The sequence below is a fragment of the Poecile atricapillus genome, chromosome 1, assembly GCF_030490865.1.
Source record: "Poecile atricapillus isolate bPoeAtr1 chromosome 1, bPoeAtr1.hap1, whole genome shotgun sequence".
NCBI lineage: Eukaryota > Metazoa > Chordata > Aves > Passeriformes > Paridae > Poecile > Poecile atricapillus.
Genome location: NC_081249.1, coordinates 6,716,740 through 6,788,828, shown reverse-complemented (window position 1 = coordinate 6,788,828; position 72,089 = coordinate 6,716,740). Strand labels below are relative to the sequence as shown.

General features: G+C 40.7%; 1 protein-coding gene across 1 annotated transcript; it reads right to left on the bottom strand.

The window, feature by feature from the left end:
• Positions 1 to 14,949: 14,949 nt before the first annotated feature.
• On the bottom strand, positions 14,950 to 71,342 carry EFHC2 (EF-hand domain containing 2). The gene is made up of 15 exons (XM_058858181.1): positions 71,282 to 71,342; positions 63,500 to 63,685; positions 59,010 to 59,160; positions 52,347 to 52,570; positions 49,115 to 49,369; positions 47,456 to 47,566; positions 46,991 to 47,129; positions 37,364 to 37,529; positions 36,185 to 36,327; positions 31,899 to 32,095; positions 28,246 to 28,379; positions 23,776 to 23,973; positions 23,121 to 23,213; positions 16,681 to 16,786; positions 14,950 to 15,056 (listed from the first exon to the last, which is right to left on the bottom strand). Exons 1-15 carry the CDS (start codon positions 71,321 to 71,323, stop codon positions 14,961 to 14,963), a joined length of 2,241 nt encoding a protein of 746 aa, XP_058714164.1. The 5' UTR covers positions 71,324 to 71,342; the 3' UTR covers positions 14,950 to 14,960.
• Between the last annotated feature and the right edge of the window lie 747 nt (positions 71,343 to 72,089).

Genomic DNA, 72,089 nt, shown 5'->3' with positions numbered 1-72,089 from the left:
GCTTCCTTTCCTCCTCCTCAGAAGTTTCCATTTGCACTGACATTTTCCCAAACTTCTAAGCTAAGGAAAGATATCCAGAGTACATAAAACTGGCCTGAAGAGCTAAAGCTTGCCAATGTTATGAGAAAGCATAAGCAAGAGATTATAATGGGAAGTGTTGGGCAATCCTGTCTTTACTGAAGGCAAAATCCCCCGCCGGACCGGCCACCAAGATTAGTTCCAGATTTCCTTAGGTTCTTGTGACATGCACAGGGCCTGTCCCAGCACTGCTTAAGTGCTATCAGGTCTAATGCTCTCTTTCAAATCTCTCTGCCCTCACATCAAGAGCATTATTCTGAGGAGATTTTTCCTGAAATCTTCACGAGACAACATTGGGAAATGCTGGTTAGTGAGTAAAACCATTGTTTATCCTCCTGGTAAAACACAGCTTCCGCTAAACCAGACCCCTGCTCTCCTTAAAGATAAGCAAATGTTAGTGAAATGGCTGTAAATCACAAGATTTCTGGTTAAGGTTGCAGCAAAACTCCATTTGCATCTTAACTCTGTTTTCCCTCATTTACGGGCTTCTTCAAATGTCTTCTTTGGCACTGAGAGCATTTGTCTCAACCTAAAAGTGAACTTTGGAGAGGGGAGTCTGAATAAAACCTCTACAGCTGTTTTTGAGTTATCCAGGAAGAAAAAAATGCACATTTCCCAGTATAAACATCATCTTGGTTTTATTTAGGGACTTTTTGTTGTTTTGTTTTTAAGTTCAAGGAGAACATTTCATTTATTTAGAGTTAGACTCTAAATTTTTTATTTTAGAGTCTATTTTATCTATTTTATTTTATTTTATTTTATTTTATTTTATTTTATTTTATTTTATTTTATTTTATTTTATTTTATTTTATTTTATTTTATTTTAAAATCAGCACAGCACATCTGTACTTCTTTGTGAAGCAGAAGGCACAAGAGCTGCTCTGTGAGGTCACAGTAAGGGTCGGTCCAACCCTGGATCCTGTTTCTGACCATGGCTGGTAGCAGATTCCCAGAGCACAACAAAGAGGAAACAGGACCAGTGCCATGGGGCCTTTCCTGGTGTCCCTGCTCCCACAGCTCCATGATCAGCAGGATTCCTGAGCTGGAGCTGGATAGATGCTGTGGATATATACAGTATATATATCTGTATCTATATCTGTATCTATCTATATATCTGTATATATGCATATATATACATATATCTATATCTATATCTATATCTATATATCTATATCTATATCTATATCTATATACTATATATACTATATATATACTGTGAATATATACAGATAGATATATATATCTGTATATATCCATATATATATATATGGATATATATGTGTGTGTATATATATACATATACATATATATATGTGTATATATATATACATATACATATATATATACATACATACATATATATATATATATATATATATATATGGATACATACAATACTGTTTTTGACAATCACCAACAGCCTGGTACTCTCTGAATCTGTCTAATTTGAAGCCACTCTGCCCTCTTGGCCTTTGCAGAATCTTGTGGTGGAGCACCAGCACGAGACAGCTACACTGTGAAATCAGCAAATCCTCACCCTCTTTTTAAACCTGGTCATGTTCTTGGGAGAGTCTTTGTTCTTACATTATGAGAAATATTGAATAGGCTTTTTTCCCCTCAACCGGCCTTTTTCATAAGCTGTTTCATCACCCCTCTCGTGCAAGCTTGGTCACAGCCTCCTTGTTTTAATTCTCTTTACCTCTGGCTCCCCTGTATCCATTTTAGGGTGACTGAAGCATGGTGTGGTTTGGGCTTATGATTCACATGACAACTTCCTCTCCTGGCAGTACCCAGTACTTAATTTGGCTATTTTCTCTTTTGGTTGCTGAGTATCAGGACTCTACTTTCAGAGAATTTTCCATCAATATTCCAAATCCTTTTCTAAAAGGCACTGCTGACTGCCAGGTGCTGGCTGAGCTGTGTTCATTTTGTCACTTTCCCCTCTGTTTCATTACTTTGCTCTTCCCAGCACTGGCTTTCTACTGGCATTTGATCTCCCAGTCACTCAGCTGTGAGTGAGTGAGATCCTCCTGCAATTCTTTGCTGTTGGCAGTTCTGAAGAGTTCTGCAGCATCCACAAATGTGATTAACTCGCTGCTGATCCCATCTTACAGACATTTGACTAACCCATTGGAAGGTAGCACACACATCTACACTGTCTTCTAGACTGGAGCAGCTCCATGAGAGAACTTCAGCCCTTTTTCATCATTGGCTCCCCAATGTGCCATTTTTGGAAAGCTGGACGTGCTTTATCACTGATGCCTTGCTGAGGCACATCCTCACTGACCTCTGCAAAGCCTGCCAACAGATTTGAAAAGCCTGGATCTCCCCAAAAAAGCAACATTTACTTCTTCCCAGCATCTCTCTCATGCACACAGGACCCCTCCATGTCTGCCAGCTCTAATACATGATAGAATTGTCAATTCCCTAGCTGGTATAGAAGGTCAGCAGATCAGTCTGCAGTTCCTAGGTTCTTGAATGATTTCTAGTTATAGTTATTATATCTGGAATAAAATGTTAAAATGTGAGGTTTGATTAATAATTAAAAGGACAACAAATATTCCCTGCAGACAAGTTTAGTTATCTGTGTTAATTTTCCTGTTAAAATTGCAGTTTCTTCCATGAACTGGGCTAAAGTATATCCACAATTAAAATACTTAGAAAGTTTTCCTTTTTGCTTGAATAAAGCATTGATTTCCAAAAACACATGGAAAACTTTCCCCTGTAAACTCCAATTTTGTATTGACAATTTTCACTCCTGTCATCTCTCATGGGTCAAGCACAACACAAGACACCAGCTGAACATGCAGACATTGTCACATTGTTTGGCATCTGCAGTTAATGCTGTGATCTGAGTTCATAATTAGAGCTCTCCTACACTGGGAAATGCACTAGTGCTGTCTTGGCTCTAAAATTTCGGATATATTCGTGCAGTGGTTGATGCCCCAAGCTTGTCAGTGTCCAAGGGACATTTGGACAATGCCTGATTTAACTTTTGGTCAGCCCTGAGGTGGTCAGGCAGTCGGTCTAAAGGATCTTTGTAGGTGCCTTGCAACTGAAATTATTCCAACCTGGTCCAGTCTAGTCTAGTCGAAACCAGACCTTTTCTTGTGCACACTCAGTTCCTGGAATAATTGTGCATATTTATTGATATTTTAGCATATTTTCCTTCAGCCTCATTATTCCTAGTTTTGCAAACCAGAAATTTGCATACTTCTACAATGTAGTCAGATGTATAGCATTGGGTTAAAATATGGAAGTCTATATTTGAGGTGTCTGTGTGTCCTGTACACCCAAGGACACGTGTGAGTATGAAAAATACTCCATGAGCATTCATGCAGACATTGGACAGGATAAATGTACAAATAAATGCATATGTACAGGAGTTGTGATTTGGGTGGGGTTTTTTCCTGAAAACTGCTAAATAAAACCCAAATATGTAAAAGTTACCTACAGCAGTGAAGGCATCAAGTATTAATTCATGAACACAACTGCGACTATGAGAGCAATGCCTGTAAAATTAATGCAACCTACCAGCTGCCTTAAAAATAGGCTCCCACTTAAATATTTTGCCCACCCAGGGCCTCAGTGAATACTGTGGTACCACCCAGGTAAATAAAAGCAGATTAATGGAGGAAGTGTAGGTGCTTTCCCCTTGCTCCCTCAAAACTGGCAGCAGCTCTGCACTGTGCAATCCCACAAGATAACACATCAGGGCTGTGCAGCTTTCCCTCCAGCTCTGAGTCAGTTCAGGGCTCTGTTTGTCTCTGGGTAATGTTAAATTTAGGGCCTGAGTTTGAGGACTACTCTTCTTCACTTCTCAGCTCTCCCAGCTGCAATATATCACTGGCAGGCCACTAACCCAACCCATGGGGGGGTGTCCCATGTGACACACACTAATTTATAAATGAGAATGATATCTGAATGCATCACATTTCAGTGAAGAAAAACAAACCTTATGGACTCTTTTAAGGCTGTGATAAATTAGAATGTGCATGATACAAATATTTATCTTGCACCCTTATTACAAGTATTTCCTTTTTGCTGGTTAATTTAATTAAGAGGTGTCCCTTTGGATTAAAACTTTGTAAGATGGATATATTTTTCTCCAAGCCATAATTCATTTTGAATGAAGAGAGGAAAACTCACAGCTCCTGAACTTATTAATAATGATCTGAATTAAAATACATTCCTGGCTTCCTTGAACACTTATGCATGTTACAGGATAGCTGGGAGGAGAAACAAGAGGGATTATTTTTGTTTTTGTGAGGAGGACCTGATCCCAGAAACACTGTTGAACACGTATGATGAGGAGTTAGTCACAATGATTTCTTTGGCAAGGGAGAAAGAAGCAGAAACAAAAACAACAGTGACCCAACTTTCCATCAAAGTGGGGGTGGGGGATGAGAGGGCTGGTATGGGATCATTCTTCTCTCCCGAACCCAGGATCCCACCTCACTCCAAAAAAGCCTCCCTGGGCTTGGCAGCCCGTAGCTGTGCAGGATACCAAGGACAGGAGCAGGAGAAGTGGTCAAGCCTGCCAAGAGCAGCGCATGGCCCAGAGTTCATCACCCTCCTGGGAGATGTGGGGGCCTTCCTTGTGTCCCCTCTCTGCACATCATCACCCAGCACAGGACACTGGGCCCCCAGGGAAGACAGAACCCACAGAAGAGCCCAGCTGGTTCAGCTGGCAAGTCCTGGGGAAGAGCATCCAGCCTCTGAAGACGTTACCTGAGCCCCAAAAGGAAACCTTTCCAAAAGGAAAAAGGTAAAATTAAGACACTGGAGAAGGAGCTGTTTTGGGCTTCAGAAGGTCAGGATTTTGTCTTGGGTTGCTGTGCTGATCTCAGATGTGCTTCATCTCACAGCTTGGGACCCCTTCCTGACTTTTGTTGGATGTACTTCCAGGGCAGTACCTGTGGATCACAACCAAACTCCTGCTGTGTCTGTGCAGACACAACGAGGCTGGGGAGCAACTTTGCTGACAAACAGGCATTGCAGAGGGGTAACGACAAAAGTGCAGCTGATTTTTTTCCAAAATCTCTGCTTTGCCTCAGCTCACAAAGCAATTCCTAGAACTGTCCATCAGAAAATTAGCCCCCAGCTCAGTCACCACGGAGGGATGAGTGATTCGGTGCCTGATTATTTCTTAGAGGTAGAGTTTGGACATAAACAAATGTTTGGGAGATGCACCTATTTTGAGAGGCCTCTTCTTCCACAAAGGTTTGTGTTTACAACATCCATCACCACCTCTGTGGCATCTGATGAGGGGTGATTTTAATAGCACTCAAAGTAGAATCATTGAAAAAGGCTTGTCATTTCCTTCCCTCTTTAGAGGATAATTTTCTGATCAGTTTTGGGCATTGTGTCAATAAATCCTGTCACATTTCCTTTCATTGCAGTGCCCACCAATACAGTGTTGGCAGACTCATTAGCAAGACAAGGGGCATCACTGTCAGAGGAAAAGGCTACTGAAATGTGAATACAAAGTCTAGCCAAGCATCTCACTCATATAAGCTTGAACTTGACTCATTGCTGCAGGGATAATTGGAGGGGTTTCTCAACACATTATTCAAATTCATGTTGAAGCTGCTTTGCTTCCCACACCCCTCCAGCACCTGCAGAAACCTCTCTGCTGACCCTGAGACCCTTGGTGAGATTCAGGCCAGAGTGTTTGGTGAATGCCAGCTCTTACATCAGTGACTGGCACCCCTTCATGGCTCCCACGTCCCACTTTTAAAAGAATAATTACAGCAATGCTGTGAGTTGAATGACAAAACTCAAAGAAAAATGAACTTGAAGATGTTTCCCTAGCAACTGTGTGCAGCAGTGTTTCCACCAGGCCAACATTACAGCATCACACTCACAAACTGAAAAAAAACCAGACTGAAATCTTTACCACTTGAATGGTAAATGCAGCCTAGCAAAAACCAAGCCTTTCTTGGTCACACCAGCCAGTGCCCAACTCATAATGCGGCTTTCAAGTTATATTGAAAACTACTCTGGATGAGGAACAGCAACAGCTGTGAACAAATGTTCAAGGAGCGTAGCAACCTCATGGAAATTAGAAAAAACAAAAAACAAACCCAACTTAATTTCAGTATTATTAGAATAACTGTTGATTGTCTCTTTCTCTTTCCATTCCTGATCCTTCTCACCACTGCATCAGTGCAATTCCAGCACATGCTGTCTAATGAGTCACCTTTGGCCATCTGATTTTCTTGAAGCAGTGGCCGTGAGTTCCCAGAGGGTGATCCAAGGCTTACTCACCCAACTGTAATCATCTCTGTGCAGCCAGTCCTTCCCAGTCCTTCTTGCTCATCCTAAAACCTTGGAAACAACATGTCCTGTTGCAACCCACCCTTGCTTTCCTGGCAGACTCACGAGGTCCCCATTTCCCCTGCATCACCCATGGCCGACACAGCAAGTGATGCAAGCAGGAGGAGGAAGAGGTAACAATCCCATTACTATCCTAATAAACCCATCTCTCTTCCGTTTGCCACCATCATTTTAAAAGACATAGTCCAGAACAAGGCAAACTTTTTATGCTGAATCCTGCATTATTACCCTTCACAAAGACAGTGACCATTTCACTCAAGGATGGTTTGAATATTTAGGCACACCGATGAGAGGCTGCTATGACATCATATTTTAAATCTATTGGCAATGGTACATGATTTATTAGTTATACTCCTGAGATTATACCGTATCATCCTGAAAATAATTTTTGTGCACCTGTGCTGAAAACCTCCTGCTCCATCAAATTGGGGTCCAGCTTTTGGACCTTAAATATTCTGAAAATGCTCCCCAGAGATGGCCAACTGATTGCTTTCTTTAGTGGATGCATGCTCAGCATCACTAACATGTATTAAATTAGCAATAATAAATAAAAAAAAAAGTCTCTTGCACTATGATTTATAGCTTACCTCCTGCAAGAGGAGAGGCCTTTGGCACACTGAGCCAGAGATGCCTCGAATGCCACCAGTGGTACAATTTTATAAAAAGAATTTGAGGAGAGGGAAGTGTTCATCAGCATCCACACATCAGTGGTGCAGCTCTTCCCCGTTTGCCAGGTGTAAATGCTCACGCCATTCGTGCTCTCCATGTGGCACCAGTGCCACGTACCAGGAAAAGCTCAGCCTGGGGCTTTGCAGGGCAGGGCTCAACAGGCTCAGAGTACCTGAAAGCCTCAGCAGATGAAGCAAGAAGAGGATTGTGCACTCACTCTTACCCCCAGGAAAGGCAGAGTTGCCTCCTACTCAGGGAAAGGTTTATTCCACTGAGAGGAGCAACCCAGGATAAAAAGAAAGATCAAAAAGCTGAAGCCTCTTCTTGGCGAGGCAATCCTACAGCTGTGGGCTTGCTTTGGGAAAACAGCCCCCATGGGCTCCTGAGCTGCACACAGGGACCTGAGCAGCCCACGAGACCCACAGCACCTGCACACTTCAAAGGAAAAGCTTCTAACACTGCTCCTGGGTGGGTTTTCAGAGGACAGGTTGGAGCTGGAGAAGTTCCTGGCCCAGTCGTGGCTCAGGCCTTTACATCCTTTGGGCTGAGCACTGGTTTGGTTGTTCATGTGTCACAAACCCCCAGTATCTGTAATACTGAACTCTGAGGTGGGATATGCCAGGACCTGACTCAGTCCTGGAATCTGGAACCTGCTGCAGCTGAAGCATGTGGGCTATCCTGAGACAAGTCAGGGATTTTGTGTGCAAGGAATACAGAAAAGCAATTGCCCTTTCCCGGAAAGCAAAGACAAACCCTGTTCCCACAGGAAACCCGATTTCCCCGTTTCACAGAAATCAATGGTGGAACTGTTGGGGCCTCAGGAGTGACAGCTCAGGTCCTTCATGATTGTTTGCCTTCAAAAAGGAATTTTGCTTGTTAGAATGCTGAGCCTTTCTAATTCACATATTTGATTTGCTTCGGGTTTTGTGTTGTCTTCATTCCGTGCCTGACAACGGGGAGTCAAAAGGGGCCAACAGGGAGTCAAAAGGAGCCAACAGGGAGTCAAAAGGGGCATCTCAGAACCTGCTGCGAAGCTGTGAAACTTTTCGTGAAGTGAGGGGCGAGAGGAAGTGGCAGACACATTCCCGACGGAGATCCCTCTCTGTTTGACACCATTGTTGTGGAAACTTGAAAAGTCGGGAAGGCCAGTGAAATGGAAATGCCGGGAAGCCTAAGAGAGACCATTTGCTCGCTCCTTACCAGGCTTCTGCAGAACAAAATGTCTGAGTTTGTGCCTTGAGCTTTCCCGGGGTCCTGAAAGCCAAACTCCCTGGTAGGCGTAAAGGTCAGGAATCCAGCAGCAGCGAGGTGATAGACACGAATCCCAGCAGCCGCTTGAGATGCTTACTCTGGAAACAAACTCTCCCAACAAAAGTGGCAAGAACAGGAGACCTGATGCAATGGCAGAACAGATGAAAACCGTGTGTTCCATCCCAGGGTGAGTTACCTACAGGGAGTGCGAGAGCAGTGGCTCTGTGTGCTCTTCCAGCTTTTCACAACCACTTGAACCCAGATGGCGAGTGAGAAAAAAACAAAACTTCCTGCATTTTGATGAACTTGAGCAATATGATTTTAACAACACAGGAAGAAATGTCCTTCAGCAGCAAAGCAAGACACCAGATAGAGGTGGTTCCTGGCACAAGGATTTGCTAAGCAGAACAGTGCTTTACCATGCTGCAAAATGAAGTTCTTTTGGACAAAGAAAAGTGTTGATTTTTTTATTGAAAATAGTTAAATTACTCATTACCCACAGTCCCAAATAGAAAGTGGCTTGAGCTACAAAAACTATGCTTGAATAAAAATGTCCTGGCTAGCAAATGCACTTCCCTAAAATTAATTTAGATGTCAAAAAAAAAAATGCCAGCAGCAGAGACCTTGAAAAACTGTGGACTCTAGACACTTCAGTGAGGATTTTCCTTTAAAACAGTACTAAATGTAATAACAATAATAATAGAAAAGTACACTGAAACCCAAGTCTAGAGAAGATTTTGTTCCTGTTTCTCCCAAGGGAGAGGCAGGGTGAGGATACCACTAGGCTTTCACATGCAACCCCTTCATCTGAATGATTTCCAACGGGAGCTCCTGTCCTTGCCTGCAGAAAAAAGCAGAATGCATCACTGTTGCCAGACCACCTGGGACATGGGGAGGAGAGGAAATTTCCAGATGGGTTTTAAAACAATACATTTATATTTATACAGCCAAAATAAATGTTGGGGTTTTTTTTTTCTGCGATAGCATTTCCCTTTGCTCTATCCAGACCACCAGGAGAAGAGGGAGGTACAGAACTTCTATTGCATTAATAGTCCTGGTGTTTACAGTTTGGGCTTTTATGAACTTGTGGGAGCTGTTTATTGAGTCATAAACTCTACTAATGGGAATATTATCTCTAAATTATAAAAGTACTATAGTATTTGAGTTAGTTAAAAGAAAGGTTTAAAATAGTTACACACTTACAGTTTATCTCAATTTCCAACATGATCCCATAATGGAAATTTAATTACTAATTGCTAGCTTATATTGTAGAAGAACTGCAATAACAACACACAATATATAGCCTATAAACATGTCCAGACAGTTCTATATCACCTCCTTTCACTGCTACCTTCTTATATGGTTTTGGTGGGGGAGGGGGTTGGAGGGGGTGGTTTTACAATGATTTAATTCCTAAATGCCTCAAATTAGGGATTCTTCTTTGTTAGGAGAGCATTTCCAGCAGTGCTGTATGTGACATTATAGCAAACTGCCTGCACACACTCGGGTGGCTTCGAACAAACAGGACAGCCTTATGCACACACTTAAATACTTTGCTAAATTAGATTGTCAGAGAGTTCTGACAAAAGAAATCATAGTTCCATTTAAGTCAACCCAGATATTCCTGTTTACCCAGCTGGAGTGAACTTTGAGCAAGACCCACCAGGCAGAGTCAAGCTCAAGCACAGTCAGGTCCACCTGATAAACGCGATGCTGAATCTGCTCATCCTGAGCTCCAGAATGTCCCAGGACAGGGATCCTGTGCACTTTCAACCTGGACTCCTGGTCTCATGGATTTGTGATCTCATGGTCTCATGGACTCTGCCCGTTCCACTGAGCTCAGCCCAGACTATCCACATCTGGCCCATCCTACACATCAGCCACAACCTGCCCATGGGTGGGGAGCAGCCAAGGTCACCCTGCTTGGCCTCAGAGCTCCTCTCACGATGCCAGTGAACCCCAAGGGTGGGACTCCTCTCCCCTAGCAGCAGTGCCAACATCTACATTTAGCTGGTTTCCAACCCCTCCAGTCGGTGCAGAGGGATGGGCAGGGGTATCCTCTAAATATTCCTGTGGGCTGGTCACTCCCTAGGGGTGCTGATCACCCTTCCATCAGCACTATGGGATCCAGAGAGCAAGTGCATGTGCAGACACCTGCACTGTGACACCTGAGAGCAGGGGATTTGAATATCACCCAGAGACATTCTAGTCTGGAGGTGGCCTTGTCCCACCTGCAGCACAGCAGCTCTGCAGAGGGTCTTCCTCTTGTCTTCCAAGGCAATGCCATCCTGACAGGTTTGCTTTGGAAGTGGGAGCTCTCTCAAGTGCTGTCAGGTGATACAGTGAATTTTGTGCTGTTACAGATCATCCCACCATGCTGCTTGCCAGGGATCTGCATCAGATTTCGGGCAGGTTTGTGAATCAGCTCCTTTACTTCTCTTTGTTTGTGGCTCTAAATATGAAACTATCCTGATGAAAAAGGAGAGCAGAGAGGACAGATGGCTGAGGTGAAGGGCAGATGAGGATAGCTGGGTTTTTTGTGTGTAATACATACCAGAAGAAACTTCCAGATGATTCAGAAATGACCAGAGAAATATGCAGAGGAAGAGCTCATTTAATGAATCCATAACCTTAATATATTATAGCTGTATAATATAATATATTCCATATTACTTCCTAATCTTAGTTATGCTTCCTGGTTTTAAACTTTACATTGGAAACTGGAAGGGACATGGACCTTTCACCTCTCTCTGGCTTCATTGCCCAAATCAGGAGTGCTGCTTTTGACTGGGTCTGAGTCACTCCCCCAAACTACAAGAAATTGATTTAGAGGAAACTGTGACTAAAAATTCTTCTTTCCAGATAGTTTTCTCTCAAATGTTATCTATACTGCCCTCTAAAACCTAAAAATAATTTCAAAAATCTGACTGAGCTCAGATTGTGGGACTTTTTTCCTCCTGATATTGTAAACTCTTCACAAACAAGCCACTATTCTGTCTTTCTCATTGTACTGCAGCTTGATGGTTAAACAGCCTCGAAGAGGAAGAAATTCTGCAAGTGAACATGCAATAGTTCAGTTGCTGAGGGTACAGGACATTATTGCTTAAAAAACTAATGTTTCCCTCCATGACACCGAACCACAAAATGTTGAAAACTGGAAAATTCTTCTATTACTTCCACGTCTCAAACCACAGGAACACTTAGAAGGGCCCAGCAAGGACACACCTGGTGAATTACTGCTGATGATACGTGGACTGCTGCTCTCTGAATGCTGTCAAGTGACTGAAAACATCCAATATTTTGGTTATTGAGGAATTAGGATCCCTGCAGCTTTTCCACTGCAAGTTTTCCTTTGAGAGGCAGCGATGTCTCCTGGGCTAAAAGGACAAAACAGAGAGAGCAGACACAGGAGCCAACTGAGCCCAAACTTTTTCCATGAAGTAGGATGAACTCACGCCAGCACATGAGGAACAAATGCAGGATGATTTTCATCCTTTTATTTATACAGATGAACATCTGCCTGATGTTGGTGCAAATGGCTCTACCTGGAAAAATAGAGTAGCTGGCTGATGATGAAGAAAATATCTGCCTGCTGAAGAATATCCATTTTTGCCCACAGCAGATGTCTGTGGCTGCCCATGTCCGAGGGGGTACAGGTGCAGGTGACCATGCAGGCACTGAGCCAACCTCAGTTTGGAGCCGTGGTTCAAATGGTTTGCAGCCATTTCCTTGCCAGCAGCAGCAGCAGCTATTCTAGAGAACCTGGAGCCTCCTCTTCCCAAATGCCAGGCTGAGGAAGCAAACATTAACACTGAGCACGCAGCAGAGCCCAGCCGAGGGACGGGGAGCCGGGGCTGTAACGTGAATCCCTCCGCTCCTGCCGGGCCAGCGCAGACACTTGTGGAAAGGAGATACCCTTGGCTGCCCTGCAGAGATCCAGAGCTGAGATTAATGGCAACTGTGGGGGCTGCCTTCCCCTCTGTGCCATGCGTGCTTTAAAGCCGTGGCCTCCTGCCATCTTGAAACATAACCCTGTGGTATTGTCTTCATTCAGGCCCCTCATCAGCAATGTGAAAAGAGAGAAGAAGCTGGTGGCAGGATTAGAGGAGAGGTTGAAATATTCTGGGCAGCATATGCTGTAAGTCACATTATACAAAGAGGATTATTGGGCTGCTCATTGGCCAGAGCTTTCCATTCTGGAAGCCCTGCTGCTTGTAAGAGAGAAAACCTGGTGAAAACTGCCTATAGCATGTCGGACCACAGCATATGACACACTGCCCACAGTGACAAGCAATGAAAATATTTTTCAGGCCCTGTCTGCCCTCTCCTAGGAGACTGTTTTATGTTTGTCAGCGTTATGCAAGATGCATGGGAAAAAGGGAAAACCAGAAGTGAGACTAATAATTCAGAATGGTATTATAAACCTCCTAAAATTACCATTATCAGATGAACCCATCCCAACCTTAAAACTGAGTACATCAGCCTTGGAGAGCAGTTTGAGACCCTCATTGTTTTAGAAGTGAGAAACCACCTTTTGTTGTCCAGGTTTAATTTATTCATGGCAAATTATACCCATTTTTTCCTTAAGACTACCAATGTTCTTACCTGAACCAGATAATTTTCCTCACCTGGCAACAATGTATTTACAGAGAGAAAGGATATTCATTCAATCTGAGTTTTCATTTTATTACACTAAATAAGTCATGCTCTTTCAGTCACCTTTCTTATCTCCATTCTCTTGGTCACCTTTCCTGCTCTTCTCTGCACTGATTCCAGTTTGCAGTCTCCATTCTTGACCATGACCAGACAAGACCAGACCATGACTGAATAGACCTATGCACACGGTTCCACATGAAATTATAAAATATTATATATCTTGAACTAATTTTTTTTCTTTAAGAATGCTTCTTTTGTCTCATACACATAATGAGAAACAAACTAAAGTGAATTGATCTTTTCTAGAAGCTACTTGAGAGGTTCTCAACGTTCAGAGTCCCCTTTTCTTGGAAACCCTCAGCTGTACAGGATTTCCACAACTGAAATAAATCCTTCTGAAAATTGCATTAATTTAGTACCAATCTCAGTCTTGGTGGCATGTTGTAAAAATATCCAGCTTTCACCAAACTGGCTTCAAACACAAATTGTTGTTTTTTATCCTGACACTGTCCCTGTGGTCAGATATTTCCTGTCATATAAGGAAACATTTTCCTCTTTTGGATCAAAAATCAATTCATGGTCTTGTCTACAACTTGGAGCACTTTAGATTTTTGCCTTTTTAATTTCGAGCTCTGGACACAGACATTCCTTGCCCATTTTATTGCTACCCCTCCTCAGCAGCAGCAACATAATTATGCCTTATCTCAAGACCTTTCTCACTGCAATAAAGGGCAAAGAGCTTCATATTTTGCCATATGGTACAAAGAATAAGAATTTAATTTACATTAGCATGCAAAAGTGTAGGAAGGTATTTCTATATAGAATCATAATTGAAAGGGGGATCTCCAAATTTCCAAAAAATTATTATTGTCTTTCCCTCAGTTTGGGGATTTAGATACATTGAATTCTCATCTTTCTAAATCAAACAATTCCTCCCCAAAACTGTAATTTCAGATTAAAGAAAAAACAGGGTTCTAAGTCTTCCCAGGCACCAGAAGAGGTGCACTGGATCACACCTCTTCCCCTTTGTCAGTGGAATCTCGTAGATGAATCAGCTCCACCTTCACCTCAGCTCTTCCACTCTTCAGAGTGGGGGAATTACTCCTCTCACGAAAGCACAGAGTAAATCCAGATCTAATCATGGCTTTGAGCTGGCATAAGCTTAAAAAGATACAAAAATGCTAACAGGAACTCCATTAAACCATGGAGAAAGAGAAGGGCATCCATGAATTTTCAAAGGGCAAGTATAGTTCTGCTACAAGAATGTTGCACACTGAAATTGCACTGAAACCCCTTCTCTTCAGAAATGTCCCACCCAAGTAAAGCTGGGTGGGACTAACCTGAGTCACATCTAAAACAAAAAGCAAGAACTGACAGCTTCTGTGCCGTGCCTGCAAAACATTTGCTTCCACTTTGGAAGGCTATAATTATCTCTGATACCAGAGCAGCTTTATAGTGTGCAAAAACCTTTTGGCATTTCCTCCACAAAATAACCCACTTTGACACGAACAGCACTCCAGCATCACCACGGGGATAGAGCAAAACCACAGCTCTGAGCTGAAGAGCAAGGGAGGAAACGTGAATGGAATGGCATTATTGTGCTAACGCAGTCCAACCCAATTTTAAGAGGTCATCCAACAACGTTTGTTTGCAGAACAAAGCAGGGTCAGTCAGATTTTGCACTGTTTGACTCAAAGATTTCTCAATACTTGCAAATTCTCTGTGCAACCAGACAGAGATTAGAGGATCTAGTTTTAATTGTGCCTATGTAAGTATGACAGAGTGCTGTTGATTTAGAAAGAGTTCCAAAAACACACAAGTATACATCTCTGTTGGGACGAGTAATTAAATGCAATAAAACCTATATTTTATTTTTTCTTATTTTACAAGAAATGTTTTCTGTATCTCTCTAAGTAATCTTCAGAGCTGAAGCACCAATCTTAAATCAGTGCCTTGCACAGATGAGATTATTCTTCCTTGCCAAACAGATCATCCAGAAGAGGAGGGTATCTGATCCCAATCACAGGAGGGGATCGTGGTAGTTGGTTCCAGATATCTGCCCTCTGAAATTAGTAACCCAGAGAATATCTTAGTATGCAATAATGAAAACAAGAACCATTACAAGATGGTCAACATAAGATTGAATGAGCTGCTTCAATTCCTCAGACAAATCTGTGAAAAATTTTGTCTTTATACAGCACATCCTATTAAAAGATTACAACATGCACATTCTTATGAATGTTGCAATATATTTTATTTAAAATAATTTCTATCATTAGGCCTTTCGCAGACATTTTTAAATTAAATAATGCTAAATTTTCTTCATTAAAATCCCAATACTTCAAATTCTTGAAAGTCATCTATGTCTCAACACCAAAAAACATATACAAAATAATGAGATAAAGAAAAGGAATAAAAAAGAAAGCCAGCAGAACAAGCACAACTCTGCTGCTGAAATCTATCTGTCAAATACAGGTACTGTAGCCTCAAAATACTGCTATTAATTTGTGGTACGTCACGCACAGAATGACAATTGAATTCTAAAGCTGAACAAGATTTAAAACTTTTCCTGTCTCTGATTTTTTCCATTTTGTAGTTATCTCTCTTAAAATATTAAATATTTAATTATCACTTAAGCACAGAATTCATCTATAAAAACAAAAAATACTCCCTCAACAGAGCCTAATAAACACCATGATCCTCAGGACCACTGAATAAAACATGTGGAAGGACTTTGATTTTATCTGTACAACACAGAAAAACTCTTCACAAGGACAAAGCAAAAATAATCAACCATGGAAAGCAGAGCAGACCAACAGCCCTGGGCCCTTGTTAGACACCACCAACAGTCAGAGATGCTACAGAAGAAAGACTTGGTAAGTCAGGCAGGAGTGAGGAGTCTGAAGCACAGTGCCTGAGGAATATTGGTTTAAACCATGCCATGAGTGAACTTGAATTTAAAGGAATGCTGTGTTTCTAAATGGTCTGAACACAATCAAACACATTCTGTACAATACATTGGCCTGGCCAGAACAGCCAAATGATGTGTTGGCAGAAGGCCTTTAGATTTATCTGTTACAAAGTATTTAAAATTCAGCATAATTGCCTTATGGACCTTCTATTTTAAAATGTTCCACTCAGCACAAGATGGCAAGATCAGATTAGTCTCTGCAGTTTGTTGATACTGCATTTTTATTTACCCTAAGTAGCAGGCTGAAGATATACAAAGCTGATCCACCAGTTCTTCTCTCTGTGCATGCCTTCCAGAGATGTGGTGTGTTATGTGCAGGTTTCTGAGGAGTTCTACAAAATGCAGAGCTATTTTCTGCATATGTATCAGTGGAGCTTAAAGTATTTTCTGACTACCTCAGCAAGGGAACAGATCATTTGATATGTGACAGTGATATTTGTGGGGGAAGCAGTACTCATTGTCCCTGGATAAATACACCTGCTTCCCCTTCTCTTTTCTTTTTTGTTTTATTCCCAGAGATGTGATACTTACTAGACACCTCCTCATCCCTGCCTGACTTCCCTACTTCATCCTAAACTTCCCTATTAAACCTATTTAAAAAATAATTACTTTAAGAAAACAAGTACAAATACACAAATAAGAAAAGATGTTGTAGTGATATTGGCTAAAACAGTCATGTTAAAGTTGGAGAAATTCTGTTCAGCCACTGGTTTTACCTTGGGTGGCTCCTTTTCCTCCTTGAAAACACGGATTTGATTCTCTCTCCAGTTCAGTGCATGAATAAACTTTCTATAGTCTACTTGCTTTTGGTTATCTTCAAACCTGAGTAGAATATCCATAAGATGACTCAAGGTTAAAGGGAATTTTTAACAAAATTATATCATGTTATCTACAGCATACTAATCATTACCTTTGGGATAATAATTTTTATACTAGTTTATTTCCAAACAATGGCTGGAGTGAAGAAACAGTACAAAATGCCATGAAATCCTATATTATACATTTTTTTCCATATTCTTACACCTTATTATTGTCTCTTATAGCAGTATTCAACTTCTTCAAGTTTTACTTAATTTCAACTATTTTCATTTTAGATTTGAAGCACTGCCCAACCTTTTCCAACAATGATGTCACAGCTTTTGACAAACACAGAGTTGGGATGATCAATGTATGATTCCTTTGTGTAAAAAAGAAACAATTATACAGGAGACCTGTGCTGTAACACAACTGACCTGCTTTATTATGACTTCTACAATCATCTTCTGAAAATAAGTAATATTTCAAAAATGCTGCTTGCACACACCTTGGGATCAATTTGAAATTGACAAACACACAGCTGACTAACGTATCAACTAATAGCCAGATTTTAAAATCATTTGGTAACAGGTTTATGGCATTGTTCTCTATTTCTATGGATAAATAGATATATTTGTATCAGCTGTGGCTGTCCCCTAAATGCATGAAGATATATATGCTGCCAGCTAAGGTCTACAGGTACATGTGGAAAATGCTATTTTCCTCCCTCAGATTTCTAAAATCCTTACCCTGCACTAATAAGTCCCATGGGAACAGATTTATAATCCACTTCATCCTTCTGCCATTGACTTGGAGGAAGCAGCTTCAGAAACAAAAGTCCTCAATTCAGCAGAACACTGAGGTGATTCAGGCCCTTGGGGACCACTGTTCTTTCAGTGTCACCAGCCAAATGTTGAAAGATACCTTTGGGCTGAAGCTTGAAAAGAGCAGCTGGAATGCTCTGCGATAAATACAGCACTGGCAGCTTCTGAAGGACACCTGTCTCACCCACCTGCAAAGGGGACCCAATTTGGGCACAAAAACATAGCCTGGAAGTGTCTGTGCCTCACTGGGGTCCGTGGAGAGACACAGACACCCAGCAAGACTCAGTATCTCTTATCTGGTGGGAGACACCAGGTTAAACAATTCTGCCCTGCCATCTGGTGAGACAAAAACTACTGCACGGGAAACAAGTACCTCAGAAAATCATTTTGCCTTGTCCCTAATGAAATAGCAGTGCACAAAACATGGGCCTCAAAACGGAGGCACTTTAAGGGAAAATTTACAGCACAAACTTGAAAAACAATATTGGAGGAGAAATAGATCTGGTGACAAAAATAAACTGCAATAAACTGCAGCTCATCCTTTCCTTCTCCTCCCCCCACACCTTTCATTTAATAGTCAGCAGGAAAGATAACAATAAAATATACTGAGAGCCATAAACAGAGATGGCAGCGATAAACTGGAATGTTAAGTACAGTGAGTTATGCTGAAGATGAAAGCAAAGTCAGAAAAGAATGCTACTGCTACCAGAATTAAATGGAGCCTGAAACACTGCCATGAGAAACCCTCCTATGACAGCCTGCTTCTTTATCATAGTTCACACGCAAGTTAACATTTCCATAAAGCCCTACTTTTGGGAAATATATCCAATATACAGGAAAATTACTATTCCCACTTCCAGTGGGTTCTTAATTTCAGGGTCTGGGGTTTTTTTGGGGTTTTTTTGGGGTTTTTTTTGCAGGTGGCAATAGGGAAAAGAAACAAGTTTTGCAGAAAATGTAATAAGACAATAAAAAAGCTTCTGCCTCTTAGAAAAATAATGGCACACAAACTGGAATTTCAGAACTATCAGGACAAATTATTTTTCCTTCTACTATTATGTAGTTACCTTTTACTCATTGTGAAAAGTCAAAAGATCAATTCTACCACCAAGATGGTGAGCTGTATAAGCAGGGTTTTTAAACAAAGAACAAGTGAAGGTGTGTAACTACCTAAAATTTCTGTTGAGGCACCAAAGTTGAGGTAAGCATTGCTTCTGCTTTTGACAAAAATTTACAAGGAGAAAAGTCCTTTGATGTGACATCACTAGTGAGCTGACAATATGGGTCTGAAATTATCTATAACCAAGAATTTTAACATGGGCAGAGGAAATGGGATTCCTAAATCCCACAATTAAATAGCTACAGAAAGCATCTTAAAATACTACTCTAGAATAAAACCCAGAAAGAAAAAAAAAATCTACTCTTTAGATCTTTTTACTGCTGTGACTTATTGTATCAATCTACTAAAAGCACACAGTAGAGATTTGGCACAGAGCATCCACATGGACTGAGGAGATGTTATCATTTTGTGCATTATTAGGACAGAGATGTCATACATTTCAGTGGCTGGAGTTAATAACGCTGAGACAGACACTGCTCTTCAGAAAAGGAAATTAGATTTGTCTTATCAAGAAGATGCACCAAAGATAGCTTTAAACCAACCTTCTCTTCAGTTTTGCCCTGTTACTTCAGCAATGCATGGGATTTTAGACTATGAAAGTCACTCCTCCATCCCTATCACAGTTTGCAGAGCTTTTTATTTTCTTTATCATTACAGAAATTATCATACATTTCTGCTTCTAAAAAGACATTCATAATTAAATACTCCAGATAGGTGAAAAATCTGGTCAAATCACATTATGATTATTCTTGAGGATGCTTTGGTGAGTAAAGGTTACCTACTAACAAGTTTTTCTTTCCCATCAAGAAATCTATACCCCAAAGATTTATGTGCAAGTTTAATGTATATGCAGAGTTTTTTAAATTCCTTCATTTCAAACAACATTTATTAACAAGTTTATCTGATAATAACAGAGCAGAAACATCTGCTGCTTTAACCTTATAGAAGAAGTTGGGATTCTTCAGCCTGTTTGATACTCTATAACACAGTTCTATAGGGACTACATTGTCACAGGTGTACACCTTAATTGTCATAAAGTGCTCATATTAAAGGACTTGAACCAGAAAGCACAAAAAGTGACTATTCAATAATAATGGCTACCATCTCCTTTTTTTTAATTTATATTTATACAACTTTTACTCATGTCTTGAACAACCATGAATTGAACCATCAGTTCCCCAACAAACTGAGTAACAGGAATAATTTGTCTGAAGAGGTTCAAATATGAATTCTAGAGAGCCTTTTAATCACAAATGGCATAGAGAGTCCCAGGCACCAAAGGTAACAAGAAGGCAGCAGAAGAAAGATCTTGTGATGATTTCCACTGCTGCTCCTGCTACTGGACACTTACTGCATCAGGAAAAGAGGGTTTGCTTCCTGAAAGAAAAAGGTCAGCCCTAAAAAAATCATTACAGGAGGGAACCAGCTAAAAAAATTATTACCCAGCCACAATCCTGGGAAAAAACTGAGCAGGCAGGAGTGGCCTGGCCTGGCCTGTGATTTGAGAACTGGGATGACCATGTAGGTGGCCCTCTGCCATCAGGCACTGCTAGCTGAGGGACTGGAGATTCACCTTTGCAAAACAACAAGCACCCTTCAAACACCCCAGCAGTGCAGAGAAGTGAAAAACTACACAGATGCTTTTAATATAAATTTAAAAAACATAATTTAAAAGACTAGGGACCTACAATTAACAACTAAATTAATGCAGAATAATCAACATGTAATGCTTGTAAACTTGTCATCCATTCTTTCTTCACTCATTTTTTTTCCTTCCTTATCTGCCAGCTGTTTATAAATCCTCCAGGGAAGGACTGCTTCTTTTTAAGTCCTTGTTAGCATCAATTTAGCATTGCAGTAAATAAAAATAACAAAAAAAAAACCCTAAACTCATTACTTAAGCACTTTGGCAAAATTTATTTATTAAATAAACTTTAATTGTTCATTATGCCTGCATAAATTTAAAGACATGTTTATAATGACTACTGTAGTTTTCTGGCAGAAACAACTGTGTACCATCTGCACTGCTTAATACAGTGTCATTAAATTCTGTATTGTTCTGTGATTTAAAAAGTAAGTGAGAAAATGTTGATGGAGAAAGCAAATACATTTTAACGTGCCAGGTAAATTGGAAAAATGTTCATATTGTTGGGTATCTAAATCCTAATATTTTAACATTCCACAATTAAAACCACAAATTTACAATAGATGGACAATACAAAAAGGTCTTATGAAACTATAAGATTTTGTGCCAACTCTCCCTTCACTCCATGGAAACTGAGTGGTCTTTGGGTGCAGTAAACAAAGTCTTGGGTCATTTAGAGGTGACCACAAAATTAGACAATAATTTCTAGTCCCATTCTGTGCTTTTAATAAGTGACAGATCATTGCAGTAGAATTTACAAATCTAAATAATAAATACTTTAAGAATACTAACTTTCAAAATGGAATAGAGTCATTAAGTCCTGGAGAAAGTCTTTGCCACCTAATCTCAGATAACAAAGCTGAATAAACACAGAGCTTCAGCCTTCATCTATTATCTGATCACATTGTCCAGCATCGTTTTATAGCTGAATGGGGTCCAGCTGGTGCATTAGCTGTATATCCTGATTTTGTGGGAATCAGTCCAGCAATGTTTATTGTACCACTTTCTTCCTTCATGAATACAGATACACAGAGTAGGACCACCAGCCCTTGTGTTGGAAATATCTGTGGGAAGGGAAGGGAAGGGAAGGGAAGGGAAGGGAAGGGAAGGGAAGGGAAGGGAAGGGAAGGGAAGGGAAGGGAAGGGAAGGGAAGGGAAGGGAAGGGAAGGGAAGGGAAGGGAAGGGAAGGGAAGGGAAGGGAAGGGAAGGGAAGGGAAGGGAAGGGAAGGGAAGGGAAGGGAAGGGAAGGGAAGGGAAGGGAAGGGAAGGGAAGGGAAGGGAAGGGAAGGGAAGGGAAGGGAAGGGAAGGGAAGGGAAGGGAAGGGAAGGGAAGGGAAGGGAAGGGAAGGGAAGGGAAGGGAAGGGAAGGGAAGGGAAGGGAAGGGAAGGGAAGGGAAGGGAAGGGAAGGGAAGGGAAGGGAAGGGAAGGGAAGGGAAGGGAAGGGAAGGGAAGGGAAGGGAAGGGAAGGGCAAAAAAGCTTTCCCTGGTATAAATTCACAAAAAAATAATCAGAGCCCAGGACATGTCAGGCTTGTTTGCTTCTTATCAGAACTGAGTTAGTACATAAAGGAAAGCTTCCAGTGCCGTGTTGTGCATCTATTCAAGTTCAGCTCTTAAGAAGTGGAATCTGTGAGAACCCTTTGTCTAATATGGGATATCATTCTCCTTCAACAATTGTGTTGGGCGGCTTGGTGGGAGTTCTAAGATATCAGTTGTAGATTACTGTTAAAATTCAGACATTTCTGAAGACTAATGGTTATAATTCAGTGTCAGAAGTGATGAACAGCAGTATGAAGAAGCTTTATCAAAATGGATTCCACATGTCTGCCTGACATGGGTCTTTTCCATTATTTACTAAACCCAGATACTTAATTTGCAACTCCTCCTGAAATCAGGAAGTATATTTACCTGAAGCAGCTAAACATGAAAGAAGACCAGATCTGATCCTGTTTCTAATGCAGTATGAAAGCACAGACAAAACATGTGATTTAAGGATTTCCCTCAAGGGAAAGAAGAAACCAGTAAGTATACGTTTAAACCTATTACCAGAAAATCTGGCCAGAAAAACCAAACTCAACAAGACATGAGTATTCAGAACACCACAGCTTTCTCTGAAGTCTAGTCTATAATACAAGTGCATGAAACACTAGTTCTTTTCACTTCTATTCCCATTAATACAGCTAGCAAAGCAATTTGTCTCAAAAAAGCTAAATTTGTTATAGAAAAGTAACAAAGCCATGCTAACATTCCTTTGCCTTTTTAAAAATGACAATAAAATACGTTTCAGGTGAGATTAATAGGAGTAGCAAATCAATTTTGTTTACTACTGATGCTGTCTACTTGATAAAGACACTTCATTGTACTCATGTCAGTGTGTTCCTTGGAACTTGCACAATGTACTTCCATAAGATTATTGTTTTTATGTCACATCTACACAAAGGAACAACTAAAGCAAAAAAGTGAATCTCATTGAAAATGATAAGTATCAGTAACTGACTCTGGAAAGATTAATTCCACAGAATTCTGCCAAGCCCCAGATGATTTACCATGCCAGGCAAAATGAAGAGAAGTTGCTAAGATTGATGCATCTCAGTTGATTATAAATATTCTATAAATAGGAAAGTCTGTGTGTGTGTGTAGGGACAAAATCTGCATCATGAAATGATTCATATTAGATAAATTACAGTTTCTGAGGATTTGTCTCTGCAGTAGATATTTAACATTGATCTGCACCCATGCATTCAGGTCACACTAACTGCCCTTAAGTTACCTGGCCAGCAAAGTTTCTAGAAGACCATCAGGAAGTGGCAACTTAAAGGATTTGAAAATAGTCCTGCAGGTCTCATAGGGCAACAATCCACACCTGCACATCAGAAAGAGAGGGGTGGAAATATAGATTAGGTATTTTCCAGGTTTACTTCAAGTGAATGTTTCTGTGCATAAGAAAACACATGAGGAATATCACGATGGAGAAAAAGACAACAAAGTTTTATGAAATTTTGCTATTACGAAGCTGAGAAACTTGAAGGTGACATTGTAGCCTTTCTTATACTGAGATCCTCAGTGACTCTCTGTGATTCTTTATCCATGACATCAGAGAACAAAAAGGGCAAATGAGTCACATAAAGAACCCAAATTCTTTCTTCTTTTTCCCCCTTAAATCACTATTTCTCCTCTTTGATTTAAAATCGTGTGTTTTGCCCATGAACTAGTATCTGATATCACAAAATGTTAAGTACAGCATCTACAATAAAAAGTCTATATACAAAATGTAAAATAGACAAAAATGTCTGTCCTCTTCCTGTCTATTGTCAAGTGCTATGAGAAGCTTAACATTACACATTATATTCTTTGGCCACAATATACCATTTGCTCAGCAACAGAGTTTCTCAAATAATAGCTTGGGATAAAGAGAGGAAACTTACTTTTCTCGGTCGTTGTACAAGAATACAGCAATCAGTTGTTCAAAATATTCAAAGGCATTTTTCTTTAGTTTGTCTTGAGCCACTGTAAGGAGGAGGAGCAGGTCTATTTGATTGTCGTCTCTCATGCCATAGTGACGTCCAAGAGTCATAATTTCATGTTCTGAAAATCCTCCACCAGCTACACTGACTATCCAATTTCTATTCACAGAAACAACAGCCTACATTAGTTTTAAGTAAATAAGTTAAAACCAGTTAATAATCACCAATTTTGGGAGAGGATGTCCAAATTTCCTCAGTAGCTGTCTATACATATAAAAATACATCCTAACCACAACTGAAGTGTTTTACCAGAGATGCCATATAGAAAATTACACCAAATCACAAGTTCCCTTGGCAAGAACATATGACAGGAGGCAGCAGCAAGAGCAGCTTACACTTGGATGCTGTAACTGGAAAATCAGATCCCATGCAGGGATGAGCCTGGGATGTGCTCTCCCAAGCCTGTGTGTGCTGCTCAGACTTATCATCCCAACCCAAGGAAGAAGAAATTTTCCTGAGATCCATCTGATGGGACAGTGCAGCTCCCTCAGCTGTTACAAGGCCTCTTCTCAAATCTGAATTAGTCTAACTACTTTGGCTCTATGATCCCAAACATCTGCCTCTGGTGCACTCACGTTCAACCAGACTTTTTAACAAGAAAGTTTCAGCATAAGCCTATGTGTCTCAGTCAAAATTAGATTAATAATATATAATACTTCTGGATAAAATGCATTAAGAATAAACTTCATCAAATTGCTGGTGCAATTAGTGCTGTACCTTGTGATACCCATGAGGACACTGAATCACTGATTAAACACCATTCCTTGAAAACAAGTGGAAGAAATGAGTAGTGATGCACGAAGTTCTGACACAAGACCTAAATGGCTGCCTGGAGAATACTTGAAGAGCTGAATTAATCTGATGAAGGATCTCTTTAATATCCACATGTGAATGGAAAGCACAGAAACTTAGGACCCTTCCAAATTTGCAAATTTTTAACCAGAAGCATAGATCTTCACTTGCTTGCTCTGAGAGGCTTGTGTGGTCCTGTGCAAATGAAAGGATCACTTCATGTAATATGACTGCACTTACACAACTATTAAAGAAAGGTTAAATACTGTAGTGTCTACTTTGATTCAACTGCTTCTTTTTTCATATTAAATAAATCAGATTGATCTTTTATTTGCAGTGGCAGGAAATAAATACAAGGAAGTGACAAGTTGTTGACAGTAGCAAACCTTATTTGAGATTACACAAACTTAATGACCAAGAACTGGTCCATCTATTAATATTATCATTATCTTGTCAGTATTATTTTTCCACTTACTGGATATTATTATTTATATTGCAGCAGCATTCAGAGATCCAGTCAAAGCTGAAGCCTCCTTCCTGCAGCCTGCAATAAACACCACTGCACACACCAAGAGGACAATGCTGCCTGATAAGCCTGGCACTCCAGTGCTTGGGCTGGCAGAACTGAGGGCTGTAGATAACATCAGCCATTTCCACAGATTGGATTTCCATACATGGCACAGATTTTTCCAGTGTCAGGATTTTAAAAGTCTTTTATTTTCTCAGTCCAGTCAGTGACAATCAAATCACCAAAACCTGCAGATAAAATTATTTCACTTGGGAATTAAGGAATATTTTAGTGATTGTGAGGGACTAATGAGTAAGACCCAAGACTCACAAACAGAATGACATCTAAACTCTCCCTGACAAAAAAAAACAAAAAAAAACCAAAAAAAAACAAGCTTCAATAATTGTTCCCACAGCTTAGCTATGTCTTGTTTTACTTCTTTTTTTTTTGTTCTAGAAGAATAAGACAGATTGCAATCTGAATTTATTACAGAAAGAACAAGCCATAATTAACTTCTCAAAAGAGCTGCTTCTCAAGCTGAATTGAAGATAGGCATCGTTGTTAGAGCCACATGGTTCTTTGTCTCTAACAGAAAATGGTCTTGCCAGTAGCTTATGAGAAAAAACAGACTGAATAGGGCTCTGTGATGCACAGGCATCTAAGTTTTAGTTATTTTTTAATTCTCTTTTTAACAAAGCTTTCAATAGTTTTAATGATAGCTTAGGGGATAGCTTCAGTGTACATATCACATTTATTTCCTGGATGAAGTACTGAAGATTTGGGTTCTGAAAGCAGTTAAAGTAAATTGTATAATTACAATTCTCTTCAGTACATCACACTTATAGATGTAGTTTTACATGGAGATTATATAAAATTATATAGGTAGAAAGGAAGAAAGCTGAATAGCCAAATTCAGAGCACAGTAAAGCCTCAGCTGTATTTAAGATAAGGAAGGAGGATTGTCATTGAAGCTGTCATACAGATAATTGCCTGTACTAAAAATAATCATTTGTTGTTAGTTATAGTCATCAAACGTCATGGCAGATTAAAAATAAACAGAGATGTACACAGTAAGAAACTGAAAGAAGAAATATTCTAGTCACATAAAAGTATCTTGGAATTTTCATAGATGTAAAGAAGTGCTCTTGTTTTTTCTTGTCATTAAAAATGTTTTTTTTTCATTCTAAAATAAGATACACAGATAATAATAATAATGAGAGCCTTTAGATTACTGGATGTAATACAAACTAACAGAAACAAAACCTACTATCAGTATAGAGCACAAATATTCAAGGTTCCTTAGAGGCAAATTCTTGCTCTGGCAGTGTGAACATCCCCTGTCAGACCCCAGGCTTTCCCCCATAGGAGGGATGGGGACCATTAAAGGGTGTTGAGACTGGCCCAGGTGAGCACTGAGGCCCAGAAAACCCTGAGTATTTGGGTTCCCCAGATTTCCTGCTCATGGAGAGGGCTCCTGCATTTTTTCTGGTTGAAACAAGTCCTTCAAAACCACATGATCAGACATGACATGTGTGTCATCTCTCTATGTCACAGAACAGCACCACCCTAAATTAAACAGTCGAGCTGTTCACAGCTGCACAGATTATGTCCATAATTAAATTTACACCAAACTGAGCCTCTTCTGGATGAAATAAAAACCTTTCCCTGCCATTTAAAAGCCCAAACATCCCTTCTACAAGTTTGCTTCCCTATTATACAAATGTTCCAAACCTTTGAGTTGCTCTTAGTGCATACACAAAGTTTTGCAGATGATTAGGTCATAATTTGAAATAAAACCATAATTTTTTATTTCAAATAGTTACCATTTACATAAATTAAAAGTCTTTTCCAGGTGCCAGAAACTTTTTCCCACTAAACATGAACTTTCAATTTTCTGCCTTCTTATTCAAGTAATAACATCTACCCTCCTAATGCAACTAGCAATTCAAAATCTTGCTTCTGCTGAGTAAAATATCTGAGTTCAGATATTTTTGACCAAAAGCTGCCAAAAATGTGGCCTCTTTCAGTTTAAATCCTACCTTTAAAACACTTATTTTTCATTTCTGAATACCAACCTCTTTTAATGTCTCACTGCTTTCACTTTGAAATGCTGAAAGAACCTTCTGCTGACCTATTTCTCTTCTGAGATACTTCAGAAGCAATTCCTGCCTTGGTTACCATTCCTATGGAGATGATATTCCATGCAATATTCATCTACTTACCTGCCTTAGTTATTATGACAGTTCCTAAACAGACAGAGTATTACTTCTGTGAAAACCAAATGCTTCTAAGTAAAGTTTTCTCCTGTTTCACATCATTAACCTCACCAGTACTGTGCCCAGCACAGTTCATACACTCCAGTGTTGTGATTGTGGGATAAACTGAAATCATTTTGCATTTGAATATGATTTCCTCTTTCATGTATCTCTATACCTGCCCATTGCCATGTCTGGATCATTGCCAGAATCCAGATTTCTGCTCCCTTTATCTATGCTTAAATTACTACTCAAGTATTAATTATTGTTCTCACTACAGCTTTTCAACCTTTTTTAAACATGCTTAGCACTGCCTTCTATATTTTCAACACACCTTAGTTCTGTAAAGACTGCCTTCTTTACCAGTGGCTCAAAACCCAAACACCATTTTCAGGAAGCAACTCGAACATTTCTACTTGAATTTCAAAACTACTGAAACTACTGTTTGACTCTCATGATGGACTTTTCTTTATCTTTCAGCATATATATTACTGCTGACTTTTGCCCTTCTTCACAACACTCTATGTCAGCTCCATAAAAAGTAGACTGGATTTTGGTTATACTTTTCAGCTCACTTGAAACTATCTCCTTTTTTTTGTTGTTGTTGTTGGGTTTTTTTGGGGTTTTTTTTTTGTTTTGTTTTTCCTGGAGCATGGATTTACTTTCTTTTGCACACATAATCTCCAAGTAAATGCAAAACAAACCTATCCCACTCGTCAGCTACTGGGCAGAAAGCATCAAAACCCAGGTATGCTTTATATATTTTGGGGCAGTATGTCTTTATTAAATATTAAAACCCCAAATCCACTGTCTTACCTGAAAGTGTCATACCCAATCACATTGGTACGCTCAGGATCAGTAGTAGCAAATGCCTTTCTGATTTCTTTGGCACGAGATTCAGTCATGTTCTTCAGTTTGTTGAGGACAACAGAAATATCAGCCATGGGGAACTTAAAAGAGGAAAGTAAGATATCGATTATAAGGGCCTGAAGGACAGGATGCCATCCAGAGGGACCTGTCCAGGCTGGAGAAATGGGCCCATGGGAATCTCAGTGAGACTATCAACAATATAAACAATTAAATAAAAATAATCAGATCATGCATTCTCAGAAAGTTTAGCACTGCCACATAGAAGAGCATCCAGTTTTGCTTGAAACATTTGAAGTACAGTTGTAATGACTTGGCCCTCATTTTATGCTGGTGTATCTCACTGAATTCTCAAGTCATAAATTTCACCATATTAAAGCTAATTTTTCACCACTGGCTCCAGTGAAATGTTCCAACAAATAGTTTCATTCCTTTTTCAATTACATTGTCTTATATACTCAGGAATAGCACATTGGAAATTTTTTAGGAACCAATTTTACCTTTTGTGTATAAAAATGCTTAAATGTTTATTTCTTCCTAAATAGACCATTAAAATAAATTTGAACTCAGATTAAGCAGAACTGAGGCACTAAGGCTTTCAATCTATATTCAAATTGTTGTGTTAGTGCTCTACCAAAGATTGATTCACTATATGCATTTTTAATATAAAACATAGAAGCATTTAGCCATTAAATTGGGGGTGATTCAAGTATGATTATCTGCTATGTCCTTATATCTGTCATGCTCTATCTAGTTTGAAAAGCACAATGAACTGCCTGATAATACTTTTCTCCCATTTCTTCCAATAGCAATTATTTGAAATTTGGTATTAAGCATCAGGACATAAAAACCGGGCCTCAGTCCTAACTGTGTTGAAGTGTATCTACAGCTTTGTATCAGTTCAAAGTGAACTAGAAAAGATTATTTAAAGTCCCTGTGGCACTACCAGAGCAGTACAAATTGATCCAAGTTTAATCAATACATAAGCTCTTGCTTCTTGGAATTGGAGAAGACAATTTCTGCCTATGCCAAAACCCCAGGTGCAGCCCTGGCAGGCAGTGCCCTGCAAGGCAGCAGCTTGGAGCAGCTGGACCAGCAATCAAAGAGTTTTAGAGGCAGCAGCTTTTCCAGGCCCCTCTCCAAGATATTACTTTTTGTTTGGGGCATAAGCACACAGCCTTCTGCTGATCAAGCAAGGAACAGGGAGAAAAGACTGAGCAGAAGGATTCAGAGAGCAGAGTATTTTAGGATGGACAAAGTGTTCTGAATATTTAAGAGCCTTTCTCTACATTATCAAAACAGCTATTTTTACATCTTTTTTTCCCTAAACGACATATTCCAAACACCTACATAGGCATTGAGTATCCGAGCAGCATGGCAATAATTTCACCAGCTTTCCCCCTTCTCATGTAACTCTTGACATGTTTCTAGTCACAGTCTAGTTTGGTTTGATTGTCTTGCTTAACTCAGAGATTATTATGCTGAATTCAATGGAAGTAAAATCCTTTTCCGTGTTTGTGCTGCAGCACACAGCAAAGTTAGAACAATTGATACAGTTCAGAGATGCTGAATTCCCTTCCAGTGATGTCTTGTTTGAAACAGTTCCCCCCAAACCTGGATAATACCAGTAGGACTGTGCACAACATACCTGTTCTGTTTTGCAAGCAAATCTACACTTTATAAATAAATCTTTTTTCCCTCAAATTGAAAAAAACCCAGAAGTTCTGAAAAGTTCTGAACTAGGCCCTTGAAGTTACTTTCAGTCAAGGTGGCAATCAAAATGACAAGAATCTGTGATTTTTCTCTCCCTTTTACATAAAAACAATACAATAAGTATAATTTTGAAATAAAATTAAAACTTTCCAACTATCTTAGATAATGTCAAACAAATTTTCAATATTCACCTGCACTATGATTACCAATCAAAATTTCACCTAAATCACCATATGCCTATAGAACTATGGTCAAAATGGCAATTTTCATGAAAAAACTTTCCATATGGATTTCTTTCACCAGTTTTCAGAAAACATACTGATGTGTTCTACTGGAAGGAAATCTCTTGTCTATTCAGAAGGAAATTTTTTTTTTTTCTAATTTTAGAAACAACTAACAAATAGCCATCTTTATATTTTTTCCCAACAGCATCTTCCAGCTCTGATCTTGTCTAGTAATTGCTGAAGTTGTTGTGATTTGAGTATGTGATGCCCTGATGAACTGAAGCAAACTTCTGGAGCTCTAGTCAAAGGATGTGAGTGAAGCACCTATCCTCTGGGAGAATCAAGCTTTTTTTTCTACCAGCTGCATTAAAACCTTAATTGTGTTAAGAACCTTTCAAAATTCACTTTAAGGACATATTTTCAGTGTTGCCTCTTCCCATTTTGCAGATTTTATTTTGATACTATACAATCATTTAGTCTGGACAACTAAAGTCTCATCCATTTGATCCAGGACAGTCAATGCAAACAACATTCTAAAGAACATTTACAATCTAAAGATGAGCTCTGCCTTTTGGACAAAAGGTTTGGTTTTGATTCTTCCAGGAGGAGAAACCATCCAGCAGGAGGGAAACACACTGGGTTGTATTTTTGAGGTTTCAGCTTTGTATTTTACTGCTTTAAGCATTTAGCAGCCTTAGCATTTCACATCCACAGGCATTTTGCAGATCATCCTCCTTGTTCCAGGGTAGGCAGATGGTGCTAATCCACATTAATTTGCAAAAAATTGCACCATTCTGCTAAAGTATAAAGCATCAGAGGCACCCCAGCTAGTAATTTATTGTTGCTCTCTCCCCTGAAGACAACAAGAAAAGATAGTAAAACTCAATAAACACTGTAAGCTTAAATTCCTGACTGTGATCGGAATTTCTAATATTACAAGGGAAACATTTTGGTAGAAAAATGTGTATGAACCCAAAAAATCAAATCAGGATATAAAATAGCCTCATCAGTAAGACTAAATTGGATGTGTCCACATCTTGAGGTACTGAACACTGTTCCAGTCTCCACATCTCACAGTTACTTTGCAAGGACAGAATAAAAAGGGTGAGACTCTTAGCTGCACAGGATTAGGCTGAGGGGGAAGAATGTCTTAGATTTACAAAATTATGAAGGTGGTGCATAAGGTGAATGGGATCTTCCCCAAACCTCAGAACAGTAGAACTGGCCTTGAAACTAGTGGGAGGCTGGTTTAAAACAGATAAAAGATACTTCTTTTATCAGATATTTGTTTTTCATAGCAAGCAGTGAACTTTTCAAGCTACTGCCACAGAAAGTTGTGGAAGATGACAGTATCTGTAGGTTCAGCAAGGGTTAGATCAACTCAAGGACAAGAGGTCCATGAACAGCCTCATGAAGGAATAGGCAGGGATAACCCTTATCACAATCCCTAATGCACACTGAGTGGATTCTGAGAAAGGAAAAGGGAATGGACAGTAAAGAGTGGCCAGACTTGCGTGCACTCCCAGCTGGCATCTCCTAAATCCATCACTAGACAGAGAACACTGGGCTGTGAGCTTTGGGTGAAGAAACAATATAAATCATTCTGAAAAATAGATGGATAAACCAGTCCTGAGGGATGATGGAAATTAACAAAGCCTGCTTCACCTCATTTGCATTCTTCTCCATGTAGTTGAACGTGTATTCATCAGCATCCACCAAAAGAAAGTTGTGACCATGGAAACAAACTCTGGCTCCAACAAACAGATCCTGAGCCTTGTAGTATTCAGATGGCTCACTCTTAAATAGTTCCTGCCCAGGCTTCTTAATGCGACCTCTTTCCAGGAACTTCCCACCAGCTATCCCTATGGGAATAGAATTAAAAATAATTAATTATGGCTTTACTGGGAACCAAAAACCACACACATAAAAAACCTCCAAGCCATCGAGAAAAAGATTATTTGTATTTAAATATCACATTTTGCTCTCCAGTTTCCTGTCTCAGAACACTCTCTTCCCCTCCCTCTCCCTGCTAAAAGGACTGTCTCTGCCAGTGTCCACAGCAACAGTGACATTGTGCACATTCTGTACATGTCTCATTTGAATGCCTGCCAAACACCTTCCCTGCTTTGCTTTTCTTTAAAACGGGACAGAAATGTGCCTCTTCAAATCGTTCCCATAACCCCGTCACCAGCCTTGGAACTGGCCCTTGAGAAACCTAAGATCCAAACAATAAGATGCAGGCAATTATCCTTAAACTGTTAAAAGCAGAAAAAAGGAAAATAAAAACCACTTTAGAGTGTGCTATCCTATGAAGATTGTGAATTCTGATGCACTGTAATTCTAAATTGTTTCAAAGAGCTTTTGAAATTTTTTAAAGACGTAGGAGTGACATGATACTGTCTTCCCCACTTTATTCTGCCAATGCAATTTAACTGTGATCTGCTCTTTGCTTTGAGAGGTGGGTATATCACATGGTTCCTTTTCACAGTATAATGATTTTATTTGTGTCACTAGAAACTGCACGAGGTACTCAAGGGTGGGTATGATGCTAAAAGGAACATTTCACTTCCCTATATTAACTTCTGGTGTACCACAGACTGCATTGCATGCACCAAGCTCTCTGGAAAACCTTCTGTCACATGTTTGCTTTCACTGGGACATGTTCCCTACAACAGCTCTGAGGTTTGCTTCCTGATGATATTTCAGCTTCCAAGCCGAAAGCCAAGAGCCAAAAGCTTGCTTTAGTAACATTTAATGATGCCTTAATATCAGGTACTGATGCAAGTCCAATAAAAGGCTGATGAACAGTGTAATCAAAAGCCTTTTATAGTCAAAATTATAAATGAATGTGAAACCCAAACTACTTATTAAACCAGAGTTTGGAGCAGATGTCTGTCTTAATTGCTTTATTATCACTATAAAAGATAAAAAAAAACCCTCCACTGTGGTAATCATCAGACCTTGCTTGAATCAAAAAACAATTCAAATAATTAATGTGACTCTAATGTTAACACATTCCTTTTCACCCAGCTATAAAAATAAATAAGAATTTTTTAGGTTATATAATCTTGGCAACTGTTTTTAATATTTAATATGTCTCTGTAAGATTGGAAATTCACTTTTGCCTCTATTTGCCTGCAATTGTGCACTTATATTAGAAACCTACTTCTGTTCTATAATGGCTTTCTAAATGTTACAGATTAATACATTACAAGTGGTACAAAGAAAAATGACTGAAAATATCTCATTAAGTTAGAGATTTTACACTGAAACCTGATAAGGAGTTTTGATGGAAATCTACAAAAGCCAGGCTCAAAGTACAAAATAAACACCACCACTAAAGACCCTCTCCCATTAAGATCAGATCAGAGTTTGCAGGTGTTTGTACAGCTGTTGGCTGGGTCTTACACTGAGTAAAAAAGGGGTTGTGATCTTCTTTATGGGGAGCCAAAGCTCTCATGCTTTGATCCCCATCTTAAGAAGTGCTTCAAGGTGTCTAGCCCTGTGAATTTCATAGATTTTCAATGTTTCTAATATTAGAGTGAAGTACTTCTCTGAAGCCTTCAGGTTGCTGAACCAAAAAAAACTAAGAACAATTTATTACTTCCATTTTAGGATTGGGATCTGAAGCATTGCTTGCCAATTTGTACCAGTTAATGTAAATAAAAAGGTAAAAATAGCCCTCTGCACCTGTGCAAAAAAGGGATGGCCAGGTTGTTATTTTGGATGCCTTACTCCTTTTCCTTAGCCGCTATTACCTGACCTCTACAAAGCCTTCTCATTTTTAACATTGAAGAAACTCATTCACTTTTCCTTTAGATATGACTAAAATGAGTCATATCTAAATGTGAGAGATAGTGAGAGAAAAGACCTAGGAAGCAAAGGAAGGTGGGAACAAAAAACTTGTGCAGACCCAGACCTCTTTCCAACTACTGCTCTACTTCCTCCACCACATTCCTTGCCTCTTCAGTGTTGTTCTCACTAAACTCTGATGGCCAGTTCTCAGCCACATCCTTCCATTTCACCTTTCTACCACCTCTGAAAGTCAGCTATTTCATCCATTTCAACAACCCAGGGAAGTTAGAAGTCCACTTAAAGACATATGCCTTTCATATGTGCCTTGAAGTTGTTAGCATAACTGTTATTCCTATTAGTGGGCAAATTTTCCCATTTATTGTTTCACATTTTATTTGACCAGCAGTGTTCAATGGGCTCCCAGATGAAATCTCAGCACATATTCTCATTCCAAAATAGAAGGAAGGCAGGCAGCAATCTCTGGCCTGGCACTCATGCTGCTAATGGCTTGACCAGCTGACCACATCTGCTCAGCAGTGCGTGGCTTTGACTCTTCTCTGGGTGCTGTGGGATAAATCTGGGGTCTCAGGTCACAGCTATTATTACTGTGTGTTCAAGGCTCTCTGGGGCCTCCTCTAGTTGAAATGGTGAAAAGGAGAACTAGAAGTGACTGAAAAGGCAGTACACATGCTTGGGGTCCAAGATTCAAACTGTTCCCTGGACTTCAATTTAACAATGCAGCTGTACCTTTAGCACCCTTTATATCTCTGGACATAAAAAATACCAATCAAACATGGTCATTCACTGGTGGAGAACTGAGCTGCTCTTGAGCCTCACAACAGCATTACATATTAAATATATACATAAGTGTGTGTGTGTATTTAGCTGCAACAAAAGAAGTTGCATAAACTTCAGGCCACTGGATGCCAGGAAGTGAGTAAAATATTGATAACAAGACACTGATGGCATAAAAGTGCTAAATCTTGATGCTGTAGTGGAGCAGGATTAACTGGGAATGCTCATTGAAGTACTAAGCAGGTACTCTACACCTTATTAAAACACTTCTCAGAGAACTGCTTGTATTTTAGTTGGGGTTGAGGTCCCTATTTATGCACTTCAATATATTTGGGTACAAGCAGAGATACTATCAGAGTTTCTCTGGATTGAAAAGGCACTTCTGGATGTTAACTGCTCTGAAACTGTTAACTCTTGCTGAAGATGTTTAGGGGGCTTCACAGAAATATACTAATCTCTCTAACAGGGTCATGCTTAGCCAAAGCTCCCCCATTTCTCTGAACGACAGAAGGACTTCCTGACATCCTTCCCACTGCTGTGTCCTTCCATCTGTGCACAAGACACTTCAGGACAATAAAAAGATGCTTGAAAATCACAAAACCTTTCATATTCTCGGCTGGAGGCAGCCTAAAACAGACAACAGAGGCCAAAGGAATTTAAACATGACAACATTTGGTGACCATGCTCCAGCAATAGGATAAATGTGGTCAAGAACTGAGAAGCAACAAAGCATTTATTTGTCACTTAAACACTGCCAGTCTGGCTCTTGGAATTCAGTTCAGTACTGTACACAAACACACATCCAGACTCTAGCACAGGGCAATCTTTCCTCTTTATATGCTCAGCACTCCATGATTAATGGTAAAGTATGTTAGAAAGTGTCACAGCTGTTTGGCTTTTATGTGCTGCTTCTATACAATGGATGCTGTATAGGTTTCATAACACAGTTTTGCAAAACAAAGGATTTAGTCTTTCATTCTTGATGTCTTCTATTTCCTGTCTCCATTTATCATCAGTTACAGTACTATTCCTGTATGTTATCCACAACAAAAGCAAATGTTTAAAGGTCAGATTTTCAAATTAAAATGTAATAAAAGTTCTAACTCGTTACACTTGCAGTTCCCAAGGGATATTGTGAAGTACTGTCATGCAATGAACAATGTAATTCTGAGTGAGGAGGATCATGAATTACTATGACATCTAGCTATGCAAGATAACGCAGCAGGCCTGCTGATGTAATTCCCACTGCATTTAAAAATCCACATCCCTGCTTCTGCTACTGCAGGGTCTGGACACAGTGTTTACTGCAAAGTCTAACCTAAGGGGAACTGGGGCTGATTAGAGACATTGCTGCATCTTACCTGAGTTTCTCTCTGCATATTCAAAAATGGAAATGGTGTCATCACGCAGGAAGAAGGAAATAATGAATTTACGCTCCCTGTCAATAGCATTGTCTGTGATGAGTTTGGCCCCATAGCGCAGTATCTTACTATCCATGCCATATCTAAAAAAGCAAAGGAACAGGTAAGAAATCAAAAACAGAGTGTGAGAAAAGTTTTCACCCCTAAGAGATGCCTTCTCCTGAGTTTTGTAACATACATTAATTGTGTTATTACTGCACCAAGAAGGAAAATGGCATTAGATTCACTACTTCATCAAAACCCATTTTCAGCTTAAATTAACAGAACCAGACAGAGTCAGTCAGATAGAAAGGAATAACTTTCAGGGGAAAATTACTTCTCTGCCACAGGTCTGGAATTAATTTTTATCGAAGCTGAGTTGCAAATCAAGCTCCAAGTCTCTTTACAGAAAATTTAGAAAGGAAGAACACATTTAGGTATGTATATTTTCAAACCAAATTCTGAATAGCAATTCATACTAAGATTTTCTCCCACAAATTCAGGTCCACCAGATGATCTTACTAGCTAGATATTTATTAAGTGATTGTGTTTTAAATAATTTGCAGTGTCTGTATGCACTCTATCAACACATTCCCAAGAATTTTCTAACAGTTCTCCTCTTTGACAAAGGTTCTCCAGGTGAATCTTTAACAGGAGACTTAGCTTTTTTTGCTTTGGCTTCAACAACTGCTGCCTAATAAATCATTTCATAATGGAAAGTAAAGCACTAAAGCTTTCATAGTGCTATAGTAAACTGCATGAAATTCAGCAGACCAAAAAAAAAAAAAAAAAAAAGGTAAGTATCAGAAAGTCAAACAAAACAAAAACAAATGTGGATCATTCAAAATTCCTGACTAATGCCTGGACTAAGATTTCCATCAAACTCCCACTGAAGACAGCAGAGGGAAGGAGCTAGAGGATGGAAGGGTCATATTATTTGCCTTCTCCAAAGAGAAATTTTGCAGAGTTTGTAGAAAATTGGAGTACCATGTCACTGACCCAGGCCTCATGCACCTGTCCCTTAAAAGTCTGAAGAGCTGTATATGTTACTGAAAAAAATATTATACCCACACATAACATTTATCTCCGTCACAAAAATACATAATTTTAAAAATTGAAATTATTTTTCACACAAAATACCTGTCTTTCACCAGGAATTGCCTGTAATCCTTGTGGGGAGCCTTGACAACCACACTCATACAGGAGGACAAAGAATCTTCTTCAGAACCAAATCCGTTATAAGGAGGAATAATTTTTTCTGGTTTTGGAGGTGGTAGAGTCTTATACTCAATTGGGGTGAAATCCACTACAGCAAAGAGAGTGAGACATATTTGTTACTGCTGTGACAAAGGCATTTTACCAAGGATTTAAACTTCCAATATGAATAGTTATTAGCCTACTTCTCTAACAGACCACTGATCAAAGTCAAACCAGGATCCCTCCTACTGTTACAGGTTAGAAAAAGACTCCATAGAGCCAACAATAAAATTATTTCTTCAAGGGTTTCAGGATTTCATCTATAATCCTAAAATGTTTGAAAAATATCATTAAGATACACAGGCAAAAGGAAAGACAAATACAGTTTCAAAATGGGATAAAATAGCAAATTAAAAATTCTAAATTAATTTTTCTGTTTCATCCTTTGAGACTACATGATTAAGTAAATAACTGTCTTATGAGTTTCCTGTCCTGTGCTCTTGGCCAGAGGAAAAAAGTAAATAAATAAAATTTTATTCATTATTTAAAACATACATATAAAAAAAGTATTTGGTACTCTAAAGCAAATAACTTCAGCCCACAAGTCACTACATCCAGAGTTTTGGGAAGCTTTGTTTTTCCTCATTTTCCCCAGACTCAAGTCTTGCCTTGCAGTGATCAGTGGTCCTGACTGTCCCAGGTACACAGCAGGAGCTGTCCTGCCTGGTCAAGGACCTGCACTCAATTCCCACAGAGGTGCCTCCCAGAAGTGCTGCTTCCCTGATTCTCATTACTCATCTCTTGGTGAAAATCCTGTCCCATTTGGCCCCTTGTTGCACTCCTGCACTGCCCTTCTGCTGCAGGACAGCTTCCAGTGCGTTCACAGAGCTCAGGCTGCTGCTTAAATGAGGTTAATGGAAAATGGAAAAGGTGAGAGGAAAATAAGGATTTTGCATATGGGAGAAAGCAAATGGGCAGATCTGAGGCAAACGAAGACATGAGCCATAGAAACACAGGATAACTCAGGTTGGACGGGACCTCAGGAGGTCTCCTGCTCAGAACAGGGTCAGCTTCAGGTCAGAGGAATGTAAGAGAACAGTGTATAAAAGTGAATCTCATGAAATAAAGGGCTTTTTCCTTTAAAACTTAATTTTTCTACCCAGAACTGAAGAGAGATGGATAAGCTAAACTTGTAGCATGGGTTTCAGTGCAAATTGAGGAGGATGACAAAACTGCTGTCACTAGGAACACTGAACTGGTTTGTGATTAAAATGTTTTAAACATGGCTATATCAGAAGATCAAAGCACAACACTCCTAGAATCTGACTTGCCTAACAGCAGTGTGAGTTGGAAAATAAAGCAAGCATTCAGATGTCAGAGTTTACCTTTAGCCTGAAAACACAGTGAGTTCTCTCTTAGCCTTTACCTCTCAGAATAATATGGTCTGACTCAAAAAGGTGATACTTTCACCTGAATCAGTCAAAAAGGGGTTTTGCAAAACCACACCAACATTCTCCTCCATAAAAACGACATGTGCCCTTCCTGGGACTTAGAAGCAAAAAGGCCAAGCCCAAAGAAAGACCATTCAGAAATCTTCAAAGTGATTCTCACCATGAAAGAGTATGTGTGTGTCAACATGCACCAAAATCATAGATTCACAGAATCACAGAATGGTTTAGACCTTAAAAATCACAGCATTCCAACCCCCCTGTCATGGGCAGGGACACCTTCCACTAGACCAAGTTGCTCAGAGCTCCATCCAGCCTGGCCTTGAGCACCTCCAGGATTCACAGATGATCAATTAGATCATCTGAGATCATCGAGTCCAACCTATGACCAAATACCACCTTGTCAATCAGACCATGGCACTGAATGCCATGTCCTGTCTTCCCTTAAAAACCTGCTGGTGACTCCACTGCCTCCCTGGGCAGCCTATTTCTGTGAAGAATATCTTCCTAACGTCCAACCTAAACCTCCCCTGAAGCAGCTTGAAACTGTGTCCTCTCAACCTGTCACTGGTTGCCGGGGAAAAGAGCCCAAGCCCCAGCTAGCTCCAACCTCCTTTCAGGGAGTTGTAGGGTCACCCCAGAGCCTCCTTTTCTCCTGCCTGAACACCTCCAGCTCCCTCAGTCACTCCTCACAGGACTTGTGCTCCAGACCCTTCCCCAGCTCCGTTGCCCTTCTCTGGACCTGCTCTGGATGGGGTACCTGAGATTTTTTGGGACAATCTGTTCCAGTGCCTCACCACCCTCACAGCACAGAACTTCCTCTTAATATCTAATCCCAGCATACTCCTTTCAGTGTGAAGCCATTACCCCTTGTCCTGTCACTGCAGGCCCTCGTATAATCTCTCTCCATTTTTCTTGTCCATTCTCTTCAGGTACTAGAAGGCCACCTTTAGATCACCCCAAAGCCTTCTCTTCTCCAGGATGAACTGCACAATTCTCCAATCCACTGCCCATAGGAGTAGTGCTTCTTCCCTCTAATCAGCTTGGTGCCTCCTCCAGACTCTCTCCAACAGGTCCATGTTCTGGGACCCCAGGGCTGGATGCAGCACTGCAGGTGGGGTCTCAGAAGAGTGGAGCAGAGAGGCAGAATCCTCCTGTCACCTGCTGCCCACTCTACTTTGGTTACAGCCCAGCACATGCTTGACCTCTGGGCTGAGAAGGCACATGGCCAGGGCATGCCCAGCCCCTCATCCACCAGCACCCCCAAGTCCTTCTCTGCCTGGATACTCTGGATCTGCTCATCCTGCAGCCTGGATTGATACCCGGAGCTGCCCCAGCCCAAGTGCAGCACCCTGAACTTGTTCTTATTAAACCTCATAAGATTCCCGTTAAACTTTATGAGATCCCCTATTTGCTAAACATTGTTTGTGATCAAAATACCACATTTTCTCAGCTCCACAGTGTGTGCTTGATACAGGCAATTCTTGACACCATAAACAGGGAGCCTGCAAATCGGCATTGACAGGACGAGGACACAAAACCCGACGCCTACAGGTGCTGAACACCACAGGTAGCACACAGGATCCCTTGGCGAGATTCTCCGCTGGATTCCCACTGAATTCCCGGCTAGATTCCCGCTGGATTCCCGGCTGGGTTCCTCTCTGGATTCCCGGCTGGGTTCCTCTCTGGATTCCTCTCTGGATTCCTGGCTGGGTTCCTCCCTGGATTCCCGGCTGGGTTCCTCTCTGGATTCCCGGCTGGGTTCCTCTCTGGATTCCCGGCTGGATACCTCTCTGGATTCCTGGCTGGATTCCTCTCTGGATTCCGGGCTGGATTCCCAGCTGGATTCCTCTCTGAATTCCCCGCTGGGTTCCTCTCTGGATTCCCGGCTGGATTCCTCTCTGGATTCCCGGCTGGATTCCTCTCTGGATTCCCGGCTGGGTTCCTCTCTGGATTCCCAGCTGGGTTCCTCTCTGGATTCCTCTCTGGATTCCCGGCTGGATTCCTCTCTGGATTCCCGGCTGGGTTCCTCTCTGGATTCCCAGCTGGGTTCCTCTCTGGATTCCTCTCTGGATTCCCGGCTGGATTCCTCTCTGGATTCCCGGCTGGATTCCTCTCTGGATTCCCGGCTGGGTTCCTCTCTGGATTCCCGGCTGGATTCCCGGCTGGATTCCCGGCTGGATTCCTCTCTGGATTCCGCTCTGGATTCCCGGCTGGATTCCTCTCTGGATTCCCGGCTGGATTCCTCTCTGGATTCCCGGCTGGATTCCTCTCTGGATTCCCGGCTGGATTCTTCTCTGGATTCCCGGCTGGATTCCTCTCTGGATTCCCGGCTGGATTCTTCTCTGGATTCCCGGCTGGATTCCTCTCTGGATTCCCGGCTGGGTTCCTCTCTGGATTCCTCTCTGGATTCCCGGCTGGATTCCGCTCTGGATTCCTGGCTGGATTCTTCTCTGGATTCCCGGCTGGGTTCCTCTCTGGATTCCCGGCTGGATTCCTCTCTGGATTCCCGGCTGGATTCCTCTCTGGATTCCTGGCTGGATTCCTCTCTGGATTCCGCTCTGGATTCCCGGCTGGATTCCTCTCTGGATTCCCGGCTGGATTCCTCTCTGGATTCCCGGCTGGATTCTTCTCTGGATTCCCGGCTGGGTTCCGCTCTGGATTCCCGGCTGGAACCCTCTCTGGATTCCCGGCTGGGTTCCTCTCTGGATTCCCGGCTGGGTTCCTCTCTGGATTCCTCTCTGGATTCCCGGCTGGATTCCGCTCTGGATTCCCGGCTGGATTCCTCTCTGGATTCCCTATTCCCGCTCCGGGAGCGGCACCGGGAGCGGCAGCTCCGCGCTCCCACAGCGCCACCCGGTGGCGGCGCGGCGGAGGCGGCGGGGGCTGATGCTGCTCATCAACACGAGCGCTAATTTTTTTAATTAGGCAAGATGGAACAGCGTATTTTGGCAGACACAAGTCACACCTCTTTGCTCAGGTGTCGCAGGCCCTGCCAGAAGCGTTCGGGGTACCAGGGCACCCGTGCGGGACCCCGGCCGCAGAGGACAAGGAGCTCCTGTGTTTATGCGCCGGTCACAGCACATTCACACCCATACATAAGGCATTCATTAAGAGACGCCAAAGCATTTCCCGTTTGTAAACTTCAGCACATGTGGATGAAAATTAGATTTGTAAACTAGAAGGAAATTATAAATTAAGAAGAATAATGTTTTATCCCTGGGGGATATGTTCTAATCCCTCACAAGCAAAGCTCAGAAGTTCGGCCCTTTGGTTCCCATCTCATCCCTGAAGTAAAATGATCTTGCGTCATTCATAGAATCACTAATTTTAGAAAGGACCTCTGAGTTCACAGAGTCCAATCATTAACCCAGCACTGTCAGGCCTGCCACTAAACCATGTACCTGAGTGCCACATCAACACATTTTTTTAACACTTCCAGAGATGGTGCATCCACTACTTCCCTGGACAGTCTGTTCTAGCTTGACAACCCTTTCAGTCAAGAAATGTATCCTAATATCCAATATAAACCTCCTCCGAGGCTGTTCCATCTTTTCCTATCACTTGTTCCCCAAGATAAGAAACCGACTCTCACCTGTCTAGGTTCACTAATTGTGTCACCTATATTTTCCAAAATTTTAAAGGATTATACATTCATATTCTTTCCAGTGAATGAGGAAATTCGGAAATAAATTTCCAGGGAGAAATACAGCTTAAAAAACTAGTCAAAAACTCATTTCTGGGACTTGTGAAGAGCCAGCTACCCAAGCTCAAAACTCATTTCATCTTTGCCACACAGCATTAGGGCAGAATCAAGACAGACAGCTGGCACTTACATACAAAATGCACTCTTCTCAAGGTGTTCACTGATGTTTAAGGAAATTACCTTTGTCCAGTCTGGAAAAAGAATCAATTCTCGCTTCTTCCAGGCTGTAACATTTTCAGTGTAAATTTACAGTGAGTAGAGACTAAAGAGAAAGTCTGGAATTACAAATTTCCTCTTCTATAAAGAATAGCACAGGTATTTTTGCCATGTGTACGTTCATCCTTTGTTACTGCAGTAACTTGGGGGGTTATTTTACCTCATTTATCAAACATGGACCACATACTTACAGATTTCTCACTACATCAAAACCTGAGTGAGATTGGAACAAGTGCTGAGAACAAGAAACAGAAGAGCTCCAGCCACATCTTTAGCATATAAACAATTTGAAGATAGCAAAGCCTTCTTAGTAAGAAAAACAAAATTCCTTAAGAAGAATTTGTTGCCAGAGAGGCAACATTAAACCAGCTTGAATGAGGTTGTCAGCTTTCAGTTTCAATATACATTCTGAGATTTTGGTATAGAGTGTGAGATTACCTTCTGCCCTCATTGGAGAACTGCAGGAAAACCCTCATGTGTTAGATAAGACCATATTTCAAGGAAGAGCCAAGTGCTACATACTTTGGATTAGAATGATAACTACACTGAATATCAGGGTATGGAAGCAGGAAAGAAATTCTGCTTTCATAGGAAGAGGACAGGAACCTCTGAGCATTAAAGCCAGAAACAGGAAAGAGAAATCCCACTAGACTTGGACAAGATAAAGAGATGGTGATAACCTGGGGAGATGGCAGTTAGCATGGTGTTCTCTATACATCAGAAGAGATGTATGACAAATAGGTGAGACCTTCTAGTGATAGTCTGCTTCACAACTGAGGTAAGAAGTAAAATATGAAGGCAAAAAAACCACGTCCACAACTTTTACATGCAGGGATAAAGAAAACCTGCTGCTCACAGAACTGTCCATGCAGCTGAAACATAACATTGTTTATCCTGATTCAAAGAAAATCTCCATTTGCAGTCCTACTTCATGATTATTACAGTTACCTGGGCAAAAAAAGGCATCTGTATATGCACAAGTATAGTTAGAAGCTGCTGTTCAGTCTCCACTACGTATAGTGGGGAGGTTAAACACCAGAGACACTGACCTCTGAGGAGCCTAGTGAAATTTGGCAGCAGGCTTTCATGCCCCGCTGAGGGGAAAGCCAGGAGTCAGCTGTTATCCCTGTTATCCAGGAGCAGCTGCCTGGCCAACAGCACACGGTCCTGCCCCGGCACAGGGTCAGGGCCGGAGCCTGAGAAATGAGGGGGTGGGAGGGGTGGAGAGCCAGCACAGGAGAGGGATTGCAGGGTGCTGTGAAAAGCCTTAACAGCCAGGCTTGGGAGGTGCCGGGACAGGGAAGACAAAGCAGTAGGAAAACAGATTTTCTTGGTTTTGTTCCATCTTGAGTAATCTGTTATTTAAGAAAGAATACTTTATACTCTGTGCTAAGTTACTGTATTAAGTGAGGACAAGTACCAGCTTCCCCCCACTGCATATCAGCCTATTTCCCATTTCAGCAGGCTGACCACAACACCTACATGGCTACAGAATCTTTTCTCCTCTTCTGAGGCTGCGCTAGCAAGTCTGGACAGGTAACTTCACACATTAATGAGTTTTCTCTTGCATTCACAGTACTTCTAGGTGACAGCAATGCCATCAGCTTCCTACTGAAGAGCATTAGCTATGTTCATCCATGGAAAAACTCTGCTTTCCACAAACATATTAAAATAGGCAAACCCCACATTAGAAATACATCATGTTCTTCAAGAGAAATCTAAACTATTCTTCATTCTCCTAAAAGGCAAATTCTGTGGGCAAGCAACTAGTGCTGAAACTGCAGACTCAAAAATAAAAGTCAGCTTCTTTAATGGCTTTGGCAGAAGAGTATGAATTGAAAGGGAGTAATGTAAAAATACAATAACGAAACAGCTGGATTGATGCCATGAGGTGCTGAGTACTGTGCCTCAATGTAAGGACTAATTTATCCACTTGCTTACTCTTGCTCAAGTAAATGGTCTCCCTGGACTGGAACTGCAATTAAGTCCGTTCCAGTGTTTAATTGGATCGGAGTGGAATTCTGAGCACTTTGTGGGACTGAGCCCACTGAGAATACCTTGTACATCCACAGACACACACAAAATGTGTAAATCACTAAGAGTAAAAGGTGAGCATTCACTAGTTCTCTGTAAAAACCTGCTTTAAAGCCAAAACCTACCCTGATTTTACTCCTGGTCCCTTCCAGTCAAAAAGTCATACCTACATTTTTTTTAATCCTTGTGGGGAAAGCAGGAAGGAATTTTACAGCAGTGTGTGAATCCCTTAGCTCTAAGAAAGTATTGTCTGTGAACAAGACAGGTTGCATCAAGATGGACGGTTTTGCATGTCAGCCAGAGTCTCTGCCATCATATATCCTTAAAGGTATGTGTAAAACACTTCCCAATTTCCCAAAGGTCTCAGCTAGAGCACATCTTTGTGTGTTTGGTGTCAACAAGGCAGCAAAACTGGAGAGAGCACTGTGAAAAATTATCACAGGTAGAAAAAAATGGACTATGGAGACAGACTAGAAGGTTTTCCCTTAGCAGTAAATGGGCTGGGATGGGGGCAGGGGAGGAAGGTTTCGTATTGCAATAGTGTTCAGATATGTATGAGGTTGTTATCAAAAGAAGATACTGAGCAGTTGTTCCTCAAGTCCAACAGAGATAAGAGAAAAAATTTACTTTGTCAGTTTACACAAACCAGCTTCAGAGTAGCTTTTAAGCAGCATTTTTAACTATGAGGTTAGGACAAAATACCTCAGGAGGCAAAGAAATCTTTTCTGCAGAACAGGAACAGACTAGACCACCTACAGTCCCAGTTTTCTAGAATTCTGCACATCAGCAACTTCTGAATTCCCCTAACTTGCAAACCACCTAACTTTTAACATCCAGAGACATAAACAGTAATTACTGAGCCAGCATTAGAGGAGGGGAAGGGCCTTCGCATTTGTGTCTCACTTGGTTGCACTGCTTGTTTGATCCAGGATGGTCAGCTGCATTTCATTTATTGCCTGCCCTGAGTAAAAAATCTCCATTCTTGGTTTGGGATAATTTGCTCAGACAGAGGATATTGCTGCCAAGAAGCAGTAGTGGTCTTGGCTGAAGAAATTCCCAGAGCAGAACCCGCTATTTTGCATCTCTAGAGCTAAATTTGCTATTATTACAGGTAATACCATGGTTATTGAACATGGCTTCCTCACACACTGGCAAGATCAGGTTTACTGTGGTACAGACATGCCAAGATATTGTTGAAAAAGCCCTAATGAGAAATAGTTTGCCAAATAAGAAATTTAGTGTTTGAATGGCAATGCTACACCATTTAATTCCCCCAATGCAGCAGACAAGCTCTGATACACGCACACACACTCTATCTGATCACAAGGTAAGAGAAATAGTCTGCTCAGGTGTTTTATTTCACAGTGGCAGGGAAAAGCCATAGTAGGATTCTTCCAACCATCTCTGAATAGTCAGATGTTCAGCTATATTTATTGAATGAATAAACTGTCAGAAAATAACTAAGTCATTTTTGCAGGAAGATGTCCATGATGGAACCATTAGCAAGTCGGACTGGGGACATTCAAAGACAGATAAATGAAAGCCCCTATTGTTATTCATTTTCAAAATGCTTATCCATAATGGACATGGTTGCTAAATGTTTCCAGAATTTATTACTGAAACTTCACAAAACACACTCTCTAATGGTCCAGAATACACAAAACTGTATTGTAAAAACCAATAATGTGATAGACTAAAACTGTCATGTCAGAAAATCTTATTATGTGAGGATTCTGACATCCATATAAAATGAAATATAGCATAAGGGGGAATAATTAAGCTCATTCTACTTATCCACTTACTACATGCTCTTTATTATTTTCTGACTGCAAACACAGCTATTGGAAGGGGAGGGGGAAGGAGAGAAGAAGAAATGGCAGTCTATTCATACGACTATTTTGTCACTGTAGTTTTCAAATACTAGTTATACAAATAATTAGGAGCAGAACACATACCTTATATGCTAGTTTTCAATGGACTACGGTATAAGAAAGGCCTTCTGAATTACCTGCAAAATTACTGCTTTGCTGCTAACAGCCTACAACAGATTGTTATTGCTAGAGGTTTTAATGAACCTATTTTGTCAGTAATAAAATTTGAAGACAGCTCTGGTAAATTTAGAAGTATAAAAATGCTCATAAGGAAAGGATTATTATCACTACTTACCAATTCCATACTTTTTCCTGTAATGTTCTTTAGTGAATTCATCACAATCACAGAGTAATATTTGCCTTCCCCAAACATTAATTACTGCCCCTATTTTCAAGTCACTGTCTTTGTAAAATTCCGGATGCACTGCTCCTGTCTAATAAAAGAAGGAACATTTATACAACAGTTCCATAAATCTCAGAATCACACAACCTTTCTTAAAACCCAGGTCATTTATTGTGTGTGATTTAACACATAACCTTCAAAGTCCATTGGCAAGTATATTTTACCCCATGTTAAACTCCTTCACTTCTACAATGTATTTACATTCAGTAAAATCTCAATAGTTCTCATTTGAGCTCCTCTCCAGTGGAAGCACAATTCTATAAATAACTCTCTTTGTTGCAGAGGATAACAACCATAGAAATTACAAAAACTACAATAAAGATATTCAACAGCTGAAGGCACTCAATAATTTCTGACCTGCAGAATGTCCCGAATGTAATAGCCTTTGTTTCTTTCTGGCTTTCCCAACACATTGAGCAGAGTGTAATTGGTGATGGTGCCTGGATGATATGGAGCAACAGGAGCATTCTGCAAGGAAAGAGACCATCTCTTCAGAAATATGGGTGACAGTGAAGAAAGAGAACTTTGCTACCTTAGAACCAGCTGGTTTTTTATACACTGGCTGTTATTGTAGTATTTTCTGGGAGAATTTTTAGTAAACTCTAAGATTCGACCACCAAATCTAAAAGCCCAAAAGTGTATATTCCAATATATATGTACATATGCTAGAATCAGCATTCAGAGTCTTACTCTCTCTGCAAGGGCAAAGTCTCTTTTCTCTTGGAAGGAAACAGAAAGCAAAGGTCAGCATACCCAAACTACCACATCATTGTCAACATCTGCTCTAAAGGCTCTTATTTTGATTGGTAATAGTTATAAAAACATGCGAAGAACCATCCAGAATTGGTCCTATCCCCTGCACAAACACAGGAGGTTCAAGTCAGCATGATTCTGTTGGCAAGGATGTGTTAGTTTTTCTATTGTGAGTTTTAAAATTACAGTAGTAATTTATCCCAGTATAATCAAACTCAATATATTTTTATGTCACATTTTTTTAAATTATGAATAAACTGCTGGTGCAGGGTAATCAAAATGAATTATTTTGTCTTACCACCTCTCCTGACCCTTCAACTTTAGATTCCTCTGCTGCCATTCTCAAAATTTCCAGAGGAAAAAGCCAGTCCTTAAAATTGCAACATGCACCTCAGTGGTCAAAGGGGTCTGGTATCATAGAGCCACTGCTAAATCAGCATGTCAGAACACAGGACTTACAAGGTGAGAAAAATGTAATATTTTGCTGGTAGGTTTTATTACAAAATCTCATGTACATCTGTGGTATCAGAAATAGACTATCAGTGTTAGCAGGAAAGGGGGAAATGACTCCCAGTATTTTATTCCATCGGTTGGCTGATGTTATTCCATCATCAGGATCTGTCTGGAGTGATACAGAAGTGTATCCAGATCAGTAATTTTATAATCATAACAGGTTACAGAGGATACAAACCCTTTGCAGATTTCTCTGAGTGGAGTCTCTCTCATGATTAATGCCCAAGAAAGCTTATTGATGGATTCCTATTGATTTTAATTGGCTTTGCTTAAGGTCTCAAACCCAGAAACTCAATTTTAAGAAATCACACCAGATTTGCTACAAAGCAGTAATGTTATAGAATACTAAAACTGACTTTTCTGAAGGCTGCAAATGTTAGTCATAAATCAAATCTGAATTCACCTCAGTTTTACATAAGCTTATCAATATTAATTAATTTTCTTGTCTTCCATTATTGCAGAGTTTTATTAATACAGCTACCTTAATACATTAATATTGGAGAAAGAAAATCATAGGACATCTCTGTGCCTAAATGCTCCTTTTAATTTAAGCATGACAAGCCTAAAGATATTTTTCCATCATTTATTAATTTACTACATGAGTATGTGTGCAAAACCTAAATCATGCAATTATGATTAATACTCTGAAAACACTTTCTAAATATCATTACAGTCCTAATACAGGACTTTCAAAACAAGGCATTCAATATTTCTTAGTTAGTGGAAGAATTTGAAATTTTCACTCCTCACCTTTGGAAGCTTATCTCTTTTGAGGAAATATGGAACTATATCCCGGCCTGAGTTTTCTGGTAAAACTTCCCTTATATCAATAGTATCATCTGACAAATAATAACGAAGAACAAGTTCCCGTGGGCCAGAAAGCCGCGATTCTGGGTCATTCCACACACAAGAAAACCCTAAAACTTGTCCATCAAACTCCAGAAATTGTTTCAAAGTGTCAAAGCGCTCATAAGGGTGGAAAGGATTCGTGCTTGCCAGATGTCTCTGGTAAAGGAGAAATTAAGAGAAATGTATTTTTAATTATTTACTCCTAAAAACAGGATCACAATTGCATAGTGCTGTCTAACCTTAGAACATGGGTTTAGGATTTTCAAATGACACCACACCATTACAATACATGAAACACAATTTATGCCATTATCAGAAAAATATTTATGGGGTTGTTGTGCCCTTAGGAAAAAAAAAAAAAAAAACAAAAAAAAACATGAAAACAATTCTGGATTGGTTTTAATCCTTGTTTTTCTTGAAACAAGGTCCTCTAGATCAGAGAGTTGTTAAATTATCTATAGTACAGCTCATATTTTCAAGAAACTGCCTGTGGTAATCAGATGACTAAAACACCAAATAGCATCACTCTTACTGATTCACTTCCTTAAAAATTATTTCTTATAGATAATGTGGTCTAAAGAATCAATTCATTATTTTCCCTTTGGTATTTTCTGTTGTTCGACGTTAAAACATAGATTTTTAACTTTGATTCATGTTAAGCAGTTGCTAGGTACCATGGATGTTTGTTCTCCTCTCAAAGCACATCCAACAGGTCTGATAAGGAACAGCAAATGTTCAACTAAAGATACTTTCCAGGTGATGTGACCTAAGACAAGGTGCTTCCTGTAGTCATGGTTCTTACAAAACCAGTAGCACTGGGTTCATCTGGATCATGATCCAGTCCAAGGACTGCATTTCTATACTGTTAGTTCACATATATAAATGGGGACCTGAACAGAGTGTTTTCCCTAAGTCAAAATCCACATGTCCAAAGTCCAATAAAAGGTACTAGTTAATCCTTCTCATCTACAAAATTGCCTCCAAAGAAGAATGGTGAAAGACATTGATGAGACAATGTAAGCTGAACTGTCTGAAGAGAAAACAATGTTGACTGTGGACAGTTTACATAGTTGCCTAAACTTCTCTTTATCCAGTAACACACCTTCTGGCCTTAAAAATCTGAGAGGGAAAAGGCCCATTCTTTCAGAGCATCAAATCTAAAAATAAGGAGAGCAGAACCAAGTTATTTACCTTCCCAGTGCTCTGTTTCCTCCTTCCTGACCCTTGAAGATACAACAGGCAACCAAACACAGCCACAGAACCAGGTAACACCATTGTCATCCATAGAATACCATCTCAAACAATACAGGAGAAATTTCTTCATGGAAAGGGTTCTTAAGCATTGGAAGGGGATGTGGTGGAGGCCCTATCTTTGGAGGTGTTCAAGGAACACCTGGATGTGACACTCAGTGCTCTGGTCTGGGTGACAAGGCAGGGGATTGGTCACAGGTTGGACTTGATGATCTCAGAGGTCTTTTCTAACCTAAATGATTCTGTGATTCTCTGAAATATGAGTCTAAATGGTTTACTGCACTTTCCACTGGCTTCATTTTCTGTCTCATCCCATTCCTTACCTTCCTTCATACCTTCATTTTCTGGCCATGTACTAGTAGTCCAGTGAAAACCAATTTAATTTTGCTCAAAGTAGTCCAGAGCAATCAAAAATAATTACCTTCCACAAATTAGGCACAGAAAAGTGAAAGCATAAGGTGGCCAGAATCTGCTAAATAACTTTTCTGGAATTCCTCAACAACTGAGAACATGAAGACATAGATTTTAGTAATTTTTTGTCTTCTGAGGGTCTTATTTCTCAAATCTTTTTCCCCTCTCCATCCTCTTTAGGGACCAATATGCCAAATTCTTGAATGTATTGCTTGTTGTTAAAAAAAAAATTAAAATGTAAGTGGGTTATGCAGTACCATACAAAATGTTGACACAGTCTGACAGTATCAAGACAACTCAGCATGTGTTTATATACACAGCTGTTACCTACAGGGGCTGAGTAAGGGAAAAGAAACCCATGGCCAGGCTGAGTCACCACAACACAAAACCAGATGTATTACAAATGCTGCTTTTCACTGGGGGACAGCACAAGCCTGGCAGCAGGAATGAAACCAACTTGTTGGCCTGAGAGTGCCTCAGAGACATGGAAATTGTCCTACACATCTCAGCCATAGTCTCCTTCCATTACTGCTGCTGAGACCTGCAGCAGTTTTCTTACTGTGAGCACTAAGGATGCCACAGACACGGAGTATTTGCTGCTCTCAAAGGACCAGGCTGGATCTGTCACAACAGGCTGCATATTGTGGGCCAACAGTCCTAAGAGTCAGGTCAAGTGCCATTTGCACTCATATTAATCAAGAAAAACAGAACTGAAAGAAACTTGTCATTCTTCCCAACAGAAAACATCACTCCCATTACTACTCCCAGATGAAAAATAAATAAAAATAATAAAAAAAAATATTCCTGCAAAGGAGAATCCACACAGAATCTAGGAGTTGTGAGACTTCTGGAGGTGTGTATGTTTGTGTATATGTGTTCCCAGACACTTACAGAAGAGAGGGGCAAATAAAACCTCACAAGTCTTAAAACTGCAGAACACTGATTTCTGTAAGGCAGAAGAATTTGCTTTACACATGTAAAGAGCTGTCAAAAACATGCAGAGATGAAAGATAACATAAGAATAGAAGAAAGGAGTCTGCAGGAAGCCATAGGTAGGCTGGAACAATAATTCCAATTAGATCTTCCTTTAAACACTTTAAAAGTGTTTATTATCATTAGATTAGCTCAAGCAAAATCATTAGTAGAACATGTAAATTACAGTAGAATATGTAATAGGTACACTTTTTTTATTTCTTTTCAGTTTAATACTGACAGGTTTATATTATTTTTCCTAATTAATTTTATTCTGCTCTAAAAGGTGTGTGAACACATCAAGAGAAAATTATTTATATAGTACAATGAGCTACATACCAAAATTTTTAAATCCAAGTTTTCTCTTGGGTTTTACTATGTTGAAATAGCTAATTTCTATTTGATATTAAGGAAATAATGTGTGTAATGCATATAACTAATATGCATTCAAATCAAGTTTTAGTCAAATCAAGTGTTCACTACTGCTGCCCCTGCTGACCTTTTGCCGCTCTGTGATGTATGGGTCGTCTGGAAGGCTTGCAGGAGGATTTAATCTGATTCCTATCTTCCTCAGGAAATTTTTTGTGTACAGGTCACAATCTACAATCTTATATTTTCGGCCATAAAGGGTTATTTCTGTGTTGATATTGAAATGATAAATAGTATAGAACTGATCCTCATGAGGAGATGGAAGTGGAATCTGCTGCCGTCGAACAATAGTTCCTGTAAAACAGAATAAATTCATGGAATAAATAATATTGGCTTTATGGATTCCAATAGAACTAAGTTTAGAGAAGAAAAAACCTGCCTTAGCAAGGAAAAAAGTATGACATCAAATTGAGCTTCCTTAAGGAGCACATGGAAAGTAGAGACAACAGAGGTGATTTGGACTGATTGCTGGTCTGAAGCAAAGAATCCATCTCAAAAATACAGAGCCAGGACCTTACAACCCACAGTCTAACAGGAACATTATCCAAAGGAGAAAGAATGGAGAGAAGGAGAGAGGAGAAAAAAAGAGATATTTTAACTTTGACAAAGTAATCACATACTTAAATTTTCTTATTCATAGTCTTTAAATGAAAGAAGAGTTATCCTAACAGCATTGAATTTTATTACCTTTTGAAGATTAAAACACATTAAAAGACAAGGAAACTGCTATTGGCCTATCATCTGAAAACTCTCAAATACATTGATGAAATGGGTGATGCTTCAGAAGTACTCACTGCTTGTGAGCAAGAGACTGGAGCATCTTTCATATGAGGAAAGGTTGAGAGAGCTGGGTCTATTCAGTCTGGAACAAGGATGACTTGAGGTGTGGAAAACCACCAAAGTTTATAGATACCTGATGGGAGGGAATGAAGAAGATGGAGCCATGCTCTTCTCCATGGTGTCCATTGACAGGATGAGAGCAAATTAAAAGATACAAAATTCCAGCTGAGAACACAAAACCACTTCTTTACTGTGAGGGTGATCAAATACTGGAACAGGCTCTCCATAAGGGTTGCAGAGTCTCCATTCTTGGAGATTCTTGAAACCCAAAAGGACATGGGCCTGCCTGGGCATCTGGCTCCAGCTGACTCTGTTTGCAGCAGGGGCATGGACTAGACAATCTTAGGGTATCCCTTCCAACATCAGTGATTTAGGGATACCACAAATATTTCAGAAATAACTTACAGGAATTTTAGAACCAATTTAAGGGGACCTGGGGAGAAAGGGGATAAAGAGAGGCAGAGCAGAAGGGAAAAAGATACCACTGTGTGCTTTGTTTGGCATTTGAAGGGCTGTGTTCCTAGGTTAGTCCATGGAAATTCTTTATTGTTCATCTCCCTATGGACTAATTTGTATGAAATACCTTTCTTTACTACATTATCAGAGTTATTTGTTAAGTTCTAATTCCTACAATGAAAACACATCCTTAATTTTTCAGGGGAATAAAGCAACAAAGTAGATTTACTTTATGTTCTCATTAAAATAATTATTTAAGACCCATTCATCATCCTGATGTTCCACATGTACCAAATCCAACATTCTGGTTACTGACCTTTGACTGTAAAATAAACTTTAACCTCTATCTGTTTAAATATATTATACCTATTTAGGATGTATCCTCATAAAAGATGTTAGAAAATGTGGGAAATTGCACATTTTAATGGGATGTAAAACTGCATTGCATTAGCTTTAACAAAAACATATACTTTAAAATATTTTACCTGATTTTGGCTAATTCTTAGGTCAACTGACAGATAATGGGGTAAGTCAGAGCATGCAAATTCTGTTGAATCATCACTTTAATTAAAATATAATGGTTGATGATTTTCTAATATGAGGTGTTCTCAGAGATTATATTCATCTTAGATTTGGTGAATAAGCATCAGCTTGTTTTTCATATCACTTTTAAGGGTGAAACACACATACCCATTTTGTTCTGAGGGAGAAGTAATTCTGTCCTAATGGAAAATGTCTTGTAATGATAATATCTCTAGCAATCCTTCGCTTTTATTAGGTATCACTGTGCCTGATGTACACATGTAGAGGGTACATTTCATAATGCTGAATCTGAAATTTAATAAAACCTGATCAGCTGAGGTTAGGTCTCATAATTTTAAAATTGTTCTTCCTTCTAGAAAATAGTAAATTTCATCTAGAAATTTGCTGCAAGCTGTTGAAGGATCATCTGAATGTGCAGTTTTCAGGTTGCTTCAGGATGGATTGCTATTCCTGATGGTTCTTTGGTTGTCAGTTTATTGAGCAGGATATTCTACTGCATCACCAAGCATTGATTGAAATATTTGCATCTGGTCAGCATAAAGCATAAAGCTCTGCTCTACCGTGCTCTTGGAAAGGGAGTTGAGGTACTGCTTTTCTCTGACAGTTGTGGTGGCACTGAGCTCCCACACCATAATTTGTAGCGCATCTTCTTTTCTCTTGGGACTTTGGATTATTTGGCAACCCCAGCAGCTGCTTAAGAAGATCTCACTAGTAGTGAAGGCCTTTTGACAACGAAGCTGGGCAGCAAATGATTTGGTCTCTGCTGCTTCTCCTCTCTGTAGAAGAAATTAAATGGTACCCAGTTTCCTCAGCACAGCTCTCTGACTCTGCACAGCACAAGAGTGCATTAGAGAGAGGAGAGGAATGAGTAATACCTGGAGTTTGTACATGCTTTGCTTGCAAAGAAAGGAGGAGAAGCCACCAGTATTATTCCTGCAACACAAAGAGTTCATCCCAATAAACAAGGAGGCTTCTTACATTCACTTATTCCCCCTTCCAGAACATAGCAAGGTCATGATTTGGCCACCATCAAATATGGCAAAATCACAATTATTTCAAGGCCTTGGGGGAGACTTAAACTCTTAGATAATCTGTTATATTGGAGGAGCTGATGCAACTTCACTTTCCCACTTGTACTTTCCTCTTCAGCCAGCTGGCCTTGGGAACTCAGCCAGGAGGCAGCTCCACTCTCTTTTTCAGCTGGCTGACCTTGGGGAAACCAGCCAGCTGCTCCACTCTGCTCTGGCTTGCAGGGTCTGGATTGCACTGGAAGCTACAGCCAGCCCCATGGGAATAGAAATGACCTTTTGATAACACAGTATCAGCCAGCCACAGTCCTGTTAACCGGGAATTATATGTACAAAACACTTGCAACTGCCATATCTAGCCTGCCTCTCTATGGGAGAATTTTTTTTTTATATTGAAAGAGTAATTATCATTCTGGTTATGGAAGAAGCATTTGGAGTTTGTTATGTGGTCAAATTTACCATCCTTCTCTCCTTATCTTGACTTGGGCCTTGTGCACTGTGATTGTCCTGCTGTTTCTTGTTTTGATTCTGGTTTCTCAAGTTCAAGGTCTCTGCATTCCCTCCTCAGTACAGATTTCTTCTAATGTTTCTAATATTTGCCAAATAGCAAGGCAATATCCAAAATTAAATTAAGTTTAAATTTCAGCTATTTAGTAGCAACCTTTTAAGTCCAAAATCATGTTGAAGTACAGCAGACAATTTCATAAAGCAGTTTTTAAAGTCACTGAAACATTTCCCACAGATCATTTACTTCATTGCTTTGAGATTTTGATCAATGGTAAAAGAACATTTTCTGGCTTTTTTTCTCTGAAGCCAATTTGTTTTAGTTTTGTAAAATCATAATTGAACTTAGAAATTCCTTTGACCACTGTTCCTTCAGCAGATCTTCCAGCAGTCTGTAACCTCTCCAAATTTCTTTCCACAAAACCACAAGCACTACAAGAGTACAATGGGAAACAACTGCATTTCTCCAGTCCCACCATTCATGGACACCCATTCAGACCATCAAAGTCTTATCTGTGGGTTATGGCACAATCATTGATATCCCCATGGCCTCAAGGCATTCACCAGCCAAGATAAGATCTGCCTTTGATCTACCCTGTCACAGCTCTACCTTCTCTGCAGGAAGGCTCCCTAAAACAGCCATTCCAGCTGTCTGATTTACATCTTTTTTGACAGGGCAAACATCCAAGTTAAGGTGACCAGCACCTTCTGCTTTCAACAGTTCAATTCTACTTTATCCATCACTGGCTTTAGCTGTTCCTCCTTCACACAACCCCTTTCCTGCCACTGCAGCTCTCCAATTCTTCACACAGACTGAGCCCATCCTGCTCCTGATGTCCCCACACTTTTTCTTCACAAACCTGTGCTCTTGTGTTCAGTGGAGTTTGCCTTTTAGCAACCCAAGGTCTCCTACAGCTGAATTCTCCTCTACAAATCTCCGGAATTTTAATTAACTGAAAAGCTGTATTTCAGCAGATGTGCAGAGAGCAGCATAATGGTCAAGATCCTGAACTTCAGTTCAGTTCAGCTCCTCACCCTGTTTAGACCTTTTCTGTAAGATCATGGGTAAGTTTTCATTCCTTTGTGCTTCAGTTTACCAGCTTCACAATGCAGACAGTTACACTCCTGTTGTTCTTGGGCTTAAAATTTCCCAGTCAAGATAAAAATATGAACAATGTAAGATAGATAGAGAGATAGATAAAATTAAAATAAAAGAGGAAATAGGAGAATATTAGAATAATAGAATTGAAAATGGTAAGACTAGCAGTTAATGATTTAATATATATTTTTAAGAAACACTGCTTTTGTATTCAACAACAAATATCTAGAGCCTTTAACATAATAACTGTTTCATAATAACTTTGTCTTCAATTACAGAGCAAGAAGTCAAACTCCAAGTGCATGTGAGTAGAGAATCTTCTGATAGGTGTCTCCATCAGCTCTTTCACTCTACATCATATTAATTTCTAGGACAACAAGAATATTTATGTAGATGTTTATGATAAAGTATAGGCCCCATATCTATGCATCAACTGTGAAGCCCAAACACATTCCAAATAGTCCTTTGGCCTTTCAATCTTCAGTTTTAATTCCTTCCTAAACACAACCAATACACAGAGCTTCCTTGCCAGCCCAGGTACAGTGAAAAATAAATTAAATGCACTTTTGAGATCCTGGAACATTTAATTTTAATCCATCAGGTTAATATGTTGCATATATATATTTATCCCACATAAAGTACTCCAACAATCTCATGGAGACTTTCAAAATATCCTTGAATGGATGTCTGTGAAAATTTTTGTTTCTCTCTAATATCATTCAGTTAATTTTAGGTCCAGTATCAAAGGTGATTCCAACAATCATTAACACAAGATACAACCAAGGAAACAGGAGGAAATTGTAGCCTTCCTGTCCCCAGAGGAACAGGACTAGACTGCCAGGAACATTAGGGTTGAAGAGGCAGCCTGTACCACCCATAGTACAAAGACAATTAAAATAACTCCTTCAAAGGACTCAGCTTTGAATTTGCTTGATCCTGCTCCAAATAACCTGGCTTCCACCTTCTCTCTCAAAGGAATCACCGCTGACTCTCTGTACTTCCTTTGTCAGTGGACATTTACTCTAAAGCACAAACCCCAGAAGCAGCTGCTCCCACTCTTGGGGCACACAAGGAAAACCTAAACCTGATGATGTCTCCCACATCTTACATATGGGTACAGGGTAGGGCTAAGGGAAAGAGCCCAAACATGAGAAAGCACTTGTCCAGGTAGGAGCAGGACGAGGTTTCATTGCATTCAGTTTCAGTCCCTGTTGATGGCCTTACAAAACTTCTGGCAAGAGCTACTCAACACAGGGACAGCAGCACCTGAAGTACCAGTTTAAGAGATTCACAGGCAATTTTATCCTAGTCCTAACAGTAATGATGCACATAACACCTCTAAATATTATCTTACTCTGTAGACAGAGAAATTGATAGCATCTGCTGATCTGGGAAAAGAATAGAGTAGTTAAATGGTTAACTTATTTTTGAAAATTGCTGTGCTAAGAATGTATAAAATGTACAAAACATCTTTGGGGACTGGGAGGTGCGGTCATCCCAAGACATCCTGCTTCTCTGGATAATATCCCTTGAAAACTTTTAATTCTGGCAGTGACCCATAAAGACCAAGAAGCAGCAGCTGTGTTCCCCCTCTGGAACAGGATGTTGACTGCTAGATCACATTTTCTTAATATAAACCAAGTCCAATAATACCCCAGTAAATCAGCACAGTAAACCCTCCTCCTGAAGTCCTCAGACTGGTCCCAGTGCAGGGATGTGACACTGAGGCAAGGCACCTTCTCAACTTAAGAAGCATCAAGGAAGAATTACTGTGCCAAAAGCACTTTAATCATAAAAGAACCAAAAACCAGAGACACAAAAGACTCTTGTCTTCAATAATGGCAGAGACACTGCAGTAGCACAAGAACAATTACAGAGCTGCTGCCACAGAACTCCCTGTCAGTGCCAAGATGGGAGGAGCCAGGCTCAGGGATGGTGATCTAGAACACAAATTGTTTTTGCAGAAGCGACACAACACTGACAAAGACCTTACCACCATATGATTTCAAGCTACTACATTAGAGAAAAAATTGTATGATTGAGTAGGGGAGAGGATTCAGCCTTACATAACCCACATCTTGAGAAACTACGACAGTAAAAATGTTCACATCATTATCTGTAACAAGAAAATTCAGTTACACCTGTGCATTTACACCCCATTTTAGCTATAAGAACTCACATTATATATCCTTTGGAATGGACCAGGACCATACTGAAGAGAGATATAAAGGGGAGAAAAAAGGGTTCCAATAAAAACAGATACCTTGATTTATGCCGCTATTTTTCACTATGGGCTCAATCACTTGAATTGTATCATCTTCAGGGTAGAAATATATTTTACAGTGTCTGATTCTGTACAGCTCTTGATTTTTGTCAGGCACCTCTTCTTCAAAATAGGCATCAAAACACAACACCTATTAAAAACAATAAATAAATATAAAGCAGCAAAATCCCCAACACTTTTGCAAAATATGTCAAATAAACTTGTATAAGTTATAAGTAACTAAATGTATGGATTTCAGGAGGTAGATTTATTTCTCAGAAATGTAAGACCAGAAATCCACATTAAAGCACATAAATTTAAAATTCTTTGCTTGGCATTTTTATTATCACAACATCTAAGCAGAGATGAAACTCTAAAGTAAAGAAATAAATCAAATACAAAACTATCAGCAGGTTGCTTGGAAAATCTTCCAAACAAAGCATTTTTGATAACACAATGAGCTGCCTAGGTACTGAAGCAAATTTTAGACTGCTATTCAATGAATTACTAGAAAATATAGTACATGATGACAGCAATGGCTTTACCATCAAGGTAAGTGGAAAGAGTTCTTTTTAAGCAGATCCTGCAAGTGTTCGAATGAATGATACTGAAGACTATCAGAGAGAAATTACATTTTTCAGGGGGCATTTACAGTTTTGTGATATTGGCATTTCAAGACTTCCCTGGTTCTGCAGTTCAGTGAGTGGAGAAATCTCACAGAGTGTAGCAACTTCTCTCCATGGTCTCTTGTAATAGCAATGATGAAAAAAAAAAACCCTTCACAGGGTAGGTGCTCACTGGTCCTCATACCTGGAGATCCCAGCACAAACTCAGACACCATTACACAAATTTTGCACTTCTTGGTATCAGTTTTTAACCACCAACCCCAATGTTAAGGGAACGTGAGAGATGCATTTACTCCCAAGTGCATTATCTAGCAGGATGCTTGCTTTAGTAAGTATCTGCAGGAAGGCACTAATTAAAACAGGTTTCCATCCTGTCCCTTCAACGCATTTGGGTCAAATCACTGTTAATTTATACTTTATTTTCCACACTGATTATATTTAATAAATTAAATTACCTTTACTCTTGATTCACAAGACAACCTGAAGCACTGAAAAACAAACAATTTAGCTGTCCCCTATGTTTCAACAAGCATCTAGCAGAGGATGAGTTGGAAATGTTTGAAATCTGATAAGCTGGCTGAGTTCCCTGCATGACAGACACTGGTTAATAGTGTGCACTCCTTTTGCATGTGCCTTTGGGAATCTCAAAGGGCCTCCATGAGTACTGATGGCAGAGATTTTATAACACCTCATACACAAGAACAACCTCCTCTTTTACATCTAGAAAGAGGGAAGTAGCAGCTTGCCCTGAGCACACAAGAGCCATCCTGTGTCCTGCTCAGACTTCTCTAAAGCAGGTTAAGTGTAAGATGAGAATAATTCTGTTTCCAGAAATTATTTCAGAGGCTCAGATCCCACTGATTTTCGGCAACCATTGAAGAGTATGACAGACACATTTCTGACATCAACTTTCCTGCACTGTGATCCTCCACCACTAGAAAAATAATATTTAAATTATAACCAAATGATATAACCATTACCTGTTAAACCTGATGGCATTAGATCTTCACACAAAGGAATCTAGAAAACTCAGTTATAGTTTGTTTAATTAGTACAATATGCAAGTTTCTGAACAATGTATAGACTTGAAAATAAATTTAAAAATTAATACTTGCCCACGTTTTTTAACTGTGGATTTCACTGTTTCATGTATCAAACACAAAAACACTGGACAAAATGTGACATACAACAAAGGCAACACAAACTATCAACCTTGAACATGTCTTCCTCCTTCCAATTGTCTAAACACTGGTGTAGAGTTCCATTTTTGGTGCCCAAATGATCTTTCCTGGCCTCCAGCTACTGTTCTGGAATGACCAGGAGCCCTATATAAATCTCCTGAACACTCCAGGGGACATAAAAGGTACTATGGTAGAACCACTGCATCCCAGTCTGAACATCCTGGGCTTCAGCTGACCAGGACCAGAATTTCATTCCTCATCCAGCTGCTGATAAGCCATGAAATCACTGGAGACATGGAAACTTCTGCACCCTCTTATCCCTATTCTGACAGTCCCACTAGAATAGGGACATTTGATGAACACAGCACATGAAGAGCTCTGTTTCACCACTAACTGTTCTTAATTTTGTCAGTGATCTCTTCTGAGAACAGTTGTCTCATGAGACACCAGCCAGGCAAAGCAGTCTGTTTGCACAGAACTCCAAGCTCAATCACATCCTTAATACCCTGGATTTATTTCTTTCTCTGAGCACACACCTATGCCCTGGTTTATCCCATTTGAAGAGTTTGTGCAGCTTCTTTTGCACTCACACTTTATTCTCTTTATAACCTTATCAACATGCTAGTGTGTGACTGAAATATATGCAGCACCCAACTGTAATTTTGCAGATCAAAGCAGATGATTTGGGAAGCGTGAGGAGGGGAAGGAACAGAAATGAAGATGACTTACTTTTCATTCTGGAGCAAAGTTAGTCTTAAAAATACTCAAAATGTAACACTTCCTAACTTGAATCTCATCTGCAGTACAGAACTACAAAGTTCCCATCACCACTCCTTAAAAAATTAAATGTTACCTATGAAAACCAAAAACACCAAATAAATAAAATATTGAATAAACTCTGTAGCACTTTGCAAAGTGCCACAAAGTTGCCCTGGCACCTGTGGTAGTCAAATTATAAACATCATTTCAAGCCTAGGAGGCCTTGTGTGTGTGTACTTAATCGTAGAAGAAATTAAGTTTACACCTGTTTCCTATTAGGCAGGTGAAATTACTAAGACTACTTTTCAGCCTACTTAATAATGAAGTTTTTTTTGTGCCTGTCCTTCTTCCAGTTACTATGGTACTATTGAAAGTCAGCAGCCAAAGTGGGTAGAATTTTAACAGCTTACATTTTAAAAGATAAACACCTACTCAAACCATTTTTCATTAAGTGCATTCTGCTGAGTCCCAAACTGCAGCACTGGAGGACAGAACTGCATTCCAGGCTCTTAACTGGGGGAGCTAAATTAGTTGGATAAGTACCCTGTAATAATCTTCCATTAATACAAACCCATGAGGCCTCCAGAGGCCAATTCTGAACCTACAAACTCCTGTCCTGGACTGCCCTGTGGATGCACAGGTGGATTAGACCAGAAATGGCCAAAAGCCAGCAAGCTCCTCTCACCAGCCAAGGCCAGGACCTGATGCTCACTGAAAGATCTCTCTGCCTCCTACTGAACCCCTTGATTCCACAGACTTGGATCCAAGGCCTGAGGAGGCAATATACCCCTCCTTGTTCCAAGAAGGGAGTAGGAAAAGCAAGTCCAGGTCTGGCTGAAGCCTTAACACCTGGGTACACTGGACCAGGTCATACCCAAGCATGGTGCTCTGTGAGTAATACCAGGGATCTCAGGGGCAAAGCCAACCAAAGGCACTGAGCTGTTCAAACAATTTACATTTTCTTGTTGTGCTTCTGCTCTGCCAAAAATGTGTAATTGTACTCCAATTACCTGCATGGCTTCTCTTTTAAAGCAAAAATTATGAAATTTGCCTTTCTTCCCAATATTTAAATACCATAATCATTTAGTCATGCAACATTTCTGCGATCTGCTGAATGATTCCTTTTTCTAGATCATTTTCCTTCCCTGATTGTAGTCTTTTTGCTTTAGAAATAAAACATCTCTAAGTAGAATTTAATGTGAATTTAAACATGGCAAGCAACAACATGCTACAAGATTTCTGTCATCACAAGTTACATTTATTTGTTAACTCTCTAACTTTAAAGGTGTCACTACATTCTCACAAAACAAAACAAACAAACAAAAAGCAAAAAACTCACCAAACTAAAACAAACAAGCAAAAAAAAAAAAAACAAACCCTAATTTTAAATTTTTAAATTGCTGTGTCTGTATCAGATATACTCAATTACACAATAACAAATCATAAAGAAGTCCAGAACAGGATTTTGAGCATACAAATATGATGGCATGAGTGAATCCCAAGTATGTAGCACTCCACTGAGCTTAATGATTCCCAAGTGCCCATGCACACTTTCTCCTGGACTGGGATTTACCTTACACTCATTCTTACCAGATTGCCAAGTAATTCTCTTACTGTCATCACTTTCAGTAAAAAGGTATATGCTGCCCACTCCCTTATTTTTGTTAAATCCTGTAGGAGATGTATTCCAAGACAGAAACATTTTTATATATTTCTGTATGGCATGACATATGCTTATATTAATTGTCCAATATATTAACATAATTTAAAAAATACCCCCTACCACTCTTTTTGTCTATCTAGCAGCTTTTTTGCATGCACAAAATAATCTTCTCAAAAATCTAACTAATGGAATTTCACCCTCATACTCTGTCATATAGTAGCTATTCATAAAAAAAAAAAAAAAAAAGGGTTTTCTACATACCTGCTTGTCAAATGCTATCCAAGAAGGAGGACTGCTTCCTATTGCTTCAGGAAACACACTGTTGGTAATTTTCAGGGTCTGACCAGGTAACAGCTCACCTCCTATTCCACGTTTATTGTCAAACAGCATAGGAACATTATTGGCATATCCACAGAGCTGTGATCTGTGGAACTTTTCTCTCCCAGTCTGTCAAAAATGCAGAAGAAAAAGAGAAAAAAAATTTTGTGTGCTTGTTTTTAAATCCAGAATAGCTGACAATCCAGGCAAGAAAGATTAATCATGCAAAAGTTTCTTTATATTTACTTTACATACAGACTCTAAAAACCTGTAAAAACTGGAATGCTGTGAGTGAAGTGTCATTTTTCAGTGGTCAATTTGCCAGTCTTACAGATAAAAATGGAATAATATTCCAGTTATTTACCTAGGCTGAGAGACTGGACAGTACTAGATATTTACCCCCCACACTCCTTCCCTGCAATAAGGACTCAGGTATGTGGTAGAGAAAGAATCAAGTCACTCTCAAGAACTGTTGTGAGAGGTAAAAGGGAAAGGCCTTTTCTACAGCACTCCAGAGGACAAATGGAAACAGTTCAGCAGCACTCAGAGAACAGCCTGCTCTCATTATTCATGTCAAAGATCTTATTTATACTTGCATCCCTGAGTCAAAATAAATCCCTCTGTACTAGAATACACTTGAATTTTGGGAGGCTGGACCTGAATCATAAGGCAGACATTCATTCCATCTAGGAGTATTCCAAAAGAAGATCTCTGTAGTGATTCCTCTATATTATTACTAATTTTTCAGGCAATTAAAGATGGAGTGCTTAAAAATATAGAAACAACCAACAGCAAAGAAAACCACCTTGCCCACTCGAATTTCTTGGCTGGAGCTGGAGGCAGTCTTCAAGTGACACAGAAAAGCTTCTGGGCTCACATAAATGTCACTCCTGTCTCTGGGAATGTCCCTCCTAATAGGCTGCCTGCTTTGCTGGCCAGTTCCCTGCACTGGAGGCAGCTGGTGTGAGCTGGGCTTGGGCAGAATCCCCTAATGACCCCACACATCAGTCTTGTAGAAGAGAACAGGGAAATAGGAAATACCAATGGAAAACTCAACTTCCTTCCATGAGCAGCAATCCTGACTTGTTAGTTCCTCTCACTCTGCTATTCTTCCCTTTCTTGCCCTCCCAAATCCTCAAAATATTTTATATGGCTAAGCAGAGAGGGCACCCTGCATTGCTCCCTGGCACATCCATTAAAGGGAGAGAGGCTCTCAGAGCTGTGCCCTCCCTCACCTGGGACTGGGGGAGCATGAGGGACGATGAGGCTGAAGTGGGAGGAACTGACATTATGGGTGAGAAAAGTAAAGGTAAAGGAAAAGGCTGGACAGCAAAATTTTTCACAGCAGCACCTGGGCAGGATGTCAGTAAAGCAGCAGAGGGACAAAATTTCTTCCCCACTCCATTTGGAAGACTGGGCATCAATGCTTATCACACGCATATGTGTAAACCACTGCTCCCTCAGGAGGTGTAGACAGTTCTAAGTTAATATCATAAATCAGAAAATGGTACAAATACTTCTTTTTGTGATGGCAACTTTCAAGTGCTCCAAGATAACGTAACCCGCTCCCAGCAGAGCAGTTCTGGGAACAAGTGCAAGCAGTAAAGCTGCAAAACCTGAAAGTACCCAAGCAGTTATTTCATTCTGCCAGTATGAAAGAGTGAGGAATCTGAAAGGCAAGGAACCAGCCCCATGGCACAGAGCTATCAACCCCAGTCTGTAGGAGCTCCTGCACATTGGGGATCACAGTCTGAACTGTTCACCTGCCTCCAGGTGCTCCAAATCCAATGGCACAAGACAGAGAGCTGCTGACACGAACGGCCCAATCACTGCTTTAGCTTAACCTCCCTTAAAATCCTTTTGCACACTACTTTTGCAAGGACAGCAGTAAGAAAAAGAATACTTACTATTTTTACAAATCATTATTTTTAATACCATGATAATCAATGGCTACATCCTTGCTTAAGTTACAAAAAGCTGAGCTAGCCAGTACCCTTTGAAACGGTTATTGCAAAGGAATAAGGTTCACGTACTGGGGTCAGAAACAATCAGAGCTATGGAAGCACATCCCCAAAGGAGACACTTTAAAGGTAACCAGCTTTTTGAACAAAGGTAGATAAAAGAGCATGCAGAAAGTATCATAATTTAAAGAATAATACAAAGGCAACAAAAAGTTACTGTTCAAGATATAACTCAAGAATAAGAGTTACAGAATAAAAGAGAAAATCAATAAAAGGAAGTGCTTGTATGCAGACTAGGAGCTCATAGGTCCCCCTATCATAGAGCACTGCTCTAGCCAGGAATTGAACCAGACACATTTGCAGGAATGATACCCAAAATTAAATATTTTATATCAGCACAGCTTTGTGAGCTGTGATATAAAATGTCATGCTTCAGTGTGAGCACTGACGTTTAGGTATCACAAGCAGAGCTTCATGTGGTCATCCCACCTTTCCCACAAGAAGTGAGGACAGGTTCTCTCCTGGAATCTGGAACAGCCAGGCACTGACAGGGGCTGGCACCTGCTTTGTAACACATTTGCACTAGGGATGGTTTCTTCTCTCTCTTTTGGGTGCTACTCAACTTCCTTTTCTTTTGTTTCTTTTTTAAATAATTTTGTTCCTCTGAGAAATCTGAGAAATCTGAGAAAGAGCTGGGGAGAAGTCATAAAGGAAGGGAGCTTTCTGCTCCCTTATACAGTACAATAACTACAGTCAAGCTGAATTTTAAAAGGGAATTTTCTAGGCAGAAATATCTGATTTATACTGAAGGTGCTACAGAACAGACTCACTTTCACAGCAAGTATTTAATTATTTTCTCTCTATTACCATTATTTAATTATTTCTCTCTATTATTAGGGAGAAAGGCACAGTTAGTGAAGCACAGTGAGGGTGGCAGTTTTTCTGAGCAAAGGAAAGCTTTTCATGTCCTTAAAACTTCTTCTAGAAGCATTTGCTGTTCATACGTTTTTGGGGTTTAGCAGCAAAAGTACGGCAAAGTGTTCATCAAAGTAATCCAGGTCTGACCCTGCTGGAATTTCCAGAATTTAGGGCTAAAATCACAATATCCTTACAATTTGATATGAAAAATATATGACAAAACAGTTCCAATTCTGTTAAGAATCTTTTGTGTCATTCCTGTAACTTTTTAGGGTTTGACAAAAAGACTATTTTAGATTCCTAATCATACAATTACTTTTTCCCTTCTTCCAAAAAGCACCAAATCCATAGACAAAATGATCTCTTCTCAAAATCTGCACAGTTATTTCTTTAAAAAAAAATCCAGAACAACAAAAATAGAAAGTTTAAGAAAAAGATTTGTTATAATTGAGGATCACAAAAGAGAAAAACCATTTGGGAAAATTCAGCTAATGAACTCAGACCACATCTGGCCTAAAACAGTGACAGAACACACTACTTCCACATTGAACGACCTCCAACAGAAATCTTTTAGAGAGCAGGGAAAGAGCTTGAATGTATCTGCTGTGCTAATGCAGCTCAACCGAACAGGCTGGGGATCTGCTGAACAAAGCTGGACATTTCCTGTGTGGTGAGCCTGGAAAATATTGAGGATCCACTCAACAGTGACTAATACAAAGGTCAGGGTTCTCTGACTGCAGCTCTTTGCAAACTCAGCCCCTGCAGTCCCCGGGGAATGCTGCCTCGTGCTTGCTCCATCTTGCTCTGTAATACAGAGTCACAGCAAACTCCCCAGGGAGCTACACATTCCAGCTGAACCAAACACGGCTGAAAATCTCCCAGCACAGCAGCTGGGAGCCCCTCAGTGAATGACCAGAAGCCACATTTTTAACTCAGTCCCAAAGGGAGCTATGGCAGGAGTGGCAGCACAGTTCTGTACCCAGTATCTGTCTGTAATTCCCAGAGAACAGCAGCTTGAGAACAGCAGCTGCACCATGGATGTCCTGCTCAAACCCTGTATCAGGATGAACTGTGGCATTTCTGAACTATTCTAGGCTGCTGATAAAGTCTCCTGGCTGCTTCAGCTAAGTGATAGAAATAAATGCCAATGCTACACACCGTGCCAGTCAAATTCAGGTGACTGATTTCCAACTCTTTTATCATCCCCTGCTTGCTGGAGAGGTCTCAGGATGTTCAGGGGTTAAGTGGTACTGGCAAAGAAGGAATGCCCTATGGCATTGTTGCCAGCAACTCTGGTGCCACTCTAAAACAATCAAGAAAGATTAATCAACACCAATAGTGTGGATGAGTACAGGAAAGGCATGGATCTATTGCAGCAGGTCCAGAGGAGGGCCAGAAAAATTAGCAGGGGGCTGGAGCACCTCTCCTATAAGGACAGGCTGAGAGAGCTGGGGTTACTCAGCACAGAGAAGAATCCACGGAGACCTTATTGTGACCTGTCTTTAAGGGGGAGTATAAGAATAATAGGGACAGACTTTTTAGCAGAGCCTGCTGCAACAGGACAAGGGGTTATAGTTTTAAGTGAAAGGAGAGCTGATGCAGGCTAGGTATAAGGAGGAAATTTTTAACAATGAGGGTGGTGAAACACTGGGACAGGTTGCCCAAGGAGGTGGTGGATGCCCCATTCCTGGAAACATCCAAGGTCAGGTTGCCCTGAGTGACCTGATCTAGCAGGTGTTCAGCTCATGGCAGGGAGATTTGCCTGGATGACCTTTTAAGGCCTTTTCCAGCCCAAACCATTCTGTCATTCTGTGATTTCCTGGAAGGAAAAACAACGGACGGATAAAGGAAAGGGCCCAAAATGCAGCCACAAGCGGCAGTCACAGGAAGATTCAGGTTTGGGGGCTGTGAACAGACAGAGATCTGGGGGAGCAGGGCTGAAGGGCAGGAGGTAGTGGAAGGGGTTCAGGGAAAGATGGCCAGGGAAAGAAGAAAGGCCAGCAGTCACACTTACTTATAAAGAGACTGGCAAATGTTCTTGATCAAAAAAAACTAATGACCTGTTTTGTGGGTTACAGAGCAGCAGAAAATATGTCAGGCAGGAAACATAGAGATGGCCACAGTAGCACAGCTGAGGGGAATTCCAAGCAATAAACAAGGAAGATGTGGAATTTCTGCTGTGCCACTAAAGTTTGCAACAGAATTTCTTGCAGTTTTTCGAGGATGTTGTTTCCCCCTGAGATCTATAAACTTATTGTCCGATTCTCTAAGAAATGTCATGGAGGATTGTTGCACAGAATTTTCTGTCTGAGAGGGATTTCAAACATCAGGCAAGAAAATACGCTGGTCATCCAGCACTTGGCAAATCTGACCCATATGAATATGTGTTTCTCACTCTCCTCCTTTGCTGCTGACATAGGCAAGGACATCAATCCACTACCACAAAGAGCAGCCATCCCTGACACAGTCCAGGCTCCAAATGCACAAACTTTTTCTTACAGTAATAGAGCAAACCTTTTATATGCTGTGCTTCCACGAGGTGCTCAAAATACCTGTATTGCTAGATCTCCTCATCACCCACAAACAAAAAAACACAGGCACTGCTGATGAGCAGCTGATCTTTGGACTTCTGCTTTCAAAGTGAAAGGGTTTTTTATGAATGGACTTCTGTGTACACAAACTACTGTAATTTTGATTTTGAACACTACGCTAAAGCTCTGATTTTCTGGAGGCAGCCCAGCCACCCTACTAAACACATCCAAGGTAGACAGAAGACACATGTACTCCCCTTCCATGCCTTTTGTGGGTCTACAGATGAGGCAGGTGGAAGCATTAGGAGTAGAGACAAGAGAATTTCAGTAGGAGCTGTAACAGTAATAAGTGGAATTAATACCCATAATTATAAACCAAAGGCTGATAGGAACAACAATCCCCTGTCCCTTGGGCATCCTTCTTCAGGGAATGTTTTGCCACTGTTGTTTCTGTGGAGTAAGTGATGCTGGTGATGCCTACAGTCCTGGCAGGTGGAATCAATTTCTTCTTTTTCAATATATCTATAGCAGTGATACCTTTTTTTTTCCTTTAAATATGTTATTCCCAGCCTCTCATTTGTGGAGGTGAGTTGTCATTATTAACTCCACTGTCTCAAGGACTGACAGAAAGAGCAATCTGGAGCCCTAACAAGGGTCTAACCATGGTTTTATAATGTTGTCTTGTGGCACTTTGTGACAGCTTCCACACCTCTAGTTCTCATAACATACTCACTATATGCACTTCAGCATGGGGTGCTCAGCACCCTCTGTCAGTAACTCTTCCCAAGCACGTGAAGTTAAATTAAATCAATTAAGTTAAATTGAAGTTTGGAGAACAAAAAAAACACAGATATCCCTGAGCTGAACTACTCTGCTTCCACCCAACCAGTTACCAATGGCACACATCTACTCCAGTGCTGCTGATACACCCACTGAGCAGCCACCTCAAGTGTTACACACACAACCAATCCTTAACAAAACAAATCTCAATTCAGCAAGAGACCCAGTATTCACCACCAGACCTTTTTTTTATACCCCTTCCAAAACAACAGCATCCAGCTGTTTCCAGGGAAGATGCCTGAAAGATCCTCACTGTCTCTAGGCTGGGCTTGCAAGAGGTCCTGTTTGCACACACCTGTGCAGTGCTGACACACAGAGTGAAGCTGGAAGTCCACATATTTCAACACAGTTTCATGCTCCCTGCACCTGGGCAGCTTTGTGTCTGTCTCTTTTCTATCATAGAACTATAGAATGGCCTGTGTTGTAAGAGACCTTAAAGATCATTCAGTTCCAACCCCCTTTACATGGCTAGGGACACCTTCCACCAGACCAGGTTGCTCAGAGCTGCACCCAACCTGGTCTGGAACACTTCCAGCAGTGGGGTATTGATGTGTTCTATGGGCACCCTCGGCCACAAGGTGTTTATAGTGTGAAAACAACAGATTCTCTTCCAGGTATTTTAACATTTTTAAGAATGTTAAATTGTTTCATTTGCCTCCTGAAGGCACCAGCTACAGTGCTGTGCATGAATTCTGCCTTACAGCCTTGCACTGCTTCATACTACAGACTGTGTTCATCAAATTCCTAGCTATCCTTGGTGAAAAAAATTGAAGTAATGATGGCAGCCTTCTCTTTTGTTTGCTGTGATAAAATTACCATCTTGTCTATTTAGCCTGTATTAATAGTATTGGCAACCCTGAAACAGCACATCAGCATCCGTCATTGCCCTCTCTGGCAAAGCCTTTTTTGGTTTATGTAGAGGGCATCTGTCTCTCCCTGTTTTGCTCTGTTAGAGCTGCAACAAGAGCTTAGACTGCCCCAAAAGCAGTTACCAGATCACAGGATCAGTGAGGTTAGAAAAGATCCCTGAAATCATCAAGTGCAACCTGTGACCGATCACCACCGTGTCACCCAGCCCATGGCCCTGAGTGCCACATCCAGCCTTTCCTTGAACACCTCCAGGGACGGCGACTCCACCGCCTCCCCGGCCAGCCTGTTCCCATGTCTAATCAGCCTTTCTGGGAAAAAAACTCCTCCTGGTGTCCAGCCTAAACCATCCCTGGCGCAGTTTTAGCCTCAGCTCCGCCCGTCCTGCTGCACAGCACCCGCACCCCGCCGCTGAGGCCGGGCCCGCTCAGCGCACCAGGCCCGCCTCGCCTCCACCTGCGGGGCCGGCAGGAACGGCCCCGCCCCGCCCGGGACCGCCCGGCACGGCCCCCGCGGCCCCGGAGCTCCGGGGCAGGGCAGGAGGGTGGGCAGGAGAGCGGGCTGGAGGCTGCCCGGGCGGGCTGGAGGCTGCCCGGGCGGGCACTCACGTTGCGGCGGCGGGAGAAGCCGGGCAGCAGCGGCAGCGCCATGGCCGCCCCTCAACCGCTGCCGCTGCCCGGAGACCGCGCGGCCTGACGTCATGCGGCCGTGACGTCACGGGGCGGGGAGGGGCGCGCGGGGACCGGCGCGCGGGGACCACGGGGGCTCATCCCGAACCGTCCCTTCCGAACCGACCCTTCCGAACCGTCCCTTCCGAACCGACCCTTCCGAACCGACCCTTCCCGAACCGCTCATCCCGAACCGACCCTTCCCGAACCTATCCTTCCGAACCGCTCATCCCGAACCGACCATCCCGAACCGACCCTTCCGAACCGACCCTTCCCGAACCGACCCTTCCCGAACCGACCCTTCCCGAACCTATCCTTCCGAACCGCTCATCCCGAACCGACCCTTCCGAACCGACCCTTCCGAACCGATCCTTCCCGAACCGACCCTTCCCGAACCGACCCTTCCCGAACCTATCCTTCCGAACCGACCCTTCCCGAACCGACCCTTCCCGAACCGACCCTTCCGAACCGACCCTTCGCGAACTGATCCTTCCCGAACCGACCCTTCCCGAACCGACCCTTCCCGAACCGAACCTTCCCGAACCGACCCTTCCCGGGATATGGCCCAGGGGGTGCAGGCAGGTCCTGGCTTTCCTCTGCAGGACCCCCGGCCCCACCAAGCGCTGGTGGTGCCTCAGGGGCCCAGAGTCAGCAGTAGCAAAGTAGAAATAAATCCCTTCCTATTTATATATATAAATTGAGTGATTCTATAAATAGATCTCAATATTGTATGTATATATAATTTATA

Excerpts from the sequence above, each read along its gene's own strand:
- EFHC2 (XM_058858181.1), bottom strand. The coding sequence starts at position 71,323 with ATGGCGCTGCCGCTGCTGCCCGGCTTCTCCCGCCGCCGCAAC. Across the intron at positions 36,328-37,363 it reads CAATTCCTGGTGAAAGACAG|ATATGGCATGGATAGTAAGA; the intron begins GTATTTTGTGTG and ends TTGCTTTTTTAG. Across the intron at positions 23,974-28,245 it reads ATTGGGTATGACACTTTCAG|AAATTGGATAGTCAGTGTAG; the intron begins GTAAGACAGTGG and ends TTCTGTGAATAG.